Source organism: Mesoplodon densirostris, chromosome 2, assembly GCF_025265405.1.
Source record: "Mesoplodon densirostris isolate mMesDen1 chromosome 2, mMesDen1 primary haplotype, whole genome shotgun sequence".
In the NCBI taxonomy this organism is placed as follows: Eukaryota; Metazoa; Chordata; class Mammalia; order Artiodactyla; family Ziphiidae; genus Mesoplodon; species Mesoplodon densirostris.
In genome coordinates this window covers 138,307,295-138,379,383 of record NC_082662.1, presented here as the reverse complement: position 1 = coordinate 138,379,383, position 72,089 = coordinate 138,307,295, and the positions used below count along the sequence as shown (strand labels likewise).

The 72,089-nt window shown below is 43.9% G+C and overlaps 1 protein-coding gene and 1 pseudogene across 1 annotated transcript; both read left to right on the top strand.

Moving 5' to 3' along the window:
- The first annotated feature begins 44,696 nt into the window (after positions 1 to 44,696).
- LOC132476290 (NUT family member 2G-like) lies at positions 44,697 to 45,356 on the top strand. The gene has a single exon (XM_060078152.1). It carries the CDS (start codon positions 44,697 to 44,699, stop codon positions 45,354 to 45,356), a length of 660 nt encoding a protein of 219 aa, XP_059934135.1.
- Positions 45,357 to 48,211: 2,855 nt separating this feature from the next.
- On the top strand, positions 48,212 to 50,223 carry LOC132476288 (NUT family member 2D-like; annotated as a pseudogene).
- Positions 50,224 to 72,089: the final 21,866 nt, after the last annotated feature.

Sequence of the window (72,089 nt, the reverse complement as noted above, 5' to 3'; positions counted from 1 at the left end):
AAGGAAAATGAATGTGTGCAAGATGAACTGACTGGCCAGCAAAGCCGTGCGTGGGGTTCTGGCACAGAAATCAGTGCACTGAGCCGTGACTGCGCCTTCAAATACAAGCTTCTGGAAAGAGTCCAGAAATTGGTAAATTACTCCCAGAATTGTAGAGAGGAACAACAGCTTTCCCCTGTGAATTGTAATAGTTGGCAAAACATGCTAGTGTTTCCTTCTCTCCTTATCCTTTCTGAATAAACTGAAAGTGTATGAATATATGAATAAAATGTGACACAGTTCATGGGCATCATTCAAATCATTCCCTGCCAATTATGGGAGTCTGTTGAACACTGAACAACAAATGTTTCTTGACGGACTAAACTATTGTTTGATTTGATGAAGGGAGGAAGAGAGAAAGAAAGAAGGAAAAGGAAGGAAGGATTGATTTTATGGCAACTGAGTAGATCTTAGCAGAAATCCTGACTCTGATTTTAGATGCCTCAAACACTGATATTCTATTTCCCCAAATCCCCCTTCACTGGCTCTATTGTTTTCCCACCTCCTTTCCTTTCTTTCTTTTTGTAAAATTAATTTTTATTGGAGTAGAGTTGCTTCACAATGTTGTGTTAGTTTCTGCTGTACAGCCCCCCTCCTTTCATTTCTATGTATGCAGCAGCCATGAGCAGCTCTGCTAATAATGTTTGTAAAAGAGTGAACTAGATCAGAAAAAGCCTTGTAGCTACCTGGTACCCCTAGGGATTTAGTCATCCAGGATCCTGGACAGCAAGATCTGGTGGGTCCTTGTTTGGATTTGAAAGACCCAGAAGAAACTGCTACTGCTAGCAACTCAACGTTTTACAGATGTCACTGTGCTGGGGAGGGACAGGTGGTGAGTGGGATGCCTCATCTCTGATTCCTAGGTCTGAATGAGATAAGAGAGGGAAAACAGTCCCAGAGAACGGCATCAGAAGTTTCCCAGGGAGTTGAAAATCAAGTGGAGCCACACACAGGACATCTGAGCTGTCCCCACATCCTGGATAGGGGATAGGGGGTGGTGTAAGGGTCTGACGAAGAGCTGTTTCTACTCTTCTCCTCTGTCTACCTTAATCCATCTTTCTTGCAAGACGTTTTGTCTATTTCCAAGTTCAGAGATTTGAACTTGAACCTGAGTGTGGCCACTTCCCGTGTCATCTATTGTCCTCCATGAGCCTCAGTTTCCTCAAGCGTACAATACGAATACTAATAACTAACACATACATGTACATTTAGCAAACATGTATGAACACCTACTGTGTGCCAGGCTCTGTGGCAAGCACTGAGAACACAGTGGAAATAAGACAAAGTCCCTGTCCTCCTGGAGCTTACTTATACTCCAGGCAGAAGCCCCCAGAGGGCAGCTCCTATGCGGCGTTTTATATACAATTAAAATTTTATACGTAATCAAAAATTTTTAAAAACTTGTTGCAAACATATAAAAAATTGGAAGATTTTATATAAAAATCTAGATTTCCCAGTGGCAAAACTGGGCCTGTCTTTCTGTACAGCAACCATCAGCCAGAACTCTGGCTGCTTCCTTTACAAGGAATGCATGCTTTCCATGTAGACACAGTCCTCAACATTCCCGGACACTCTTACCATGTTAAAGCTTAAACAATATTTTTGTTTACTTGTTTGTTTACCTAAAACCCTTCAATGTTCCCTCACTGTAAATAGGAGAAAGTCTAGCTCTTTGATATGACATTCCATTCAAGGCCTTCCAGATCTGTTTCCTGCCTAATGCATCCCTACAAATGCTACACACCAGTAAACTGCAGTTTCCTGACCCTCCCATGTGGTACCTCTGAACCTGTGCAGTGCTATTATCTTTGCCTAAAACGTCCTTTGTTTCTGTTTTTCTCTCCAGATAATTAATATTGACATTTAAGGCTCATCCTAAACACCTCCCTCTCCCTTTGTGCAGGCTTCCTGTGAGGAAATGCCCAGAGGGTCACATGGTCTGGAGACCCATAATGATGCAAATGGTCCACTTGAGACCAAAAGGGAATCAAGTGTTCTTTCTTATGGTTGGGCCCAGGGACCTTCCAGTTGGTGGCAACTTGTAAAAAGCCTCAGCTTTCCCAATAAGTGGGGACAAAATATAATCATTAAATGAAATAATGTCTGTAAGTGAAATTAGACAGTACTTTTTAAAAAATTGAATGGAATTATTGATGCTGGATAAGTAGCAGCTATTATTCCAGTTGTTATTATTATTCGAAGTGGAGGCCACTTCATCAAGGATGATAGGTCGGCCGCTGCCAAGTGTGTTCAGGGAAGAAGAGTCTGTTAGGGCTACAGGGTAGCAGAATAGTAAGAGATGTGATTGGACAAACAGAAGAGGGCCAGCAAGGGGCCTTCATACTCATCTCCCTGCTTGGCCATTTTCTCCTTTCTCTTTATTTTAAACACAGCAGCCAGAGTGATCCTGCAGAACAAGTCACCCCACGTCACTTTTCTGCTCAAAACCCCTAGTGGCCCCCTATCTCTATCAGAGTAAAAGCTGCAGCTATTAGATCTCAGATCTGACATCCCAGCTGTCTCCCCTCTCTCCTCACTCTGCCAGACACTGGGCCTCATTCTGACCTCCCTGCTCATCCTTTAAAGTGTGCTCTTACCTCAGGGCCTTTGCACTTGCCAGCCTCTCTTTCTGGACCCATATTCCCTCTGCTATCCCCAGGGTTCCCTCCTTCATTTTCTTAGATCTTTACTTAGATGTCTTATTCTTGCTGGTTAGTCTATCTAAAATTTTACTTCTCCCTCGCCCCCTCCACTTCCTGACCTGTTGCCTTATTGCTCTTAGAACTTATCACCAACTAACATGCTTTAGTTGTCGTACTTGTTTATCTTGGTTATTGTCTATCTCCCCCACTAGAATATAAGCACTGTAAGAGCAGTTTTTATCTGTTTCTCATGCTCACTGCTGTATCCCCAGCACCTAGAACAGAGCCTGACCCATCGTAGACATGCAATAAACATTTGTTGGATGAGTGAATCAAGTTTCTTGATTCAATAAACATTGGGAAATCACCAGATGGAGTAAACCGATCAGAGCCTAAGGGGCTTAGGATAGATTAAGGTAGGGGATAGGATGGGGCCACAATAGTAGAAGGATACACATGGGAAGGTTTAAACAGAGGGCTTCAGTGGGAATAAAAGAAAACAGTAGGAGGCAGTAAGTTTCATGAGGGCAGGGATTTTGTCTGGCATATAAGAGGCGCTGAATAAATATTTACTGAAGGAAGAATGAAGGAATGATGCTTGTGTCTCATGTGGGATGGGCCCAGGGCTCTGGTTTGGGTCTGTCTTAGAAAAGACATAAATCCTTTTTTTTTTTTTTTTTTTTTTTGCTTTATAACAAATTTAATCAGTTATACATATACATATGTTCCCATATCCCCTCCCTTTTGCGTCTCCCTCCCACCCTCCCTATCCCACCCATCCAGGCGGTCACAAAGCACCGAGCTGATCTCCCTGTGCTATGCGGCTGCTTCCCACTAGCTATCTACCTTATGTTTGGTAGTGTATATATGTCCATGCCGCTCTTTCGCTTTGTCACAGCTTCCCCTTCCCCCTCCCCATATCCTCAAGTCCATTCTCTAGTAGGTCTGTGTCTTTATTCCTGTCTTACCCCTATGTTATTCATGACATTTTTTTTTCTTAAATTCCATATATATGTGTTAGCATACAGTATTTGTCTTTCTCTTTCTGACTTACTTCACTCTGTATGACAGACTCTAGGTCTATCCACCTCATTACAAATAGCTCAATTTCATTTCTTTTTATGGCTGAGTAATAGTCCATTGTATATATGTGCCACATCTTCTTTATCCATTCATCTGATGATGGACACTTAGGTTGTTTCCATCTCCGGGCTATTGTAAATAGGGCTGCTATGAACATTTTGGTACATGTCTCTTTTTGAATTATGGTTTTCTCAGGGTATATGCCCAGTAGTGGGATTGCTGGGTCATATGGTAGTTCTATTTGTAGTTTTTTAAGGAACCTCCATACTGTTCTCCATAGCGGCTGTACCAATTCACATTCCCACCAGCAGTGCAAGAGTGTTCCCTTTTTTCCACACCCTCTCCAGCATTTATTGTTTCTAGATTTTTTGATGATGGCCATTCTGACTGGTGTGAGATGATATCTCATTGTAGTTTTGATTTGCATTTCTCTAATGAGTAAAGATGTTGAGCATCCTTTCATGTGTTTGTTGGCAGTCTGTATATCTTCTGTGGAGAAATGTCTATTTAGCTCTTCTGCCCATTTTTGGATTGGGTTGTTTGTTTTTTTGTTATTGAGCTGCATGAGCTGCTTATAAATTTTGGCGATTAATCCTTTGTCAGTTGCTTCATTTGCAAATATTTTCTCCCATTCTGAGGGTTGTCTTTTGGTCTTGTTTATGGTTTCCTTTGCTGTGCAAAAGCTTTGAACTTTCATTAGGTCCCATGTGTTTATTTTTGTCTTTATTTCCATTTCTCAAGGAGGTGGGTCAAAAAGGATCTTGCTGTGATTTATGTCATAGAGTGTTCTGCCTATGTTTTCCTCTAAGAGTTTGATAGTGTCTGGCCTTACATTTAGGTCTTTAATCCATTTTGAGCTTATTTTTGTGTATGGTGTTAGGGAGTGATCGAATCTCATACTTTTACATGTCCCTATCCAGTTTTCCCAGCACCACTTATTGAAGAGACTGTCCTTTCTCCACTGTACATTCCTGCCTCCTTTATCAAAGATAAGGTGACCATATGTCCGTGGGTTTAACTCTGGGCTTTCTATCCTGTTCCATTGATCTATCTTTCTGTTTTTGTGCCAGTACCATACTGTCTTGATTACTGTAGCTTTGTAGTATAGTCTGAAGTCAGGGAGCCTGATTCCTCCAGCTCCATTTTTCGTTCTCAAGATTGCTTTGGCTATTCGGGGTCTTTTGTGTTTCCATACAAATTGTGAAATTTTTTGTTCTAGTTCTGTGAAAAATGCCAGTGGTAGTTTGATAGGGATTGCATTGAATCTGTAGATTGCTTTGGGTAGTAGAGTCATTTTCACAATGTTGATTCTTCCAATCCAAGAACATGGTACATCTCTCCATCTATTTGTATCATCTTTAATTTCTTTCATCAGTGTCTTATAATTTTCTGCATACAGGTCTTTTGTCTCCTTAGGTAGGTTTATTCCTAGATATTTTATTCTTTTTGTTGCAATGGTAAATGGGAGTGTTTCCTTGATTTCACTTTCAGATTTTTCATCATTAGTACGTAGGAATGCCAGAGATTTCTGTGCATTAATTTTGTATCCTGCAACTTTACCAAATTCATTGATTAACTCTAGTAGTTTTCTGGTAGCATCTTTAGGATTCTCTCTGTATAGTATCATGTCATCTGCAAACAGTGACAGCTTTACTTCTTCTTTTCTGATTTGGATTCCTTTTATTTCCTTTTCTTCTCTGATTGCTGTGGCTAAAACTTCCAAAACTAGGTTGAATAAGAGTGGTGAGAGTGGGCAACCTTGTCTTGTTCCTGATCTCAGTGGAAATGGGTTCAGTTTTTCACCATTGAGGACGATGCTGGCTGTGGGTTTGTCATATATGGCCTTTATTATGTTGAGGAAAGTTCCCTCTATGCCTACTTTCTGCAGGGTTTTTATCATAAATGGGTGTTGAATTTTGTCGAAAGCTTTCTCTGCATCGATTGAGATGATCATATGGTTTTTCTCCTTCAGTTTGTTAATATGGTGTATCACGTTGATTGATTTGCGTATATTGAAGAATGCTTGCATTCCTGGAATAAACCCCACTTGATCATGGTGTATGATCCTTTTAATGTGCTGTTGGATTCTGTTTGCTAGTATTTTGCTGAGGATTTTTGCATCCATGTTCATCAGCGATATTGGCCTGTAGTTTTCTTTCTTTGTGACATCCTTGTCTGGTTTTGGTATCAGGGTGATGGTGGCCTCGTAGAATGAGTTTGGGAGTGTTCCTCCCTCTGCTATATTTTGGAAGAGTTTGAGAAGGATAGGTGTTAGCTTTTCTCTAAATGTTTGATAGAACTTACCTGTGAAGCCATCTGGTCCTGGGTTTTTGTTTGTTGGAAGATTTTTAATCACAGTTTCAATTTCAGTGCTTGTGATTGGTCTGTTCATATTTTCTATTTCTTCCTGATTCAGTCTTGGCAGGTTGTGCATTTCTAAGAATTTGTCCATTTCTTCCAGGTTGTCCATTTTATTGGCATAGAGTTGCTTGTAGTAATCTCTCCTGAGGTTTTGTATTTCTGCAGTGTCAGTTGTTACTTTTCCTTTTTCATTTCTAATTCTATTGATTTGAGTCTTCTCCCTTTTTTTCTTGATGAGTCTGGCTAATGGTTTATCAATTTTGTTTATCTTCTCAAAGAACCAGCTTTTAGTTTTATTGATCTTTGTATGAACATATGCATTCATTTTTCTTGCATAAATATCTAGATGCAGAAAGGCTGGATCATACGGTAGGTGTACGTTCAACTTATAAAGAAACAGCCAAACTGTTGACTTTCTGAAGTGACTGTACTATTTTCCTTCCCACTAGCAGTGTAAAAGACTTGCAGTTCCTAAACTGCCTCACCAATACTTGGTGTGGTTGGACTTTTCTAATTTTAGCCATTCAATAGGTGTGTAGTGGTATCTCCTGGGGCTTTCATTTCCATATAGCTAATAATTGATTACATTGAGCAGCTTCATGTGCTTATTTGCATCCGTACACCTCCTTGGCAGGATCTCTTTTTAAATATTCTTACACATATTGTTAATTTAAATTTTTTTTCTAATTACTGAGTTTTGAGAGTTCTATACATGTTAGAGACACAAGTCTTTTCAGGTATATAATTTGTAAATATTTTCTTCCAACCTGTGGCTTTTCTTTTATTAATAATGGCTTCCAAAGATGAAACCCAATTTGTTACTTTTTTTCTTTTATGGATCTTGTTTTTGGTGTCATCTCTAGGAAATCTTTGCTTAACCCAAGGTCAAAAAGATTTTGTCCAAGTTTTAGAGATTTATGTTTTGATCTACATTTAGTTAATTCTTTATATGGTGTGAAGTAGGGATCAAAGGTCATACTTTTGCATATGGCTACCTAGGCACTACATCCATGTACTACATGCTTCCAGCACCATTTGTCAAGAAGACTATCCTTTCTCCTCAAAATTGGCTTTGCACCTCTGTTGAAAAATCAATTGTCCTTATATGTGTGGATATGTTTCTTGGATCTACATTCTATTTGATTGACCTATTATATCTGACTCTTGGTTATAATATATTCTTTCACTGATTTCTTTTCACTTGCTCATGTAAATAGTCTCCCAGTAATATAGCCTTACCATTTGACTGGACATACCTAGGTATACCTGAAATGCATTTGATAAATCGATGGAACTTGCACTCAAACTAGGGTTACTTTCCAAAAACTCTTAAAATGTTGAGGTGTAAGAACGATGTACTCTACAGCCTTGCTGCCTCAACCAAGGGTATGTTAACACATCCCCACACAAGCTATTTTGCATGTGTATGGGGCTGTAGAGTCTGGGGAGTATGAGAGTGGTATGTGCTGTCTATCCCAAAAGATCATCACAGGAGGCAAAGGAAACATTAAGGAAATAGATAAGAATAGTCAAATGCCAAATGTTAACATATTTCTCATGCGTTTTTAATATTTACATTGACATAAATAAGCAAATTATTATAAAATAAAATACAAAACTTTAGAGTATATTTCAAAATGCTTTTTTTTTGCCAGATGCAACAAGATACTAGGAATAGAGGGATTTTCTGGAACCAGCTTATCTTTCCTTTTTTTATCACCATCGAGTGATGGGGTTGTATTTTATTCAGTGTATTGTACATGTGGGTGTGAATAAGATGAAAGTTGTCTCAAAAAGAGAAATGAGCAAAGAATATATGTCGTCAACTTGTCTAAAACATTTTTTCATGTTCTGACTCATTTTTCTTTGCATTGGCATTTCAAGGCATTTTGTTTTTTAATTGGACTATTAAAAAACCTTGATAACTTCAGTGAAATCCCATGAAGATAATATAAACAACAGTAATGGAAAATGAAAAGATGATAATAGCAACCAGCACTGTGATATTTCTTGTCAGTGTTCTTTACTATTTAGAATAGTAACAAATCGCATATTAATTTGACTTTTTGAACTTTGGCCTTTACTTTGGTGGAAGAAATTCCTTACACTTTGCTTATTATCTGTTTGCAATTAAAAACAATTAATGACCATACTTTGATATGATCATCTTAGAGTTGTATAGAGGGAGGATAGTTATGCAACTATTTATATATCTATGGGTTCAAGGAAGTTTAAAGGCTTGATATTTGAATCCTGTGGAAAGTAGCCTCCTTTCCCAGAGGGAAATGAACATATACATGTACTTAATGTAGTTTAAACTAAAGCAACACCTGTTCGTAGAGGCACCTTCTATTCCAGGCATGTTTAGGTATAGGGAAGGGGAACAAGAGCTATAAAACATAATTCTTGTGTATAAGAAGTTTACAGGGGCTTCCCTGGTGGCGCAGTGGTTGAGAGTCCGCCTGCTGATGCAGGGGACACGGGTCTGTGCCCCGGGCCGGGAGGATCCCACATGCTGCGGAGCGGCTGGGCCCGCGAGCCATGGCCGCTGAGCCTGCACGCCTGGAGCCTGTGCTGCATGTCTGGAGCCTGTGCTCCACAACAGGAGAGGCCACAACAGTGAGAGGCCCGCGTACCGCAAAAAAAAAAAAAAAGAAAAAAAAAGTTTACAGTTTAGGGGGGTTGAGGGCACTCAATGATTCAACGCGGATGAGCCTGATGCAGGTTACTAAAAGGTCACCCTTGAATAAACTCTGCTTTAGGAAAGACCAGCCTACTCTTATTCTCTTAAACTCTTTAATGTGGTGCCCAATATACCTGAATATCAATGTCAAAGGCCACTTTAGAAATGTTTCCAGGGGTGCTAACAGCCAACAAGTTAATATGATTCCTATACACTTGACACAACACACCAGAAGTCTTGAATTCGGTGAGCATATTGGCCTCCTTTAAGAAAGATCACCCGTTAAACTTCGAATGCTAAGTGCTAAGAGAATGAAGTAAGTAAGAAGTGATATTCAGGTTCAGAGGCGGAAGAGAAAAGGCGTCTCACCTTGAGTAGAACATTTTGTTGGATTCTCCAAAGTGGCAAACAATAGGGAGAACACTAAATAACTAAGACTGAATAAGTTGAGAAATAAGATGAAAGCCTAAGATGGAGGTCAAAATGTCCCCTAGATTTAAGGATACATTTAGGCTGAAAGGGAAACTATTGAAAAAGATGTAGAAAATGCTAAATATTTCACAAAAAATTTATTAGAACAAAAAACGTATTAGAATAAACCAACTTAGCAAAGTTTGTTTGCAGAATACGAAATCAACATACACACATCACTTGCATTTCTGTACATTAACAATGAACAATCTGAAAAAGAAATTAGGAGAACAATTCCATTTACAATACCATCTAAAAGGATAAAATATTAGGAATAAGCTTAACCAAAGACATGAAACACTTGTACACTGAAAACTACAGCAGTATTGAAAGAAATTAAGGAAGACATAAATAAATGGAAAGACATCCCACGTTCATGAACTATTGTTAAAATGTCCATGTTACACAAAGCTATCTACAGATTTAATGCAATGCCTATCAAAATCCCCAATTTTTGCAGAAATAGAAGAAACGACTCCAAAATTGATATGTAACCACAAAGGACCCTCAATAACGAAAGCAAACTTGAAGACCCTACACCTTCTTTTGAAATGAAGTTTTCTTGTTATTGTGGGTTAAAAATCCAAAGTCCTAAGTGTCCATAAATTATCCTCCTAAATTTATATTTTGGTTCATTCTCAGTGACAGGGCTTTCAGTGCCTGAGTGGCATTGAGGGCCCCTTCAATATCTGTAGCTTGGACTCCTGTCACTGACATGGTGTGGGTATCTCACAGCCTTGGCTGTTTTACCAGTTTATCAAGTCCCAGATGAACCATGCTCAGAAGGGCCCCACGCTTGCTTGGTTTCATGCTCTGATATTGCTGTCTTAATATTCTTAATGATTTTATCTTTGAACTTACGTTCTGTAAGTAAAGTTTATGGGACAATAAAATATACGAATGAGCAGAGGAGACACGTGCAATATGTGTGTCTGCCACCATTCCTGCTGCCCCACTCACATCTAGTTTTCACCCTGCTTATGGTGTGCTTTCCAGGACATGCTTATTTGGTACCCATTTGGAGTCTTACTGTGTTCCAACCAGAATTCTGTGCTACTGGTCACATCCAAGACTAAGTGAAGGTGTTAACAGCTCCGGAGGCCATGCTTTCCATTTGCATCTGAACTTACTTCTAACACAGAAAGAAAGCATTGTTTTTTAAGAAACAAGAATGTCTAAGGAATCTTATCATATCCTTTCTTACTCGTGTTACTTCCCAATATTAGCCAAACATTCTGCTGAAAAAGATGACATGTATGAAAAAGAGAAGAGAGAACAACCCACAGAACCCATTTAGGGCTCATCCTAATCTAGTATGATGTCATCTTATCTCGATTCTATCTGAAAAAAGAATTTACTTGGGCACATTCACAGGTTCCAGGTGAACATGAATTTGGGGAGGACACTATGCACCCCAGTGCAAATACTTTCAACAAGACTTTTTCTTTGCAGTTTGAACAAGAGGCACTATATTTTCATTTTGCACTGGAGCCCACACATTATGTCACTTGTTACTGTTAGAGCCCATGTTGGAAAATGGGGCTTCATGACATAGCCAAGTGAGTCTGTCAACTGAATTCTAGAATTATCCAGACTTACCCACTTTGTTGCAGCAAGTTGGTTCCAGGCAAACCCAGGTGAGAGGGGCATGTCCACAGTGGAGCAGAGAACTTTTGACTCTCTATCACCAGACTCACTCCCAAGATGAAGGAAAGAAGAGCTGAGCAAAGCATGGCCAGTTATTCTTCCCAACTTTGCCCATCAGGTAGGTCACCTCAACTAGCCAGTGTCAGTGAACATAAGAGCAGGGAGGTTAAAAGTTATACTAATCAAATTCCCTTCACATGCTGGTACCCCTAGGAACAAGAAGGGAAACTGTCACTAATGCTCCCCTGTTTCTTTCAATCTCTTAACCCACTCAACTATGCTTTTAAGCCTATAATTAATGGAATATGGCTCTCCCTTCAGGAAAAAGAATAGACCTTTATCAGGACAGTCCTGCTCACACTTTTATGGGGCTACTCATTTGAGTGGCCTCCAGGAACTGCTGGTGGATGCCTTAGAGTTTCAACCCAGAAGTCTCTGATATGGGTGAGAAATTGCATTAATTCAAATGAACTCCAAGGCTACTCATATCCAATGATCAGAAACAACTTTTTGTTCTACCAGCCACCCACAACACAGCTAACCATAGACCTTTGATGAGGTCAAATGACAAACTAAGATTAAATACATAAAAGCATCCAGTAATACAATTCAGAAATCATAGAAATGTTGCAAATTTGTAAGTACACCTTTGCCAGTATCAAATTCTTCACAGAGAAATTAAAAGGGCACACATTACATGCTCTTATGAATTAAGGTTCCAAAGTATTAAATCCCAATTTTGAAATCAAGTTTCCTTGTTACTGTGGGTTAAAAATCCAAAGTCCTAAACGTCCATAAACAATCCTCCCAAATGTACATTTGGTTCATTCTCAGTGACAGGGCTTTCATTGCCTGAATGGGACTGAGGGCTCCTTCAGTATCTGTAGCTTGGACTTCTGTCACTGACACAGGTGTGGGTCTCTCAGGGCCTTGGCTGTTCTATCAGTTTATCAACCCTCTCATGAACCATGCTTTTAAAGAGCCTAAAGAGTTGCTAAGATACAATTTGATTTTACAGCACTAGCCCCCAAATTTAAAAACAATCTCAAAAGCAAGCCAATCCCCCACTCCTAGAAGAGTGAAACTAGGCACATTTTTGTTCCCGGGGCCAGTAAAGACTTTGACCAAAGAACATAGCAGAAACTCAATGGCATTTGAGAGAAAGAGAAAGTCTCTTTGGTTTTAGCCTCACTAGAATGTCCATTAGTCTATGCCATTTAACTGAAATTTCTGACCTGCGAACTTCGAACCAGGAGGAAACTTTTAGCTTGACCTTGATTTGTCACTATGAATTTGCCATGTGCAGTGCACAGCCCTGAGCATCTGTCACACATGGACTCTTGAGTTATCCTTCCTCTTTGATGACCTTGTTGTTTACACTGCAGTACTGAACTGATTATGGGTTCTGTCGAGTAACATTACACCTCCAGGTCTGAGGCGTAGATTTGACAGTCCTATGCCGCCATGGCCATTTTCACTGCCTCCTGCTATGGAACTACATAGACCAAAGGCGGCTGCCTTTAGCAGAACATTTCTTTCTCCAATATAATTGACAAATCCAGTGTCAGCTTGGGTCCACATGTAAAGGGAGTCACTTGAGCCTACGGTAGACCATATGTGTCAATGCCGACAAGTTCTATGAAACATGTTTTCCTTACAATTGAGTCTTTGTCTCAGTCAAGCCTGCTTGGGAAAAACCGTACCTGAAGAGTAAGGCAAGGTGGACGGCTGCCTGAGACTTTCCTGCCCTGTAAACTCCAGCACACTCTCAAGTCAAGTGCCAGGTAAAGGTCTCTGTATACTAAAGACCCTCCAGGTGCCTTATTCATTCCACACCAGGTATTGCTCAGTCACCTGCAACTCCCTAACGCCCCTTTTCTTTATGCCAGACCTTTACTTAAGTGGCTCGAAAGAAACAGCCACTCTCCCACACCATAAGCTGCAGCCATCAGCCAAAATCAAAGTAGCTTATGGCTGGTGTAGTGGGTTGGATGGTGGCCCCCAAAAGGATATATCCATGTCCTAATCCTTGACGGTTACCTCATTTGAAAAAAAAGGTTTTGCAAATATCATTAAGGATCTTGAGATGGGATTTCCATCCTATGTTAGCTGGATGGGTCCTAAATACAATGACAATTGTCCTTAATATACAAGAAGGGCAGAGGGATATTTGAGACACACAAAAGAGAAGATACAGACACAGAAAGGGGGTGATGTGAAGACACAGACCAAAACTGAGTGACGTGGCCTCAAGCCAAGGAAGCTGGCAACCACCAGAAGCTGAAAGAGGCAAGGGATAGAATCTTCCCTAGAGCATCAGTAGGGAGAGCAGCCTTGCTGACACCTTGACAGCACCCTTCTGGCCTCTACAACTGTGAGACAGTAAATTTCTATTGTGTTCAGCCTCCAAGTTTATTAGTCTCCCAGCAAGCACGGCACATTTATACAGCATGCATTAAACGTTTTCTAAGCTTCAGCAGTTTACTGCACAAACCTAAATATTTTCAAACAGTCAAAGGCCTCAACATCCCACCATACATTAAAGACCAAGGCAGTAGACTACCTTCCTTGGCAGTAACAAAAGATTTTCCACATGGACATTTTCCTCTCCAAAATGTCAGCTCCTTTCTTTTGATTTCTCAGTGTTCCCAGGTAATGCACCAAGTGTTAGGGACTTCTAATTACCTTCCAGCAAGTACAATGCCTTAATTCCATTTGGTTTGGAATAAATTAGGAAATAAGATAAAAGAGAAAAGATGGAGGGCCGAATATTCCTGTTACTGTTGATAACCCTGGCTTGAGAATCCAGTTGGAATGAAATGATCACATAACTGAACCCCAGAGTGGGGCAGATTTACTAACTAGTAATACACAGAATGAGAGAAACAGAAGACACTCACTCACACTCTCAAGGGAGAGAACAGAATTAGTCAAGGCAAGCATGCACGCTTAATTCTTTTCAAGCTTTCTGTATAAGTCACTTGATCACCCTGAGTCAGTAAAGAAGCAGCGCTGATAGGACCCTACGAGCTCTCTTGACAGGACTGAAACATCAGGAGCAGGAAAGGAACATTCCCTCACTCCCCACCACCACCACCCCCAGCAGTAAAAATATGATCATCCACATTGACAATGTAAAAGAAATCAGAAACTACGCTAACTCTGATTCACTCTTAGTATACCAACAGCTAATCGGGAGCCTTGTGAAAAAACATCTTGATTAGTTGCTAATAAAACTCTTTAGGGGCCTGGGGGAAGATGGCGGAAGAGTAAGACGCGGAGATCACCTTCCTCCCCACAGATACACCAGAAATTCATCTACACGTGGAACAACTCCTACAGAACACCTACTGAACGCTGGCAGAAGACCTCAGACCTCCCAAAAGGCAAGAAACTCCCCATGTACCTGGGTAGGGCAAAAGAAAAAAGAATAAACAGAGACAAAAGGATAGGGACGGGACCTGCGCCAGTGGGAGGGAGCTGGGAGGCAGGAAAGCTTTCCACACACTAGGAAGCCCCTTCGAGGGCGGAGACTGCAGGTGGCGGAGGGGGAAAGCTTGGGAGTAGCGGAGGAGAGCACAGCAACAGGGGAGCGGGGGGCAAAGCAGAGAGATTCCCGCACAGAGGATTGGTGCCGACCAGCACTCACCAGCCGGAGAGGCTTGTCTGCTCGGCCGCCGGGGAGGGCGGGGCTGGGGGCTAAGGCTCGGGTTTCGGGTTTCGGTCGGGAGCGCGCAGGGAGAGGACTGGGGTTGGCGGCCTGAACACAGCCTGAACGGGTTAGTGCACAACAGCTGGCCGGGAGGGAGTCCTGGAAAAAGTCTGGACCTGCCAAAGAGGCAAGAGACTTTTTCTTCCCTCTTTGTTTCCTGGTGCGCGAGGAGAGGGGATTAAGAGCACCGCTTAAAGGAGCTCCAGAGACGGGCGCAGGCGTGGGACGCTAGGGCTGCTGCTGCCACCGCCAAGAGGCCTGTGTGCGAGCGCAGGCCACTGTCCATGCCCCCTTTCCGGGGAGCCTGTGCAACCTGCCACTGCCGGGGTCCCGGGATCCAGGGACGGCTTCCCCGGGAGAGTGCACGGCGCGCCTCGGGCTGGTGCAACGTCACGCCGGCTTCTGCTGCCGCAGGCTCACCCCGCACTCTGTACCCCTCCCTCCCCCAGGCCTGAGTGAGTCAGAGTCCCCAAAGCAGCTGTTCCTTTAACCCCGTCCTGTCTGAGCGAAGAACAGCCGCCCTCCAGCGACCTACACGCAGAGGCGGGGCCAAATCCAAAGCTGAGACCCGGGAGCTGTGAGAACAAAGAACAGAAAGGAAAATCCCTCCCAGCAGCCTCAGAAGCAGTGGATTAAAGCTCCACAATCAACTTGTACCCTGCATCTGTGGAATACATGGATAGACAAGGAATCATCCCAACTTGAGGAGGTGGACTTTGAGAGCAAGATTTGTGATTTTTTCCCCTTTTCCTCTTTTTGAACAACACAATAAGTGAAATTAAAAATACTCTAGATTGGATCAATAGCAGAATAACTGAGGCAGAAGAACGGATAAGTGACCTGGAAGATAAAATAGTGGAAATAACTACTGCAGCGCAGAATAAAGAAAAAAGAATGAAAAGAACTGAGGACAGTCTCAGAGACCCCTGGGACAACATTAAACGCACCAACATTCGAATTATAGGGGTTCCAGAAGAAGAAGAGAAAAAGAAAGGGACTGAGAAAATATTTGAAGAGATTATAGTTGAAAACTTCCCTAATATGGGAAAGGAAATAGTTAATCAAGTCCAGGAAGCACAGAGCGTCCCATACAGGAAAAATCCAAGGAGAAACATGTCAAGACACATATTAATCAAACTGTCAAAAATTAAATACAAAGAAAACATATTAAAAGCAGCAAGGGAAAAACAACAAATGACACACAAGGGAATCCCCATAAGGTTAACAGCTGATCTTTCAGCAGAAACTCTGCAAGCAAGAAGGGACTGGCAGGACATTTTTAAAGTGATAAAGGAGAAAAACCTGCAACCAAGATTACTCTACCCAGCAAGGATCTCATTCAGATTTGATGGAGAAATTAAAACCTTTACAGACAAGCAAAAGCTGAGAGGGTTCAGCACCACCAAACCAGCTTTACAACAAATGCTAAAGGAATTTCTCTAGGCAAGAAACACAAGAGAAGGAAAAGACCTACAATAACGAACCCAAAACAATTAAGAAAATGGGAATAGGAACACACATATCGATAATTACCTTAAATGTAAATGGACTAAATGCTCCCACCAAAAGACACAGATTGGCTGAATGGATACAAAACCAAGACCCATATATATGCTGTCGACAAGAGACCCACTTCAGACCTAGAGACACATACAGACTGAAAGTAAGGGGATGGAAAAAGATATTCCATGCAAATGGAAACCAAAAGAAAGCTGGAGTAGCAGTTCTCATATCAGTCAAAATAGACTTTAAAATAAAGACTATTAGAAGAGACAAAGAAGGACACTACCTAATGATCAAGGGATCGATCCAAGAAGAAGATATAACAATTGTAAATATTTAGGCACCCAACATAGGAGCACCTCAATACATAAGGCAAATACTAACAGCCATAAAAGGGGAAATCGACAGTAGCACATTCATAGTAGGGAACTTTAACACCCCACTTTCACCAATGGACAGATCATCCAAAATGAAAATAAATAAGGAAACACAAGCTTTAAATGATACATTAAACAAGATGGACTTAACTGATATTTATAGGACATTCCATCCAAAAACAAAAGAATACACATTTTTCTCAAGTGCTCATGGAACATTCTCCAGGATAGATCATATCTTGGGTCACAAATCAAGCCTTGGTAAATTTAAGAAAATTGAAATTGTATCAAGTATCTTTTCCGACCACAATGCTATGAGACTAGATATCAATTACAGGAAAAGAGCTGTAAAACATACAAACACATGGAGGCCAAACAATACACTACTTAATAACGAAGTGATCACTGAAGAAATCAAAGAGGAAATCAAAAAATACCTAGAAACAAATGACAATGGAGACACGACAACCCAAAACCTAGGAGAGGCAGCAAAAGCAGTTCTAAGAGGGAAGTTTATAGCAATACAATCCTACCTTAAGAAACAGGAAACATGTCGAATAAACAACCTAACCTTGCACCTAAAGCAATTAGAGAAAGAAGAACAAAAAAACCCCAAAGTTAGCAGAAGGAAAGAAATCATAAAAATCAGATCAGAAATAAGTGAAAAAGAAATGAAGGAAACGATAGCAAAGATCAATAAAACTAAAAGCTGGTTCTTTGAGAAGATAAACAAAATTGATAAACCATTAGCCAGACTCATCAAGAAAAAAAGGGAGAAGACTCAAATCAATAGAATTAGAAATGAAAAAGGAGAAGTAACAACTGACACTGCAGAAATACAAAAGATCAGGAGAGATTACTACAAGCAACTCTATGCCAATAAAATGGACAACCTGGAAGAAATGGACAAATTCTTAGAAATGCACAACCTGCCAAGACTGAATCAGGAAGAAATAGAAAATATGAACAGACCAATCACAAGCACTGAAATTGAAACTGTGATTAAAAATCTTCCAACAAACAAAAACCCAGGACCAGATGGCTTCACAAGTGAATTCTATCAAACATTTAGAGAAAAGCTAACACCTATCCTTCTCAAACTCTTCCAAAATATAGCAGAAGGAGGAACACTCCCAAACTCATTCTACAAGGCCACCATCACCCTGATACCAAAACCAGACAAGGATGTCACAAAGAAAGAATACTACAGGCCAATATCGCTGATGAACATGGATGCAAAAATCTTCAACAAAATACTAGCAAACAGAATCCAACAGCACATTAAAAGGATCATACACCATGATCAAGTGGGGTTTATTCCAGGAATGCAAGCATTCTTCAATATACGCAAATCAATCAACGTGATACACCACATTAACAAATTGAAGGAGAAAAACCATATGATCATCTCAATCGATGCAGAGAAAGCTTTTGACAAAACTCAACACCCCTTTATGATAAAAAACCTGCAGAAAGTAGGCATAGAGGGAACTTTCCTCAACATAATAAAGGCCATATATGACAAACCCACAGCCAACATCATCCTCAATGGTGAAAACCTGAAAGCATTTCCAATAAGATCAGGAACAAAACAAGGTTGCCCATTCTCACCACTCTTATTCAACACAGTTTTGGAAGTTTTAGCCACAGCAATCAGAGAAGAAAAGGAAATAAAAGGAATCCAAATCGGAAAAGAAGAAGTAAAGCTGTTACTGTTTGCAGATGACATGATACTATAAATAGAGAATCCTAAAGATGCTACCAGAAAACTACTAGAGCTAATCAATGAATTTGGTAAAGTAGCAGGATACAAAATTAAGGCACAGAAATCTCTGGCATTCCTATACACTAGTGATGAAAAAGCTGAAAGTGAAATCAAGAAAACACTCCCATTTACCACTGCAACAAAAAGAATAATATTTCTAGGAATAAACCTACCCAAGGAGACAAAAGACCTGTATGCAAAAAATTATAAGACACTGATGAAAGAAATTAAAGATGATACAAATAGATGGAGAGATATACCATGTTCTTGGATGGGAAGAATCAACATTGTGAAAATGACTCTACTACCAAAGCAATCTACAGATTCAATGCAATCCCTAGCAAACTACCACTGGCATTTTTCACAGAACTAGAACAAAAAATTTCACAATTTGTATGGAAACACAAAAGACCCTGAACAGCCAAAGCAATCTTGAGAACGTAAAATGGAGCTGGAGGAATCAGGCTCCCAGACTTCAGACTATACGACAAAGCTACAGTAATCAAGACAGTATGGTACTGGCACAAAAACAGAAAGATAGATCAATGGAACAGGATAGAAAGCCCAGAGATAAACCCACGCACATATGGTCCCCTTATACTTGATAAAGGAGGCAGGAATGTACAGTGGAGAAAGGACAGTCTCTTCAATAAGTGGTGCTGAGAAAACTGGACAGGGACATGTAAAAGTATGAGATTCGATCACTCCCTAACACCATACACAAAAATAAGCTCAAAATGGATTAAAGACCTAAATGTAAGGCCAGAAACTATCAAACTCTTAGAGGAAAACATAGGCAGAACACTCCATGACACAAATCACAGCAAGATCCTTTTGGACCCACCTCCTAGAGAAATGGAAATAAAAACAAAAATAAACAAATGGGACCTAATGAAACTTCAAAGCTTTTGCACAGCAAAGGAAGCCATAAACAAGACCAAAAGACAACCCTCAGAATGGGAGAAAATATTTGCAAATGAAGCAACGGACAAAGGATTAATCTCCAAAATTTATAAGCAGCCCATGCAGCTCAATAAGAAAAAAACAAACAACCCAATCCAAAAATGGGCAGAAGACCTAAATAGACGTTTCTCCAAAGAAGATATATAGACTGCCAACAAACACATGAAAGAATGCTCAACACCATTAATCATTAGAGAAATGCAACTGAAAACAACAATGAGATATCATCTCACACCAGTCAGAATGGCCATCATCAAAAAATCTAGAAACAATAAATGCTGGAGAGGGTGTGGAGAAAAGGGAACACTCTTGCACTGCTGGTGGGAATGTGAATTGGTACAGCCACTATGGAGAACAGTATGGAGGTTCCTTAAAAAACTACAAATAGAACTACCATATGACCCAGCAATCCCACTACTGGGCATATACCCTGAGGAAACCATAATTCAAAAAGAGTCATGTACCAAAATGTTCATTGCAGCTCTATTTACAATAGCCCGGAGATGGAAACAACCTAAGTGTCCATCATCAGATGAATGGATAAAGAAGATGTGGCACATATATACAATGGAATATTACTCAACCATAAAAAGAAATGAAATTGAGTTATTTGTAGTGAGGTGGATGGACCTAGAGCCTGTCATACAGAGTGAAGTAAGTCAGAAAGAGAAAGACAAATACCGTATGCTAATACATATATATGGAATTTAAGAAAAAAAATGTCATGAAGAACCTAGGGGTAAGACAGGAATAAAGACACAGACCTGGGGATTCCCTGGTGGTGCAGCGGTTGAGAGTCTGCCTCCCGATGCAGGGGACACGGGTTCGTGCCCCGGTCTAGGAAGATCCCACATGCCGCGGAGTGGCTGGGCCCGTGAGCCATGGCCTCTGAGCCTGCGCGTCCGGAGCCTGTGCTCCGCAACGGGAGAGGCCACAATAGTGAGAGGCCCGCGTACCGAAAAAAAAAAAAAAAGACACAGACCTACTAGAGAATGGACTTGAGGATATGGGGAGGGGGAAGGGTAAGCTGTGATACACAACCAAATATAAGGTCACTAGCTAGTGGGAAGCAGCCACATGGCACAGGGAGATCAGCTCGGTGCTTTGTGACCACCTAGAGGGGTGGGATAGGGAGGGTGGGAGGGAGGGAGACGCAAGAGGGAAGAGATATGGGAACATATGTACATGTATGACTGATTCGCTTTGTTATAAATCAGAGACTAACACACCATTGTAAAGCAATTATTTTCCAATAAAGATGTAAAAATAAAAAATAGAAATGGTTTAAAAAAGCAAGTAAATATCTATGTATTGCTAGAAAAGAGATAATTTAATGATGAGCTTTCTTTATTAGTCATATTTTATACTGTTAGAAGAATGAGACTGTCAACTGAATTCTGTCCCCCCAAAATTCATACATTCAAGCTCTAACAAAGTGATGGTATTTGGAGATGGGGCCTTTGGCAGGTAATTAGATTAAATGATGTCTTGAGGATTAGGCTCTATTAGTGCCCCTATAAGAAGAAACCAGAGAATGTTTTCTGTCTCTCTCCAACATGTGAGGACACAGTGAAAAGACAGTTGTCTGCAAGCCAGCAAGAGAGCCCTCACCAGGCACTGAATTGGCCAGCACCATGAGCTTAGACTTCCAAGCCTCTAGAACTGTGAGTTGTTAAAGTCACTAAGCCTATAGTATTATGTTATGGCACCTTGAGCTATAAGAGTACTAAATGGAAGAGACATGGAGGAACCCTAAACGCATATTGCTAAATGAAAGATGCCAACCTGAAATGGATACATACTGTATGATTTCGGCTATATGACATCCTGGAAAACGTAGGGCACTTAACCTATTCTGTATGATACTGTAATGGTCAATGCTTGTCATACATTCGTCAAAACCCATAGGATATACAACAGAGTAAACTGTAGTGTAAACTATGGATATTAGTTAATAATAATGTATGAACATGGGCTCATCAATTGTAAAAAAATGCCCCACACTAATGCAAGACGTTAATAATACGGGAAACTGTGGTTTGGGGAATAGATGTGAGGGGGTGTATGGGAACTCTATACTCTGCTCAAAAATTCTCTTTAAACTTAAAACTACTGTAAATATAGTCTACCAATTTATTTAAACAAAATAAATCTAAGTTGCCTCATCATGTTGTGAGGTTATTAACCATCTTATAGTTTTTCTATTTTCTATTTCTAAAGACCTACTTCTTTAATGTTCATTTCTATCTTCTCTTATCCTTGTAAAAAATATATCAAATGTTTTGTATTATTTCACCTCCCAGCCTATTATCTTTTTAGTTATATGTCTTTCACAAACATTCATTAGAAACTACATTAGATATCCTTGACTTATTACACTCTATGCCCATTACTATTTTCACCACCTCCCTCGTAATGCTTGAACCTTGGCTATGACCCATGGTCACCTCTGGACAAATAGTTTCTGCTCTATTTTCTGTCTTCTGTCCTTCTGGGCCACTTCTGTCTACCATCATTACCCAAAGAACTGACTTTACAGATTCTATATGCCAGTGTGTAAGACTTGCAGTGTTTTAAGAAGTATCCCAACTTCATGATGATGATTTGGGGTCATTACTAAAGCATTCGGGATCATACATATTCTTTTAAGGTAGTTTTACAGGACAACGCACATTGGTATTTTTCTCCTATTAACAGAGTAGGAAATTGTGGGTTGATGTGCAGTTATTTCAATTAAGAAAGCAAGATATGAACACTGCTTCTCTGCTGGGGTACTTGGCACTGCTCTTTCTCGTGCTGGGACATATTTTGCGCCTTTACAGCCTTGCATCTAGGTGTCCTGATCAGACCAATGTTTGGCTTTATTGGATACGTTGACCAGTCTGATTGATATTCTGGTACATACAGGGTACTTGGTCATGGTTGCTCACCTCTGAACCTCAGCATCATCACCTGCAAAGTGCAACTAATAGCATATCCGCTTTGTGGGGTTTTTATGGATTTGGCAAGCGTCATAGTGCCTGGCACATGCTGGAGACTCAGGTGATGCAGTAATTACTCAAATGTGCATTTCCAATGGATCCCTCCCACCTGGACAGGGTGACTTAACAGCCTTGGGGGAGTAAGAGCAGGACAAACAGCAAGGGCAGCATGGGCCAAGGGAAGGAGGTGAGAACTGACATGCAGGGGGCCCTCTTGCTGGTATCACCAGAGGGCCCATAGTGAGCCAGGATGTGGGGAGAGACTGGCCGGTCAGTAAGACCAGGCCAAGAAAGGCCGTGTGAGGGGGCTTAGCTTTTACCTTGTGGTAGAGGCCATCCAAAGGAGAAAGTGGAAGAGGGGCAGGTATAGACTTCTCCCTTAGGAATTGTCCTCGGGGTCTGTTTATGTCCTGGCAGGGTGCATTCAACGAGTTGGCCTCTCCAGCACATTCTAGAGAGCACTGGCCATGTCTGACCTTCTGGAGATACAGCCCTGACCTCCTGGCCACCTCACTGAGGAGAGGGCTCAGGGGGGAATCAGCTTCACTCTGCATCTGTCCACCAGTCCTGCACCCTGGACCCAGGACCACTCACTTCCAAGAGGCACACCCAGCTGCCAGAGGAAGTGACATTTCCTGACTCATCTGGCTAAGAATGAGCAGAGTATCACTGACCATTCCAGGGGAGTAGCTGCCACAGAAGATCAGGATGCGTACAAGCCATAGAAGATCAGAAGGAACAAAGGTCAGTCCACGTGGGAGTTCACATGGGCGCCTCACAGTCCCCAACAGGCCCTCGAGTTTCCCTTCCAGCCCAACACACACTCCACCTGCCCACAGTCGCCCGTGCCACCATCACACAGCCCCACAGAGCTCCAAACATCCTCAAACACACAAAGTCCCTACGTATAAGCAGATGCCTGACTGTGTGCCCAGAACCCTCCTGCTCCAATATACATGCACTACAAACCCCAATAAAATCACAGCCACGGTCTTGAATACAAAAACACACCCCCAACGGCCCCTGATAATCAAACACCTAAATCCTCATACCCCACAAAAATCCACCCAACCCCATATAACCCCTCAATGCAAACACACAAACCTTTCAACAATAGCCAAATATATTCAAACCAAACTCACATACTTCTTAATATAAGACACAACCCCCAAAATCCAAATAGAACACATACAGTCCCCACACAGCTGTCAACATCCGCGTATGTACAATGCCTCAGAAGCTGAGACAAACACAAAATACCATCAGAGAGACACAATGTTTCCAACCTTCTCCTAAATACTCCCCCCAGAACACATCATGACCTCACACCCCCAGTACAAACATACACCCATCTCCCTCTTGAGATACTATAAACAGCCTCTGTCATATCCCCTGATGATACACACACAGCTGGCAGCCCCAATTTACACTGACAACCCCAATCTCTGCAAATTCCTCCGCATCAAAAATACACTCCCTGAACTCTTACCCTACAGGATGAGCATGTGTATAACCCCTGCACTCTGAATACACACAGATCCAACACACAAAGCATTAAAATGCATACCCCTACCTCTTCTCAAATGCCTGCACACATAGCCTCAAAACACCCAGAAGCAGTCCACCACCCAGCCACACCATGCTACACCAACCGTACACTCACAAAGTCACTCATGCCCCTCATCTCTCCCCAGATCACACATACACAGTCTCTACACAGCTTTACTATTACCCCAAACCATCCTATACCCTAAACATACATCCAAGAGTTCCCCACACAGCCCTAACCGATGATAGAGGCAGCTCTACCAGGGGCATCATGGTACCCTGAACGGGCAAATGCCGCTGAGGTAAGTGCCTCCTATGTTGCTGCATTTCTTGCTGCTGTTGCAAATCATCCCTTGACCCCACCCAGGCTGACTGGGACACCCTAAACAGGAAGTGGCAGCATATGAGTCAGGGAAGAGGAAAACTCCCATTCCAGGTGTTCCCTGTCACCATCCATTGCACCGAAACATCGGATGACCAGCATGAACAAGAAACAGAGACGTGTAACTATACCATGATAGAAAGGCAAATTTTTCTAGAAAAAATTTGTCCAAGGGAAGGGGGAGAAGGGTGCTCCCCCTAATTATAAAGCCATGCTGTTACAATTCAAAGAAACGTCAGATACAGTCCAACAGGCGTGGGGCTGCATCCATGTTGTAGCTGGATATGAAAAAGATAATTTTTCTGAAGCCCCAAATCTCGCACGTGGGCCCCGCTGCCCCATTGGCCAGGAACCCAGCAGAGGACGCTTAAGGGATATAGGGACTTCTGGGACCCTTACCGGTCTCCACCAAGGGGTGGTGCCATCACACAGCTCCATCCTTCATGAGATGACTAACAGACCTCGCTGTATTGGCAGCTCTGGAGATCGGGGGTCCCTAATGACGTAAACTCGAGACCGCCCAAGCACACGTTAGAAATTTTTGCTCAGGCGCTGCAGACTCTTCAGGAGACTGGAGTGATGGGCAGCTGTCACCTCTCCGAATCCTGTACCCTGACCTCTGCCAAGGCCTGTGCCTTAGGGACCTGGCAGATCCCTGGAGCGTGGCCCTCCTCTGGGACACTTGCCCATATACTTCTCTAATTATCCGTGGGACACACATAAACAACTTTTCTTATGGCTCTCATTGGCAACTGGAGCTCAAATTACAGTGCCTCCTGGGAACCCCTCCAATTATAAGCAAGGGCCACACTTTAGATTACAAGGCATAGTAGTCAGGGGAGTAGAAAGCATTCAACTTCCATTGAATGTCACTACTGAAACCATCTTTATTAAAAATCTTTTAGGGGTGGTAGCCCCTCTGGCCCTACCCTTTCCCGTTACAGCTATGGATGCCTTGATATACTGCAACGCCATTTGGAACAAACCCAAATTCCTGGCCTTCCTGGTGGAAGCTGAAATTGGGAGCCCATAAGACTGCCACCTAAGACAGTAAATATCCCCCAATAACATGTATGACAGGGGGCTGTGGGATTGCAGCCCATAATTCAGAATTCATGAAAAAAAGAAGTCATTAAACACACCATTTCTCCTTTTCAATTTCCCCATTTGGCTGCTATTAAAGCCTGCTATTAATCAGTGGTGCCTTATAATCAACTACTGAAATATAAATGCTGATCCCCACTCTTAAGGCTCCCATTTCCAACATTGTCCAGTTCATTAAGGATATCCAAAGGGCTCCAGGGAATTACTTTGCTGTGACAATCTAGCTACTATGTTCTATTCAGTACCAGTTATTAAGGAGTCCCAGCTGCAGTCTACTTTTACTTCAGAAGGCACCCAGTATGTTTTAACCTGTCTGCCTACTGGCTATCTTAACAGCCCAGCTATTGCCCACAGTCTTTGCTGGCAAGACCTGGTGTCCCCTTGCACCGTCTGGCACTATACGGATGTTCTAATCCAGAGCCCCTCAGGAGACTGGTACACAAGGCCCTAACATGGTTGGTGACCCATCTATAACATACAGGTGGGCTATTTATTGCACCACATAAAATTCAAGGGCTGTCCACAACTATTAAATTTCTGGGCATTAACTGATCCTCTAAAAGCCAGGAAATTCCTCTTGCAGCTAAACCTCAGCTGTTAACTATTCAGCCCCCCAACACACTATAGCAAGCCCAACACGGCTTACTTAGGTCTCTCCACACTTTGGAGGCAACAAATACCACACTTGTCCATCATTCTTAGACCCATTTATGCAGCCACGTACAAACCCTCCATAGTTTACTGGCGGAGAGCTAAACAATAAGCTTTATAGCAGGCACAAAGCTCAATTAGTCAAGCTCTCCCCCTGGTTCCCCCTGGCTGCTCCTTCTGGGCTGAGAATGGACTATGTGTCCCGAAGCCTTTGGACTAACACAGCTCCTCCTAGCTGCCTGTGGGCTTCTGCACCAGACGGCTGCTCTCTACACCACTACCCCCGCTCAGAACCGATTTGGGAACTGGTTCGTTGGTTTTGGTCTTGGTTTTGTGTGCACTGATGCCAGAATTTGTTTGCGTCTTTTGCGTTTTGGTGTACAAAATGGGAAGTACAAAATGGGAAATACTCCAACTACCCTGAAGGAGAGCCCTTTGGGGCCTATAGTAGATAAATGGGTGTAACATAGCCCCGAGCCTAAGACTAAGAAAGACATGGTATACCATTGTAATAGGGTGCGGACCCAAAATATAGGATCAGAAGGGCGGTAGCCCCTAAATGGCTCACTCAATTTTTATAGGATCTCGCTAAAGTTAGAAGTGTTTTGCAAAACAGCAAGCTGCACAGGCAGTTCTTCCAACTGCCCACCCTCCCCCCATGCCGCCATCATATTCACCACCTCCTGTTTCCCCTACCCACGGGGATCAAATAGAAGTTTCTGTGTTAACCTCCAGAGCACAGGAGCCTGATTTAGTATCACCATCTAGGACTCCACAGGCCACCCAATTTGAACCGGGAGCCACATCCACAGCAGGGCAAGTTCCCTTGTGCGGACATCCTATAAGAGGCCAGGGGACTCCCTTGGACTTGAGGCCTCCAATTCTAATTGCCCCACAGGAGCCCCAGGGAACTTTGACAGTGGGGAACGAGTTGATTGACTCTCCAATAGATACCACTCCCCAAACCCTCCCTGTTTATCTTAAGAGGCTTGTAAATATTAAACAAAGGGGAAACCAAGTCATCCTAGGAAAAACTTGCCTGTATCTTTGAGATGCAAATGTCCTTTCTGGTCTTCTCAGGAACTCTCATCTCTGCCATCTTTTTTTTTTTTTTTTTTTTTTTTTTTTTTTTTTTTTGCTGTACGCGGGCCTCTCACTGCTGTGGCCTCTCCCGTTGCGGAGCACAGGCTCCGGACACACAGGCCCCGCGGCCATGGCTCGCGGGCCCAGCCGCTCCGCGGCACGTGGGATCCTCCGGGATCGGGGCACGAACCCGTGTCCCCTGCATCGGCAGGCGGACTCTCAACCACTGCGCCACCAGGGAGGCCCTCTGCCATCTTTTTAAAATGCACCTTTTTGAAAGACGGTAAAGTAATTTAGAAACTGACTTATCAAGGATAAATAAAAAACCTAAGTGTCTTTTCTGTAAAAATTCAGCCATCTAGACAAGTGAGTTTGACTTGTTCCATCTGCCAGAAACCTAATTTGAATCCAACCTCTTTTTGTAAACTGGTGGGCTTCACATGGCTGTACCTGACTCTGCTGAAATTCTGAAATGACAACCATGACGTCTCTGTAGGTTTGTGTCCTTGTATGTGTCTTTGTCTTTGGATAACATTGCTGAGGTTGATTTGTGGATGAGCTCTATTTAATTGGCTTAAAGAAAAGTATGCACTTGCACACCAAACTATTCTAAATACAAGAGAAACTGAGCTAAATGAGCTTCAGGTTCATGTGAACTGGGAAATATTCAATATTAATTAAGACCTGGTATTAACGTTCATTTGTTGATCTAATTAATATAGACATACTGTCAGAGTCATCAACATTAAGTACAATACTTTTATTGTGCCTAGCTTTAGTATAAGCTAAATAAAATCTTGTTATATTTGTTGCAAATTTGTCAGCAAGGAAATAACTTGATGTGAAGAAACTTTTAAGGAAAGAAAATGCAAATGAGATAAGAGCTTTAGGTGAACTTTTAAAAATACTTCTCTTTTAGGAAGATCTATCTAAAATTAATCTCTCCAGATATTTGACCACTTGAAAGTCAGAATTGTGCTAAAGTAAGTGACAGAACGTTTATGGAAAGTGGACCCTGAAAAAAAGAGTTCTGTATGTGGTCAGGACTAAGTTTAAAATAAGTTTAATTGAGTAAATACATTTTAAAAGTAAGCTGGTGCACAACTTCAATTTCGCTTTTCTCTCTGTTAAGAAGACAAGGTTTCTTAAGATTTTAGACTGCCTTTGATACCAGATTTTAAGTTTTTCTACCTTTTAAGAGATCTGTTCTGTACTTGCCTTTGAAATCTTTTATTGTTACTTTGGCTAAGTGAATAACTATTGTTTCACAGTGACATGTGACCCTATCTGACTGTTTTAAACTCTTTTCTTATTTTTTGACAAAACTTCCCAAATCAAATTATAATGAAGTTCCTTTGACCTCTAGCTAACTTTGGGGTGCTTCAAAGGGCCCCTGAAACACCCCAAAGAGAGATATTAACTAATTAGGTTGAATTACACGGGAAGTGTTGTCAAGTAAGCAATAAATCTTCTTAGGTTCTATTGTATGCCAAATGACACAGGTATTCTACAGATTATATGGAGTTCCTAAAATTTGGTATGTCCTGGTAAAATGTTACCAGTCAGAATTCTCTTTATTATCTGAAAGTGTTGCATGTCACCGCAGTAACCACGTTACTTTGTCAGTTGCACTGTCATCAGATTTAAACGTGCCTTCTTAAGTCTTTCGCCATTGTACACAGGTATGGTTTCACTCTGATGCCTTTGCAAAAATGCTTCCTCTTCAAGAAGATTTATAGAAAGGACCTTTGGATAAATACAAGTTTCTGATTTTCAAACCATAAAGGTGAACTGGGTAAGAACTTGAAGAATTCTAATGGGAAACCTGATGGCTTCATAAAGCTGTTAACAAAAACGGTTAGTTGCACATGCCTGGGTAAAAGGGTTATAATTACGGTTATAATTTTGGTTATAATTTTTATGGTTTCTATCTGAAAAATGACTGTTTTAAATCTGTGTTTTCCAGGTGTAAGCAAAACGCTCTCCTTAAACTAATTATGACCTACAGTAACTTGTTAAGTTATACCCTTGTAAGCAGAATTGAAACATTTATCTTTTTCTCTCTACATGGGTGGTCCTGCCAGTAGCATATGCTTGTCTCGAAGATTAAGCCATGCATGTCTAAGTACGCACTGCTGGTACACTGAAACAGCGGATGGCTCACTAAATCAGTTATGGTACCTCTGGTCGCTCGCTATTGCAATTGGATTACAAGTAGTTATACTGATCATTGTTCTTTGTTTCCAGATTGTTTGCTCTTTGTGTCTCCCTGCTGTACTGTGTCTTCGTTAATGGTACTAGCTGCATTACTTATATCCTGTCTACTTTATAAGATTGGTGTCTCTTACAGTCTCTTACCCAGTATGTAACCAGGCCTCCAACAATACTTCAATGGCTAAACATCTTGAGGAAATAGACCACATTTATAACATGAAATAATTGTAATAGTGTGATTCTAGGTACAAGAGAAAGCAACAAGGGAAAATGTCTCCTGGATCATAATTAGATAGAGGATCCAGAAGATCTTTAATTATCAATAGGGCCTAATGCAAAAACTAGCACCTGGAGTGGCATATCAAGAATTCTCCCCCTGGGCTTCCCTGGTGGCGCAGTGGTTAAGAATCTGCCTGCCAATGCAGGGGACACAAGTTCGAGCCCTGGTCTGGGAAGATCCCACATGCCGCGGAGCAACTAAGCCCGTGAGCCACAACAACTGAGCCTGCGCGTCTGGAGCCTGTGCTCCACAACGGGAGAGGCCGTGACAGTGAGAGGTCCGCGCACCGCGATGAAGAGTGGCCTCCGCTCTCTGCAACTGGAGAAAGCCCTCGCACAGAAACGAAGACCCAACACAGCCAAAAATAAATAAATAAATTTATTTTTTAAAAAAAAAAAAAGAAGAATTCTCCCCTGACCTGGGATGAGCCTCCCAGCGCCATGGGACAAAATTTGATCCTGAAATGTCTCCCAAATATTGGTCAAAATCCTGACCAAGAGGAGAGGATCTGAGAAATGGAATATTTCCTCACACATCAGTCATTAGCGACTACAGCCCCCCAACGTGAGCCGGTGAGCCCTGACGAAACTCAGGATATGAGAATATAGGATACAGGCCCCGGAGAGCTGAGGTACATATCAAATGACTGACTTCGGTGAGCCCAGACTCTTGCATCTTCCCGTACACAGAAAACTGCTAAATTCCTTAACTTGAGATGCTGCCTCCCAGGCTTGAAGCCCTCAAAATTCCCATCAAAGAGATCGTAACTCTCAACTTTTAGGCTGAGAATATTTTTTTAAGGCTACAGGTGTAAAGGAGACACTTTCCAGAGAGGAACAAAAAAAACAAAAACCCAACGTTTGGAACATTGGCACCAATGGTGGACACTCCCGGAAAGATCCATCTGACGAAGCAATTAGAAGGGCCGTCACCCCCTTTTATCCACAAGACTGTGGGATGGACATTGACAGTAGGGAATTGTAACAGGGAAGAGCCAAATCGGACTCCACATGGGATCTGTTCCTTTTACTTTAACCTTTGCCTTCCGCTGCTTTTGTTCACTAAAAGGATACTGTCTGTACCTGTACATAATGGCCTGCCTCGGGGAACCCTGTCGCTCTGTCTGAATGTTAAACCAAAGTGCCTTTGTTCAGGGAAACATATGGACTCCTTCCACCTGTGGGTGGCTACAATTAAGAAGAAATTAACACATCTCCTCCCCGAGGCTGGCCATTCCAGGGGCTATTCACAAAACCTATGGCCTTCTTACTTTACCTCCTCATCTCCTCCCCGTCTCTGTATTATAAAAGAAACGGGCACCCAAACCCCGATAAGATGGTTATTTTGAGACTTTACTCTGCCATCTTGTCGGTCTGCTGGCTTTCCGAATAAAGTCATATTCCTTGCCTCAACACCTCATCTCCGATTTATGGCCTGTCGTGCGGCAAGCAGAGCAAGCTTGGACTTGGTAACATCTTTACTCAGGACACGGTATCACAAAATGGGACACTGTTTTCTGTTTGTTTGTTTTGTTTTTGTTTTGGGCCGCGCCATGTGGCTCGTGGGATCTTAGTTCCTCGACCAGAGATCCAACCCGCGCTCCCTGCAGTGGAAGCTCGGAGTCCTAACCAATGGACTTCCAGGGAATTCCCATGGGACACTGTTACCTGGCAGTCACGGCCCTCACCTTTGTGAAACAGAGGTAGTAGTGTAGCAGGATTGAGAACGTTGTAACGTTTAAAGATTAGGTGGTGAAAGCAGGATTTCACAGGAAGTTCATCTAGTGATACTTGCAGAGAAATGTTGTCAATTCAGCGTTAAGAAGACTGTGGACACTGTGAGGAGTTTGCAAATAAACTTCATTTTCTAGAGTCAAATCTGCCAAGGCTGCCACTAAATTTGCAGTTGTGGCTATAACCTTAAGACAACCGAGACAGGCAAAAGCAACTGAATCAAGTTGTATGCTATAACAGGCAATAGGTCTATGTTTACTACCATGCTCACACAGTTCTGCGCGGCCTGATTATGCCTTTCATGCACAAATAAAGTAAAAGGTTCTGAATAACCTAAAGTTAATCTATTAAGTAGAGATCTCTTTTCGCACTTAAAAGGGCTAATATACTTTGCCTCCAGTGGAGATCTCACCTTAAAGTATCCGGATCGGGCTTCCCTGGTGGCGCAGTGGTTGACAGTTCACCTGCCGATGCAGGGGACACGGGTTCGTGCCCGGGTCCGGGAGGGTCCCACATGCCGCAGAGTGGCTGGGCCCGTGAGCCATGGCCGCTGAGCCTGCGTGTCTGGAGCCTGTGCTCCGCAACGGGAGAGGCCACAACAGTGAGAGGCCCGCGTACCGCAGGAAAAAAAAAAAAAAAAAAAAAAAAAGTTTCCGGATCAACCTGAACCTGATCATTTGGGTAACCCTAAGGCAGGCAGCTCTTGCAGTGCTTGTTTTAGCCTTATAAAAACCTGCTTATGTTTATCTTCCCAAGCAAAGGGTTCAGGAACTAAATCTTTAATAAGTTCATAGAGTGGAAGAGGTAACAGAAAAATTTGGAACCCAGAGCTTGCAATAACCAGCTAAACCTAGAAATCCACAATGCTAGCACTTAGTTGTGAGTCTAGGAAGTTCCTGTATCAGCCTAATTCTCTCTGGAGATAGCTGAATTCCTTCAGTGCTTAGATTACGTCCTAGGTAATGAACAGCGTCTACGGATAACTGTAATTTTTCCTTTGTGTTCTTTCTCAGCTAACTGTTGCAGCAAATAAATGGAATCTTTTATGAAAGCCTTATGGAATCTTTACAGTAGCTGAGTACAGCAGGAGGTTATCTCCATATGGTAAAAAGGCTGATTTCTCAGGGAACTAGAGGGTACTTAAATCTTGGTGAAGTACTTGGGAGGAAAAAAGAAGGGGTCCCAGTGAACCCTTGAGGCATAAAAGTGCAGGTATACTGTTGATTGTTCCAAGTAAAGGCATGTAGATATTGGCTGTTGGGCCTCCGGGATGCTGAAGAAAGGTGAACAAAGGTCTCCAACAGTAAACCATTGCAAGTCAGTTGAAGCTTGTGACAGAACGGTGGCTAGGTTTGGAACAACAGGAAAACAGGGAAAAACTATTTTTATTAACAGCTCCCAAGTCCTGGACAAATCGCCATCCTGCCAGGTTTCCAACCAGGCAAGATTGGCATGCTGCCGGGACGAGTACAGGAATGATTACCTCCTGGGCAATTAAGTCTTCTACAATAGCTATGAGACCTTGTATGACCGCAGGCTTTAATAGCTGTTGAGGAAACCTAGGGAGAGGTTTAGCTACATCTATCTGAATCTTTATAGGTTTGCATTTTTTTATTCTTCTGATGTTAACACTGTCAGAAGTAGCCCCCCAAATTGCAGGCATCTCCATCCAATTAGGGAACTTTTGTTGAACTTCCGCTTTTATGTCCAGGACAGATTGTAAGGAACATAAATGATCAGGTTCAGGCTGATCAGGAAATTTTAAGGTGAGATCTCCACTGGAGGCGAAATGTACCGACCCTTTTAAGTTAGAAAAGAGATCTCTACCGAGTAGATTAACTGGGGCTATATTGCATAGCAAAAAGGAATCTTGGTTGAGATAAAAATTCTCTCTGAACTGTATTAGGTACTCCCACTATGGAAACATCCTCTTTACTCAGAGGGACCTGTTGTTCTTTGAGGGTGGGATTTAGAGTAGAAAGCACAGCTCTGGATAGGGCTAGGGGTAGGGTGTTAAAGGGTTAGGTAATTATGTTTACAGTTAGGGTTAGAGTTTAATGTAGATTTCAAAGTAAAATATGAGAGTGGGGTTTAAAGTAGAAAGCATAGCTCCAGTATCAACTAAAATTTGGCAGTTTTTCATTATATTTTCCTCTGGGCTGTTTAAGGTCATTGCTGGTAATAGTTGACCAGAGAACCTCTGGAGTTCTGCCAACTAGGGGAGAGGGTCATGGGGGGCCCTCCCTTTGAGACAGATATGAGAGCATTTGTGAAGAGTTTGCATAGGACCTTTGAGGACACCTCTTTTTCCAGTGTCCTCACTGATTACAAATGAAACATCAACTTTGGGTCATCGAATTGATCATGGACCCCTAGGAGGTTGTAATGGGGGAGGCCCAGGTGTTATTTTGTGTCTCTTGCCTTAGAGCTATTGTAACTGTAAGGCTAGGAGCTTGGTGGATTTCTGTTTGTGGTCTTACTCCAGGGTCCTTTCAAAATGCTCCGCTATAGTCACGAGTTCAGTGAGGCCTAGAGCCTCCCACCCTCTTTTCTGCCCTTTTATCAATCCACTAATCTCAGAAGATAATCCATTTACAAAGAGGGCAGTTAAAGCAGGCTGAGTGGCCTTTTTATTCCTTGGAACACCAACTGCTGTAAAAAGAGAGCTGCCAAACTGGCTCTAAAGTCTTCCACAGATTCACCCCTCTTTTGTTTGTACGAGTGAATAATAGATCAATCATTATTAGGCCAATTAATAATAGACCAAGTGTGAGCAGGGAAGATTTTAGGAATAGCTTATAAAAGGTTAGTTGTTATTCTGCAAGCCTTTTTAGGTTGAGGATCTTGAATATCATCCTAGGGATTATGTCATTTTGCTTCCCACATCCATTCTGGGATTTCACCCAGTCCTACCAACATGTGTACAAGCGGATAAAGATCTAGCAGTTTGGGGACATACGCCCTGACAGTGACTCTAAATTCTTCAAAAAATGTTGGGGGTTCCTCCCTAGGTTTAGAGAGTTCTTTAACTACAGTTCTCAGTTCAATCTTTGACCAAGAGGTAAAGGACACCTGAGGGGGCTCACCTGCAACCTCAGGTAGTTTTACTTTAAATGGCAATTGTTAAATATTCTCTTTGGAATAGAAAAGTATTTCAGACAGAAAATGAGTAAAACAAGAGTACTCAGGTGAAAAAGGAAAGGGGGGGACAGTAGGAGTTAAATCTGCAGTCACATCCGTCCAGTGGTCTTTTGTTTCAGGTACCTTTTGTCTCTTTAATTTTGCATTAGCTTTTTGTTCTAAGTCTCTAAACGAAGCTATTTTGGAATCTTGAAACCTTCTGTAAACTTTTACATACCGAGTAAAGCAGGCATCTCATTCTCCCTGTGCAATCTGTGAACCCTTGCTCTCTAGTGTTTTCCTTAAATGAACAATCTTGTCTAACTGGAACATGCCCCACAATGACCACTGTAATTCTAGATCAATATTAGTATAATTTTGTCATCTTTCTAAATATCTACAACCTCCAGGACCATAGTTCTTAAATATAAAATAAGCAGGTGTGCCAGAAGCTGGCATTCTCAACTCTTTGGTGATAAAAGATCTCATTTCCTTAGCTTTGTCAACCCAAAAGAACACACAAGAAAACTGCGCCTTAATATATCAGCAGTAACAAAGAGATGTTACTATGTCCTGGACAAAAGAAGGCCTGGTATGCACCACCACCAATTCCCAGGGATCCTTGGACTGAGGAAAAAGATCCAACCGGCAAAACCCAAGGAAGGGGGACTGCAAACTGATTCCAAACAAAATGGAGAACTATAGCCGCCACCAACAGCTCCAAGCATGGAAACTGGGGGCTGATTCCAAACAGATGGGCGAGTGCAGACTACACTGTCAGCAGTGCGCAGTGTGGAGTCCAGGGAACAAATTAGGGGCTGTGGTTTACCACTCAAAAATACACTGGCAATCACCAAGAGATGTTACTGTGTCCTGGGAATGTCCATCTGAAAGGCTAGGGGTTTGGCCTCAGGGAGAATCCTCTACCAGCCAAACTGACCTGCCCTGTAAAGGAAAGCCAATTAGATTGGGAGCACAAACGCAAAGAGAATGGAGCTCAAACCAAGAGGAGCTTACCAACAACCTTCAGGAATGGCCAGAAAGACAGTGAACTCTAAGGAGTTGTGGGCACCACACCTGTTTCTCCTTGTCCCAAATGTTATCAGAAATTTGCTTCAGATCCCATCACTGCCACCAATATATTTACCTTTTTCTTTTTTAAAAGATAAGCATTTAATCATAAAATCATCTTGTTAGCAGTAGCAATCATAAGAGTGGATTTTAGAAAAGTGCACACACATATTTTTATACAGAACATTTCTGGAGGGATACATATTAAACTGTTAGTGGCCACCTCTGCATGCCACCAATGTATTAAAAAACAAAATTTAACTGAGTAAATTGGAAGATTTACTTTGAATTTTGAATAAATTGGCTTTATTAAACCATTCATGAATCAGGCAGCATCTCATCTGATAGAAAGGGAGATACTCCAACGGGTTACACAACATGGAAGGCTTTCTTTTTTTTTGGCCATGCCACATGGCATGTGGAAATCTTAGTTCCCCGACCAGGGATCGAACCCATGCCCCGTGCATTGGAAGCGTGGAGTCTTAGCTGCTGGACCACCAGGGAAGTCCCAGAAGGCTTGTATAGTAAGGAGGGTGGGACAAGGAAAGAAAGTCATCATCAAGGGAAAAAATGAAAGTTCACTGGAGGAAAGTAAAACTTCAGGTGACAATGGCGTCTCATTGGCTAAACTGCGGAATTTTCTATTAGCTATTTCTATTTTCTATATCTTGTTGCTGGCCAGGAAGGAAGTCTTCCCTCCTCCAGCTGGGGTAGTAAAGGGGTTGCACTTCCTCTTTGGGGTCAGTAAATGACCTCTTCCTGTGGGGGTAATTGATGATGAGGGACACGGCATGAGAGCTCCCTCTATGGGCCTTCCAGTCTCCAATTCAAGTGGAGGCTTCCTTTTGTTAACATTCACAGCATGTTTTATTGGCAGGAGGAGTCACAATGAGAGAGAAAAGGCCACAAGACTCACCATAAAGAAGGCGCAGAAATGCTTGGGTGGCTCCAAGGGAGGCACAAGGTGGCTGTGGGGTCAGCTGGTGGCTACAGTGATCACATGGTTCCCTCTGATGGGTTTGCAGCTTGATGTAGAATAGTGAATAAAAGGGTCAGTTCATCCTATCAGAGAAACATGAAACTGAGATAAGCTTCCCACTGCTAGAAGCATTTTGAGCCTTCAGAAAAGAACAGAGAACATGTCTAAAGGGTTTGGGAACATCAGAGCCATATCTCCTCAGAGTGGGACGCCCCAGGCTCTCCAGGTCTCAGTCCCCAACTCTCCCTCAGTGACAAAGCCTCCCTACCTCTGTCCTTGTAAGCTCAGTGATCCCTAGAGGTCCTGCCTATCCGTGAGGTCTTAGGTTTCCATGAGACAGGTTGGTTGAGACCTAGTGATACAGTTGACCAGCCTGATACGCAACAGTTCCCACCACCCTGGGGCAGTTGGGCTCAGGGACACGTGGCTCTGGACCCCATGTGGAGGGTGTCCTTGTACGTCAGCTGTGCCACAGAAGAGCCAGTAACGCCTGTAGCTGTCCAACTGATTCTCAGGGGGTTTTCCTGGGAGAGCCCTTGGTCATCTGACCTCCTAGCCGGGAAGCCCCATGACTTTCTGATTGCTGCCTGTCACGCCAACAACACACCTGTGAAGGTTCTGCTCTGCATGGCCATCTGTCCACCAGGCCCCTCCTTCTAGGGACCCAGATGCTAGGACCACACAAATGCTGAAGGAGTGTCCACCTGACTAAGGTACAGACACCCCTGTATCCATATGCATGATTTCTACTGGGAATCAACAACATTTCTGGGGATTCTCTGGCCCTAAAGAACAGACCAACCTGATAGGAGCAATGCAATGATTCACAATTACCAGGGTCAATGCACATATACAAAGGCCCATAGCCCCAGATGCCCCACTCACAATTCACATAAGTGTCCCATACATACCCACCGATGCCCAAATATTCTTGCTTCATACATACATACATCCAAACATGCATATCAGTGGTACGCTGGCAAGTGATTGATAAAAAGCTCTCCGAGAAAGGCGGGAAAGACTTCACTTATGGTATCTACATGGTATAAATATTCCCAGCATGACCAATTTCAAGCTACCCACCTGACATCACTAAACACAGAGCTGGGAAGAGATATGCACCATTGACTCTCCCAAGATACTATGAACCAGTTCCAGCACATCCCATACCTTTTCCTGTGAATATGTGCACAGAATCCACTTACACCCCAAGTAGAACCCTCAACTCCCACCACAGATATATAACCAAAAAGATACCAGATATACATATGTGTTTGTACATATACATATATATATATATATATATATATATATATATATATATATATCCTGAACACACACGTGCATTTCTACCCTCACCCTGAATAAATACACAAACAGACCACCTCTTACTACCTAAATTTTTACAGATGAAACCTTACTCACCCTGAATATTCACATTCCACTCTTACAACTATATATACACACACAACATGGGCCTGAAAACAAACATGTGCAACCAATATGCCATCCAGATGTACACACTGAGTACCTAAACACACAGGCTCACCAAGTACACAACTGTCTCATGTGCAACCCCAAAAAAGACCCATATGCAATCCCACAGCCCTAAAATACATATACTCCAGGATTCCTGCACACACACATAACCTACACAGTCTACTTGTTTCCAAACACACAAACTAAACTCTCACATCTCGCAGAATACATACCCAAAAAGCCCCAGGATCTCAAAAACACACACAGACACAAATAACCTATACTTATCAAATACAGCTGACCCTTGAACAACTTGGGGGTTAGGACGCCAACCCTCCATGCAGTGGCTCTGCATCCATGGATCCTGTACTAGTCCTGTAGTATTTACCGAAAAAGAAATCCACTATAAGTGGACCCGTGTGGTTCAAACCCGTGTTGTTCAAGGGTCAACTGTACATATAAGTCCACCTCACTAATACTGAGAACACACATACAAGCAACACCACTAAATTCTTCAGGCATTACATTTTGAAATAGACACATAGAGGACTCTAATCCTCCTGATACACTCACAAATCACAAATACACACACCCACAAACTACTCATGAGTATACACCCCAAATGCTCAGACACACTCAAAACAGAAAAACACCGGCAACCTCTGCACTCTTACTAATATACATACACAATTCTCACACACCTATGGACACACACATGCAAATATTCCTAACCCCTGATCATACGGATCCCCTCCCAAACACTATACATTATGCTACCTCTTCAGAATACAAGCTCCCCACCACTACCCCAACATATAAACTGTATATGTGTGTGTGTATATATATATTTCTACCCTCACCCTGAATATATAGACAGACCACCTCTTACTCCTACCAAACACATGTATAAACACCCTAGCGTTCTCCAAAGAAATACACTTTGAATACTCCTAACAACTCCATACCTTATGATCAAACTTTGATAATGCATGCACCTGATGATGGACACGCACACGGCTTAGAATACACAAGTAAGATACATGGAAATATCTCCAGCAAACCATTTATGAAACAACTTCCATATATCAAATTATCCCTAGCTATCAGGAGCCAGCTCACACATATGCAAGTACTAACAAATACCCGTATCACACATTTCTAATACATATAAATGCAATTGTCCATCTTCCCTGTAGAAACATAGAACCCCCACCTCTCTATCAGATACACATATACTCACTTCCCCAAATACATAAGCCTAAGAGGCTCCTACTGAAAATTACAAATGCACAGCCTCAGCAAATATTCCTCCAAGTGGCCATGCCCCTTGAACACACACACAAACTCATTTAACACACAACTCTCCACAAGTCCCAAATAGAACCACAATTACCCAGTACACTACAAATAGGCAATAATGTCACCCTATACGCCCTTTGTTCCAAATACACACACAGTACCACACTACTGGCGTATACATAACCCCACATTCCCAACCTCTCACACAGAATTAACTCTGCCATCTTGCAGAATACAGGATCATACAAACACAACATACCTACACATTCAACATCCACCAGCCCCATAAAAGAGTCACAGACTTGCCCTCTACACATCCAAATATACATAGACAGCTCCTGAAAATGCACACCCACAAACACCCCATAACCATACAACATGCCCTGAATACACAAATGATCAGCCTACATTCCCCAAATATACAAAATAAACAGACTGGACACCCAAAGTAATATACACCATTACTTTTCCTGACATTGCCCTTATGCATATGCAGATAATCCTTCCAAATCCACCATGAGACACACACAAATCCCCAAATTCATGGGTGAAAAAAACACATGTAAACATATTCCCCAAACACCAAATTACAAACACCTAACCACCAACTCCTTGAGTATGCCTGCGTCACATCTCAACACCCTCCAAATACAACACTCACTCTTACACACTTTCACAAAAACACAGGCATGACCTCCCTTCAAACACAAATATCCACGGACAAAACCAACCCACATATTTGACTACATATCAGATTCCCACCAACCAATTAAATATGTACAGACCCCATCTATGCTTGCAAATCAATCATGATTTGACACCAGACTACAAATACATGTTTATTACCACATTCAGCAAAGTTGCTCGCATCACTGACAAAAGAATGCAGTTTGAACATAAGTGTTGACTGATGTTTTTATGATAAGAAGGAAGACACTAGTGAAACGATGAGTGTGTTCCTTCCATCTTCACTCATTTTCCAATCACCTGAGCTACACCTTCGGAACCAGATGAGGGTTTTCAACTCGCAAGAACTTCCCTCTAGCTTTTGTACTCTTCACAACGCGCAGACTAGAACGGCACCTGTTTAATAGCTCGCACACGCTATTTACCCCCCACTGTAGGCCCCGCAATCACTGAACCCTTCATGCAGCCGGCTCCCCAGTGGTGCCGATAATCCTGGGGTAAACATCTCAAGGGAATCGAGCTCTATGGGGGCGTGAATCCACATTGTGGGGAGTCTCCTTACAGGGACAAGGGCACAAATAACCCACAAGGTGAACAACAGCGCAGAGCGGTGACACCTGAGGGGTGAAAAGTCCCCGTACCCCTTACCTCAGGATTCCTAGAATTGACTCTAGAGGCCGCCATGACACGCCCCTCCCCCGCCGGACAGCCATTGGGGCCCCACCCTCCGCGCTCGCGCATGCGCTCCTGTCTTCCGGAGCAAACTACCCCAACAGACGCCGGGAGCCATTGGAGGACGGCGGTCCGCTTGCCCGAGAGACCCGCCCCAGTGGGCGTGCGCAGGCATGCGCGGGCGTGCAGGCGCGGGGTGCGCGGGCCTCGGAGGTCTCTGCAGGAGAGGAGAGAAATGGAGGTTCGGGCACGCTGCGGAACTTCTCTGGCGACGCTCCTCGCCGGGAACCTTCGTGACGGTCTCTTCTTAAGACCAGCTCTTGTGAAATGTGCACTCGTGAGTTTTATATTGCACTCGTGAAACCCATGCACTTAGCTACAAAGAGTTCTGGAGAGCTCCGCTGTAAGCACAGTAGCCTCAAATTGGGGCAAGTACTTTCATGCCTTTTGGACTGCAGTTCCTTGGTTCTTGTTAATGCCTTTCAAAAAACAGTAGGTCCTTTTTCCTAGCACACCTGAAGTTTCCGTTAAAGAACAATGCTAGCAAAGAATTTCAGACCTGGGAAACACTCTTAAGATACTGTCTCCTGACTCGGTTCCTAGAGTTTTTCCAACGCATTTACTCTACTGCAATATTTTTTCTCAGTGTTCACAGGTGTTTCCTTTGTACGGTTTTGGGTTTTTTTTTTTTTAATAATTTTGAGAAAGAGTTGACAATCTGGGCCAATTTCAACAGGTAGTATGGGAACAATTTGACTTTCCCTCCCTCCTTTTTTATAATATCTTGCAGAATTTCAGTTGACAATAAAAAAACAACAACAACAAAAATAGTAGCGGGATCAACTTACTGACCTGACTTTGTAATACTTCCCAAAGAAACTTCAATCATCAGATCCGCTTTCTGGTCAAATGCAAGATTAGAGCATTTCTCACTCAACAGGATGCCTCTGAAGACCCCTCACCTGTAACAGCACTAAGCGCCTCCAAGTGCAAACTTGAAAACTCCACAAGACACAAACATGGTATCTCTTCGTTTCTTTAATGTTTCGTGATTGAGTGGAAATGAACTGTCTTCTAAGTTTTGTGATGCATGTCCAGAGATGTTTTTTGTCAGTAGTCAATGCCCGCCCCCAAATTCTGTGCAGGAATAGTCAGAGATCATGATCCAAAGGACTTTTAGATACTCCCTCCTGTGACTGGTCTTCCCAAATTAGATTTGGTCTAATTTGCTTATCTCTGTCTGTGGGGTGTAGGATTTTGAAGTATTACAAAAGTGATTGCAGAATTGGGACTGGCTAATTTTTGCACAGTGCAATTTTTGTATCAGTGGCCTTGAGAAGAGTCCTTCAAATACTGTATCAGAATTATGAGTGAGAATCTTGTAAATAATTGGTTGAATGACTGAACAAAGGGAGGAAGCAACAAGGAAGCCTGCCTTTCTCGAGTGCCTGGGTACAATATTTTGCCTCACCATTCCTCTAGTATGAAGTTATTGGTTGCAAATCATTTAAGTTTTCCTTCATTATAAAAGCTCCAGGGCTTCCCTGGTGGCGCAGTGGTTGAGAGTCCGCCTGCCGATGCAGGGGACACGGGTTCGTGCCCCGGTCTGGGAAGATCCCACATGCCGCGGAGCGGCTGGGCCCGTGAGCCATGGCCGCTGAGCCTGCGCGTCCGGAGCCTGTGCTCCGCAACAGGAGAGGCCACAACAGTGAGAGGCCCGCGTACCGCAAAAAAAAAACCAAAACAAAAAACAAAAAACCTAGGTTGATGGATAAAGACGTGAAAGGAAAGGAAGGGGCTGTCATGGTCAACCTCGGTGCCGTGTATCAAAACAACAGTTTATAAACTGCCTAAAGAGGCACACGCCAATTGTGTTGCCACTGTGGGAGGTGGAAGGAACTTCCGGTTCTTGCCTACCTGCCAGATCCCTCGTGGAATGTCCCCCCGGCGCACGCCACCCCGACCCACGTGCCCTCTGCCCCTCCCCCACCGCAGAACGGTTCAGCCCGCATCTTCCTGTTTACTTTCAAACGTGTCCCTCGTTGACTTGGATCCCGAGCGTTTGCTGAAGCAGGTCGCTCTCTGGCTCCTGGTCTTGACTTTTCTCATTGAGGCTTCCAGGCAGCAGTAGTCCGTGCCCAAGCCTGCAGGATGACTTCAATAGGAGGTAAGTCTATAGGCTGGGGGTGTGTTCTCAGAGACCCTGCCATCCTCACATCCTTCGGGTTCACACGTTACACTTAACTGTGGGCACATAGTTGGACTGAAGTAGAGGGAGAAGAGAGCACTGGACGCACAAAGGACATTTCACCTGGGGAGACTGGGGAGCCTGAAGAAACCTGAGACTGCCCTGGGGAGGAGGGGTCGTTGGAGGTGGATCAAGAGGAATTGCCCTGGCTATGGAGAAAGGATGGCAGCAGACAGTTTGATTCTTTCTAGAAGGGAGACAAGCCACTTTGAAACGTGTGTGTAAGGATGTGTGTGATGTCCTGGTGGTGACACAGGGAGGGTCATGAGGAAAGCCTAGAGCTGTATTGTGTTCCTGAGGCACCTGAAGCTTGCCTCACCATATCTTTCAAAGGGATTTAAACAGGAGCATACTGTATCTCAGGGGGCCGTGGGGAGAGATGGTCTTGGTGAGAAAACTATTCAATGGGGCTGTGTGTGGCCAGAGCTGCAGTGAAGTGTCCTCTCCGAGAGCTAGGCAGGGGGTTACTCTAACTGCCGCAGCCCACACCTGGTCCACTCCTCCCAGCCCAGAGCTCACTTCTCAGTTCAGGTAACTGTTGCCTTGGATTCAACAGGGGATGGGCAACCGTTACGTGTAACTTCAGGCAACAGAGGGCTCAGGTTCTGAGTTGCTCTGAATTGTTCTTCCTTTTGTGGAATGGCAGTACTTCAGACCTACTTCATCTTGTCCAGTATCTCATGGTGGACCCTCAGGCTGCCTTGAGAGGAAGAGTTTGTTCCTATTTCATGTCACTCCTTCATGGACAGGGAACAGATGTGGAGTGGGGTTGGTTCGGGTGGAATGTCTATGAAGGCTGCTTCCTCTTTTCAAGGGGGAAGGAGTGTAGCCCAGGATCAGGCAGATGATCTTCTGTGTTACTGTTAAACGTCCTATGACATCTGTTCTGGTTCGTTAGGTGCACCGTGGTGTGTACCTTGTTCTCCTGAACGGGGATGTGTTTCAGACAACTTGATCACCATGGCATCTGGCTTATGCCTGCATCTCAGATTGTCTCTCCGTTATTGGGAGCTGGAAGGGAAAGGACCACAGGCGGTCTGTACTCCCACGACCAATGTAACATGACAATTCCCTGGCCCTTGTTTAATCCTCTGCAGCCATCACTGGCTGTGAAATGACAGAATCTAAGGGACACGTGCCTACTTCTGAGACCACCCCAAGCCCCTAGGAACAGAACTCCTGACTGATGACAGTGACTCTGGGCACTGGGGAGGGGGTGGCAGGACCTGGCCCATGTTACGTATCTGCTGTGGGTTGTTCTGAGATGCAGGTGCTTTCTGGGCCAGTGTCATGGGTTTGTATCAGGATTCCATTAGAGATATTTTCCAGCATTTTGTTTTGTTTTGTGAGGCTAGGAAAGAAAGAGGGGGTTTATACTGAGCATCAGGAAAAGGAGGACTGAGGAGGAGGTGGGGCCCTAATATTTCACACAGTGCCTGTCCGCAAGGGGCCTTTGGGGGCCTAGAACTTACCTTGCAGAAGGCCCCTACCTGCTAGTACGCCGGCCGAGGGGCATTTCTCACAGAGCGGATGTCCACACAGCTCCAGGTCTTGGGAGACAGCCTGTGAGGCTTAGGTGCCAGGGTGTGCCTTAGGGAGGCTCTCCAAGTGAGTTCTTGCTGAGGCAATTTCTTCTTGGCAGGCAGGGGTCAGGGAGCTTGGTGGATGGGCGTGGGGTCACCAGTGGAATAATTCTCAACTGGAGGTCAGGGCATGAAAATCACTTGAAGATATTTGCCCGCTGCAGTTTCCCCTGTCCAAGTGTCTCTCATCTGTGATTTACACTCTGATGCCGCAGAAAGCCTCAGTCCCACTTGCCCATTCTCCTCCTCCATTCACTCCTTTCCTTTGCCTCAACAGCATCTGCAGTGCTGGGAACGGATGTCCCCATGAACCCCGGTGCCTCCTTGTCTACGTTCATGGCAGTGTCCTTTCCTCCACCCATTCCTGGCGCCCAGCACCGGCCCCCCTGGGAGCAGCACCCGCCACCTCTCATCGCCCCCGCATTCCCTCCTGGCAGCGGCCTGCTGCTGCCGGCTTTCCCCAGGATGCCTTTGGTGGCTAACGGTGGCTGTGGCCCCCGTGCCCCTGGGGCTTGCAACTTCACTGTCCGAGTCAGGTCACAAGGGAGGCCAGTGCAGGCCCCCCAGACTCCGACCTTTATCGTTCCTCAGGGCCCCCTCAACTGGAGCGCTCCAGGGGCCCTCAGCGGGAGTGCTGCATGTCCTGCACCCATATTCTTAGCCACCCCTGCGATGGAGACCATTGTGACTGCTCCAGCTGTTGGAGTTACTCAGGCTGGCAGGGGAGGCTGGACCCCAGGCTTTCCTCCTCAAGCTCCACCACCAGCTGCCCAGATGGCCCCTAACATTCGCCCGGTGAACTCTGGGCCATGGCCACACGGCACTTCCAGGGAGGGCAGCCTGGACACCAACCAGCCCTACGCCTCGCAGGAGGACTGCTCGAACCACCAGAGCGTGTACAGTAACTTCCGACGGTGGCAGCGCCTCAAGCCACTGGCCCGGAGACACCTTCCCCAGAGTCCTGATGCGGAAGCTCTTTCCTGCTTTCTCATGTGAGTGAACGCTCCGGGGGTCGTGAGCTTATCGGAGCTCTTAGATAAAGAGGAACTGGGGATGGACTCGCAGGTTAGGTTTCTAGGGATCCTGGAAGCAAGGTGTGAGGGCGATGTCCATGCCATGGGAAGGCACATTGTCGGCCATACGGGCGAGCCTGCCAGTCCCTGACATCATGACTGAAATGTGCCTTATCTCGACTGACCCCACCCCCCTGTGAGTCTAGCCAGCTTGTTCTTCCATGATTCTCAATGTCATATGGCCTGACGACTTGCAGTCAGAGAGGGTCGTGGTGTACGTTGAGGAGCCAAGGAGTGGATGCCACACTCTCCTGTGCTGCCGTCTCCTTTCATACAGGACTTGAGTGTACATGGCCGGGGGAGGTCACTTCGGAGGAGGGGGAGGAGGGCGGGGCCCCGGAGTGTGCTTAATGCACGCCTGGACTTCGTTGTTGTGGAGACTTCCAGTAGGAACTGGGTGATGGTAGAGCTCTCCTAAGGGCGTGGGCTCTCTCCCGCTAGATTTGTGAGCCTGGCAGGCATTTCCATCCTAAACCTGCGGTCCCTCGTAAAAAGGGGACAATCACACTTCACTCAGAGGACCGTGCAGAAGACTCCTTGGGCTAATCTATGAAGTGTGAGCAGATTGCCTGGCACATGCCACGCCTCACTGATGATAGTGATTTTTATTATGAAAAGGCAGCCTTGAAGAGGAAAAGAGCTCCCCAAGGCACAGTGTCCCAGCTCTGGCCTGGGAGTGGATGGTCATCCTCGAGGGAGTGTGAGGCGGTGACGGCCGTAGCCGGGAAGGCTTGTCTCTGCCACGTCCCAGACACCTGCCTCTCACCCTCCTGTGGCTCAGTCATGCTGTGTTGAGTGATGTGTGGTCCACATTGGCGGGTGGGGTCAGGCAGGTGGGGGCTGGCCTGGGCACGGAGACTGACCCCGAGTGCTTACAGCCCAGCGCTTCGATCCCTGGCCCACCTGAAGCCGACCATGAAGCTGGAGGAGGGACTGTGCAGGGCCGTGCAGGAATGGCAGCACATTAGCAACTCTGACCGGATGATCTACTACGAGATGGCGCAAAAGTGAGTCAGCGTCCTGGGCCCAGGGGCTGCGTGGAGGGTGAGGCGAGTGGGTGAGGGCAGGGTCTGGCCGTGGGGGTGCTCATCAGAGAGGACAAAGGAGAAGGGCTGTCGCTCGGAACAGGGACCCCGCAGCCCAGAGGCCCTACAGTCCTCCAGAAACCCCTCCCTCACCTTGAGAGTTTGGGTCTTCTGTCCTTCCTCCACCAGGAGCTCTGCCCTCCCCTGACATGAAGGTCTCAGGACGGGGCAGGGTGAAGCTGTGAGTCCAGTAGGGGTCCAACTCCGGCCATATGGGCTGGGCCGGGGAAAGAGCTCCACCCGCCAGCCTGCTGCTTCCTTAATGGTGGCTGACGGCGGCCACTGACATAGATTTGGGACCCCCTCTCCTCATGAAAAGTGGCCTGAGTGGGTACCCTGGCATCCCTGAAGGGGCTGGGGAAGCCAGCTGTCGTCAGCCCAAAGGTCTCTGGCCCTTCCAGTGTTTGCTCCACGGTAATCCCCTTGGTTTAAGAAACCAAACCAAACAAACAAGCGCCTCTCAGAGGAAAGGAAGGCCTGTCCTCTAAGCTCAGCATCCACATCGTCCAGCTTGTCCTGAGCCCTGTCTCCAGGTCTATGTTCCAGGACTCTCAGTCGCAACCCAGGGTCCTGGATTCGGGCAAGGACCCCTGTGGGGAACACATGCCTGTTCCAGACTCTGGCTGTCAGCCCTTCATGTGGCTCTGGATGGGGGGCATGAGGAGGGTGCCCCCTGGGTCAGCCACGTGTCCCGTTGACCTGGTTCAATGCAGCGACCTGGCTCTATGCTGTTGAATGCTCTCCAGTGCTGGTGAGGCAGGAAGGGTCCCAGATCTTGTATCAGTTCCAGGAGCAGCTCTCTGCTGTGGACAGCACCTTGCAGGGCCTTGACAGCGCCAAGGCACATCCTCTCCCAATCCCTCATTCTTGGCTGCCTTTGTTGGGCTCCAGAACCCAGGCCATTTTCTCAGGGTGGCCTGTGCCTCCGTCACCCCCCAGGTTCACGGAATTTGAGGCCGAGGAGGAGATGCAGATTCAGCAGTTGCAGTGGATGCAGTGCACGCAGGGCCTGCCTCCTCCAGCCCCACCGAAGCTGGATCCTCGGGGGCCCCCAGCCCCGAAAGTGGGCCTTCAGCCAGCCACCCAGGTTCCCACTGGAGTTGAACGCACAGGTAACAGGGGCCTAGGGTTGGCCACTGTTCCCATGTGGATCATTTTCCTTCAAGACAGGGGCACTGGTCTTTCAAGCAAAACAGCCACCGAGGCGGGGGGTGCGGGGGTGGGGTGTCAGATGCCCTTTGTCACTACGGGGTATTGACTTGGTCAATTTTGTAACTTCTCTCACACCTCCCTGTCAAAGGACTGCACACCAAGTCTGCCTAAGAAGTGGGCTTGATGGGGACACCCCTGGAAAATTGGAGGTTCCCCACTTCCTTACATGTGACTCTCTTAGATGCCCCCCTTACCTCCCCCCTCCAACTGTGCATGAGGTTTCAGGTGGCCCTGAACCCCCACACCCACATCAATGTCCCCCAACAATGCCCTCACCAGCGTGCGCTCGGTGGTCAGGAGGTGGACCGGGAGCCCCTCACCTTCCTTCCCTTCCTCCTGCTCTGCCTCAGCCTGTGCTCCCAGGATGTCCGGCCCCAGCGCCCAGCCCTCCCACCCAAAGCCACACAGGTCCCAGCGACCCCCGGAGCCCAAGGCACCCGAGGAGATTCCACCTGAGGCTGTGAGGGAGTATATGGACATCATGGAGGCGCTGGTGGGGCCCGTCCACTCAGCCACAGGCGACTCAGATGGAGAAAGGGGAGAGGACGGAAATGAGATGCAGCAGGAAGAGGACGGCACCTACTCGGACCCGGATCTCTTAAACTACATTGACAAGCTGTGTTCCCAGGAGGACTTTGTCACCAAAGTAGGCTAGGCCTGGAGACTGGGGTCTACAAGATGCCAGGGCATGGAACACTCAGCACCCAAGATCTGGGTTCTGCTCAGGCCGTTGGGACTTAAGCTCAGCTCCTTGTTCCTGAGCCTGGTGTTAGGGGAGGTTTACGCAGATGTTTGTGTGTATATGTTTGTGTCTATCTGTGTGTATGCCTTTGTGTCTGTGTTTGTGCCTCTGTATATGTGCTCTTTTGTGTGTGACTGTGTATGTGCATGTGTGCATGTGCGTGTGCGTGTGCGTGTGCGTGTGTGTGTGTGTGCTGACCATCCCTGCCTTGTGGAGGAGAGTGGGGTGGGTCTCTGCTTTTCACTTTCCCTCCTGGTCTTCTTGCCTCACAGGCCACTCCTGGCCAAGGATGCTCACAGCCTCTTCTTTCTGTTCTAGGTGGAGGCAGTCATTCACCCTGGATTCCTGGCATATTTGCTTTCCCCAGACCCACAGCTGGATCTCTTGGCCCTGGAGAAGGAGCTGGAGCAGGAGGAAGGGCTCACCCCCGAAGAAGTGAGTCAGGGGAGGGAGAGGGACACTCAGGGAGCCAGGGGACCCCACGGGAGGGGGAACCCAGGTGATCCAGGGAACAGGGGAACCCAGATGACCCAGGGGAGCCAGAGGAGGGAGGGATCCCCGGTAGAACAGGGGACACAAGAGACACCCAGGAAGACCAGGGCACGGAGGGACCCCAGTGAACAGGGGAGAGGTAGGGCCCCAGAACAGGAGGGCCACATAGCACTGTCCATCCCTCCCCTGCCTGGGACGCCTGGCATGGGGAAGGGCCCGTTTTGGGGTGGGTGCAGTGCAGGGTGAAAGGAAGGAGAGGATGGGCATCCGGGAGGGGTGGGAAAGACACAAAGCTGGGAATCAGGTGCAGGAGGATGGCAGGACTGCCACAGTGTCTGTATTTGGATTCGAGTCCTGGGGTCGCCCGTCCCCTCCTCCCCCCCAGGGCCATTGTCCCACTGCCCAGTGCTCCTCCTCTCACACGTGTGTGTGGAGTCGTCACTGTCCTCCTCCCTCCTACCAGCTGGTGCAGAAACGACTCCTGGCCTTGAAAGAGGACGACGGTGTGCGGGCAGCCCCGAGTCAACAGTGCACCCGGAATGCGCTCAGGTCCTTCTGAGTCTGACGCCAGCCAAGGTGCCCACAGGCACGACCAAGACCCCCATCTAGGGGTCAGTGATGAAGCCTGCCCACCAGAGATTGATTCTGAGGCTCTTCATAGGCTCATCCAAACAGACACTGACCTGTGTAGGCCCAAAGTCTTTGTTCCCTGTCGAGGACATCAGGAGGTCTCTCCATTCCGGGCCGGACGGCCCTCCCCTCCCCAGGATCAAAGGCGCACTGGCCCTCTCCTGGGACCCAGGGATGCATCTCTTCTCAGAGAGGCCTCTCCTGTTCGGGAGGCCCGAGGGCCCAGGGACGGGTCCAGTGAGGACGAGGAGGAGCTCTCCAGCCTGGCCTTCCTCTCTGGCTCTCTGCAGAGCCTGCTGCCTTTCTGGCTGTCCCAGAGTCCTGTGCATGCCTCAGGCCTGGCCTCCCCTGGAGGTTGGGGGGCCCAGAGTGCTCCTTAGGCCCCCTCCTCTCAGAGAAGAGGCCTCAGCCCAGCTCCACCAGCCGCTCCCAAGTCGAGGAAGTGGGCTCTGTGTGGACGCCCAGCCGCTGCTGAGAAGCTGCCCATCCCCGGGGCTGGCCTCGGCGTCTCTGGGAGGCCAGCCTTGGCTCTGGGGCTGGCTCACCCCTCACAGACCAGAAAGAGAAAACGTGACCCGTTTGTCACAGAGAAGCGTGGGTGGAGGAAGAAGCAGCACTGCAGCCAGTAGGGAACAGCTGGGCCAGCCCTCCAGGGGAGCCTAGGGCTCCTCCTCCTCCCAGTGCTGATCCTGGATGATGTGGGGGGAAGGGAGGGTGGGCAGGACCACCAGGGTGGGGAGGGGGAGCGGGATTGTGGGGGGTTAGGGAGGTGGGGGAGGTGGGTGTGGCCAGGTGTGGGTGGGAGGAGGACCTTTGGAGTGATGTATGTAAATTGTGAACAAAGATCGTTTTCGTGGGAAATGCTCTCAGGCCACTGTCATCTTGTTGGTGTTGAGCTGCTCCACAGAGAGCGATCCTGAGAGGAAGGAAGGACGAGGGAGGTCACAGGAGCTCTGGATCTACAGGTGGCCACACCTTTCCTCCACATAGACAAGGACTCCTCAGGCTGCTCCTGGGAACGCACAGCTCTCACTTGCCCCAGGGACCCCCTCATCATGCCCTTCTCTAACGCCTGCTTGGCTAGGGCCCTTCTGGGGCACCTGTACCATCTGCTGCATCCCTGAACCTTCTGGGGAGGCAGAGCTGCTTTTGTGCCTTTCCGCCCTCTGGACACTCACCAGTTTCTAGGATGGAGCCTGGAGACAGCCCTTGTCATTATGGAGCTTCTCTCTGCTTCCCTGAAGTGGCCAGGCGACGGCGCTGGGATGACCCTCCGCTCATCCAGGGTTTCCTGTGTGGGTGGCCTGACCAGAGAGGAAAAATCTTGGCCATGGGGACAGGACTGTCTGCCTCATCGTAGCGGGAGCATCCTCTAGTCCCACTGGGATTATTGCAATGTGGAGAGTGGTGGAGGCCGCTACCTCTTAATCCTAATGAGGGTGCTACAAGGGGAATGGGTGTGGGGAAATTCATGGGGCACCCGTTAAAGGTGTGTATAAGGGAAAGGACAGTTGGGCCCCTTTGTGGAACTTGTGGGATTTCTGTGCAGCAGCATCTCGTTCAACTGAGGGAGGAGGACCCATCTGGCTGTGGCTGTGGGGACTGGCGTTAGGGGCCTACGGGTCTGCAAAGACACCCCAGAACTACTGTCCCTTCCCTTTCCACCCATGGTTGGACATGTGTGTGTATTGGTATCAACACTGGTTTGTATCCCCATAGAAAACAGATCCTCCTAACAAACTATGACCACGTTTCACAAGAACAGCTTGCTCACAGGGGCAGCAGGGGGTGGGAGAGGTGTCTGTGGCCCCAGATCTGAGTGGGAGCTGGGATCCATGCTGAGGAGTGTGGAGGCCTCAGTCACCGTCCTGTGGGTGCCGGCAGAGACTTCGAATCATCAGAGCAGGGGAAATGACCCGCTCATTAGAGTGAGAGGAGCAAACAACGAGGGGCAGGGAGTAGACCCCTGCTGTCTCCCAGAAGTGCCTCCCCTCCCAGTCTGCTTAGCCTCTGTCACAGCCTGTGCTGGCCCACCTCTGAAGCCCCTTCCTCCTAAAGCACTGAGATGCTCTGATCTTTTATGGACCTGCCCTGGGCCTCACCCCCCTTCCCTGCTGGCCAAAGGCTCTTCTCCTGCTTCTGAATTCTGATTCCTTCCCCAGGACCCAGGCAGGTGTTAGGACAACAGAGACTCCCTGAACATGACCCCTACACCACCAGCATGCAATACTGGGGCCGCAGGCTTTCACAGGTGGCCTGACTCTCTGCTGGACCCTGCAAAGAGCCTGGAGAAGAAAGGGGCTCATGTCTCTCCACCTCCACAGAATCTGTAGGTCAGCCTCACAGGTCCTTCTCTGTCCAGGTGGGCAGCACATATGTGCTCCCAGCCCTCCCTGACCCTTTGTGAAAGAAAGTTTTTGCAGCTTAGTAGTCTGATAGTAGTCAAGGTGTCTCAGGGCTTGTTCCTTTTGAAGCCCTACAGGAGAATCTGTTTCCTTTCCCTTTCTGTCTTCTAGAAGCTGCCTGCATTCCTTGGAATTAGTCCCTTCTTCCATCTTCAAAGTGCATCACTTTAATCTCTGCTTCCCTCATCACATGGTCTCTCCAACTCTGACTCTTCCTGTGGCCCTCCTATACAGCTCTTTGTGTTTATATATAGCCCACCCCCAAAATTTATGATCATCTCTTCATCTCAAGATTTTTTACTTAGTCACAGCTGCAAAGTCCATTTTTCCATACAAGGTAACATTCACATATTGTTATAGGAGGGGTTAAACACGGACGTTTTTGAGGAACCATAATTTACCCTACTAGAAGAAATCCACAAGAATACCTACCATCAGAATCCACATGAATAATAGACTATGACCAGGTGGAATTTATTCCAGGGATGCAAGCCTTGTTCAATGGTAAAAAATCATCAATGTAATCTACCATATTGAGTCTAAAGAAGAAACACATACTGTCACACCAATTAATACAGAACAGGCATTTAACGAGATTCAACACCCCTTCACATTAAAAATGCTCAGAAAACTAGGAATAGAAGGTCACTACCTCAACCTAATAAAGAACATCTACAAAAAACCTACTTCTAACATCACATGAAATGGTGAAAGAATGAATGCTTTTCCCTGAGTTCAAAAACAAGGTTAGAATGTCCACTCTTATCTTAGTTTTCAACTTAGCACTTTAGATTCTAGTTAGTGTAGTACAGCAAGAAAAGGAAAAAAAGAGGCATACATATTAGAAAAGAAGAAATATAACTGTCATTATTTACAGATGACATAATTGTCTACATAGAAAATTCCAAGGAATGTATAAGTAGACTCATAATAAATTATAATAACTTGCTTTAGCAGGATCTCAGAATATAAAATCAATACATAAACATTAATACACAACATTGATCATATTTCCATATACTAGTAACAAACTGAACGATTGAAAACCAAAATTTAAAACATATTAAATAGGTTCCAGTTCAAGATGGCAACAGACGAAGATCCTGAACCCACCTCCTCCCACAAACACACCAAATCTACAGCTACATATGGAAAAATTTCCTCTGAAGAAAACTAAAAGATGGTGGAGCAACCCCTTCACAGCAGGAAAACCAGAGGGAAACCACATCAGAACAGGTAGGAAAGGCTGAGACACAATTTTGCCATAAACCCCATCCTTGGTGTGGAGACACACAATTAGGAAGGAACTCAAAACCTGGAGCTTCTTCCTGAGAGGTGAAGGGTTTGGACCCCACATTGGGCACTCCAAATTTTAAGGCTGGCACCTGAGAGATAGACCGCCAAAACATGTGACTTTGAAGACCAACAAGGCACATCCCATGAGACCCACAGGACTGTGGTGAACTGAGGAACAGCTCTTAAAGGGCCTGTGCACAGACTCACCTGCCCGAGGGCCAAGTGCAGAAGCAGCCCTTTGAAAAGCACTCTGACTTTTTGTGAAAGAGATTCACTTCCCAATTTTAAAGCATTAATCTGAGAAACAGGGGCCTGCTGGAATACTCCCCAGGGACAGAGGCTGGCGGGTGCCATCTTCCTGCGCTCTCTCTGCCTTGATAAAACTGAAAGGTGCCATCTTTTTTCCCCTTTTTCCTTTCCTGCAGGTGACAACTTTGTGCTCCAGCCATCTGGCTCCTTCTTCCCTGCTCTTCCTCTGTCTTGCTATGTATATTATTTTTTCCTTCTTCTTTTTCTTTTTTTCTTTTCCCTCTTTCCCTTTATTCAAATGGTGTCATCTTTGCACTCTTCCCACCGCCTCACTCCAGCCAGTAAGCATCATCTTCACACTTTCCTTCTGATGTGCTCCAGAGAGCCAGAATCTCCAAGACGGGAGATCCCGTTTTTGTGGCCTCCACTCAGGGGATGCTCCTTGATCACCTGGCTCTGGAGGCCAGCAGGGATTTCTTTTCTGGGTCCCATGGGACTGTAACAATTGGAGAGACAGTTCTTTGCAGGATACCACCCCAGGATGTACCATTACAAATTAGACTGAGACACAGCCCCAGCCTTTACATGAAAAAGGCCTATTTGCTAGTAGGGACAAGACTTAAGAGCAGGCTTCAGGTTCAGCACACATCTAGAGGCTACGGATGTGCTCTCAGGGAAGGTAGCCTGGGGGTACCATCTTTCCACCCTCACTGTGCCTTACTACAGTTCACTGGTATCTCCCAGAATGGAGCTTGTACACTTATCTGAAGCACTGTTTTCTTGTGACTGCTCCCCAGGGAACACCTTCAGGTTGCTTGCTTCTGGGGCCCAGCAGGGCTTACACTTGCAATCTCACAAGACTGAATATGTTTGCATTCTTTAAAAGCTGTTACCAAATTTTCTGGCTTCCTATCAACCTGAATCTAGGTGCTGCCTGAGATCCTCCCCTTTGGGATGCTTATTTGTCTTGGCACACCCTCAACTGCTGGGATGGTGTGCCATGTCTATTAAAAATAAACTGCTTAGACAATCACAAAGGTTTGAAAGGCAACCAAGAGTAGACAGGGTTAAATGACAAGGTTCATCTGTCACACAGCTCTTCAAGACTGGGAGATGTGGCTATTTCACTTAATGCATAGAAACCAACACAGAGAGTCAAGCAAAATGAAGAAAGAGAGGGCTATACTCCAAAAAAAGAACAAAATAAAACCTCAGGAAAAAATCTTAATGAAATGAACATAAGTAATTTACTTGATAAAGAGTTCAAAGTTATGGTCATAAAAATGCTCACTGAACTCAGAAGAAAATGGATGAAAACAGTGAGAACTTCAACGAAGAAACAGAAGATATAAGAAAGGTCCAAATAGAAGTCACAGAGCTGGAGAATGCAATAACTCAACTTAGAAATATAGTAGATGAAGCACAAGAAAGAATAGGTGAACTCAAAGACAGGTCAGAGGAACTCATCCAATCAGAGAATAAGGAAGAAAAAAGAATGAAAATAATGAATATAGCTTAAGGGATTTATGGCACATCAAATGGAATAACATTCACCTTATAGGGACTCCAGAAGGAGAAGAGAAAAGGGGGCAGAAAACATTCGTAGAAATAATATCTGAAAACTTTTCCTAACCTGGGGAAAGAAACAGACATCCAGATACAGGAAGCCCAGAGAGCTCCAAAGCAGATCAACCTAAAGAGATCCATACCAAGAAATATCAAAATTAAAATGTCAACGTTAAAGATAACAAGGGAATCTTAAAATCACCAAGAGAAATACAACTTGTTATATAACCTGTTATATACAACTTGTTATACAACTTGTTATATAACGGCATCAACCTAAAAAGCTTCTACACAGAAAAATAAACAATCAACAAAATGAAAGGGCAAGCTACAGAATGGGAGAAAATATTTGCAAATCATGTATGTGATAAGGTGTTAATATCCAAAATATATAAGGAACTCATACAATGGCTATATATATATATATAGATATAGATATAGATATAGATATAGATATAGATATAGATATAGATATAGATAGATTTTCAAACAATTCAATTAAAACTTGGGCAGAAGAACTGAATAAAATTTTTTCCAATGAAGACATCCAAATCACAAACAGGTTCATGAAAAGATGATCTACATTACTAATCACCAGGGAAATGCAAATCAAAACTACAACAAGATATCACCTCAAAGAGACTAAGAGGTAACAAATGTTGACAAGGATGCAGAAAAGGATACCCTTGTGCACTGTTGGTGGGCGTGTAAATTGGTACAGCCGCTATGGTAAACAATATGGAGTCTCCTCAAAAAATTAAAAAGAAAACTAGCATATATTAGCAATCCTGCTTTGGGTATATATATATCCAAAGAAAATGAAATCACTATTTCAAAGAGATATCTGCACTTGCACGTTCATTGCAGCATTATTCACAATTGCCAAGAAATGGAAACAACCAAAGTGTCCATACATGGATAAATGGATATAGAAGATGTGGTATGTACATAGATGGAATATTATTCAGCCATGAAAAAGAAGAAAATCCTGCCACTTGCAACATTTATGGATCCTTGGGGCATTATGATGAGTGAAATAAGTGAGAGAGAGAAAAATAAATACTGTATGATATAACTAAATTGTAGACTCTAAAACAGCCAAACCCAGAGAAACAGAATAGAATGGTTGTTGCCAGGGGTTGGGGTTGGAGGAAATGGGGAGATGTTGACCAAAGGGTAAAATATCCAGTTAGCAGATGAATTTCTGGGAATCTAATCTACAGCATGGTGATTGCAGTTAACAGAACTGTATTATATACTTTAAAGTTGCTAAGAGAGTAGATCTTAAATGTTCTCATGGAAAAAAAGAAATGGTATTTATGTGAGGTAATGGAGTTGTGTTAACTAGCTCCGCTGTGGTAATCATTTCACAACATGTAACATACCAACAAGTTGTACACCTTAAACTTACACAATGCCGTATGTCAATTACATCTCAATAAAGTTAGAAAAAATACAGAAAACAGACTGTTGCGCAACATTCAAGCAAAAATACTACTTTTGGACTGCTTTTTCTTGAATGTAGTCATTGTTCCTTCTTGAATCTGTTTTGTATCACATGATAGCAGACTCATACAGGCAGCTTACTTCTGATCAGGCGCAGCCAAAAAGAAGCAACTGATGGTATATGGGAGTTTAGGGATAAGCTACGAGATTTCTCCCTTTCTTCCTCTACTTTGTGAAGATTCTCCAGCAGCAACTGTGTAACTTCCACGGCTCCAACTCCAATGAGACAGAACTGGTATGGTCTGCCATTGATGATCATTTAACTGGCCCTGGACTCCTTTACAACCCTCTCCTTAACTTTGCCTTTCCAGCATAGGGGTAAAAGTAAATTCCTGTTCCTACTAATCACTCCATTATCTAGGTGGCCCTTCTTTACTTCTCAGAAGTTTCATCACTGGTGTTCTTAATACCCTGTATTAAATTTATTTGCAAAGACTTGAAACAATTTCTATTTTATTTGTTATAGGCAAATACAGTATAATAAAATTTCCAAATATTAAAAAAATTAGAATAGACATGAAATCTCAAAATGGGGAAATATTAGCCACGTTTAGGAAGAAAATGTACTAATATTATTGGAGGAGAGAATTCAGGAATTGGAAGATAACACTAATGAGTTTGGAAGGTATAAGACTGTGGAGAAGTTTGAATGGTGGGCTTCATGCCACAGGAAATAGGGAGTGAGTCAAAGTTCTATAAAGATTGTGCTCACTTCAGCAGCACATATACAAAGTTTTATAAGATTAATCTGAAAGTGGTAGGCAGTTTGGAGTATGTGATGGAGTGATGTCAAAGAAAAATTGCACCAGATGGTTAAACAGGCAAGGAGTACTTTACTCAAGATGATTCTGTAATAGGGGAGAGAGACTGAACTCCGTTCTGCTGAAACAAAAGGCACGGAAGGCACGGAAGTTTTTAGATGCCAGGATGAGCTGTAGGAAAAATAGTAGAGGATGCTGGGGAAGAGGTTGGTCAATATAATTAGACCATCTCTGTTTGCTTTGGCTCTTATCAAAGTTAGGCTCCTATACTCCCCACAGAGACTGGGAACTAGGGGCAGTACCTTTCTTGAAGGTTATATTTCAAAGAGCTGACTCCCAGGTCCTTGAGAAAGACATTTCTGGGTTGGAAAATTATCAAGTGACTAGGAGAAAATTTACATCTCAAAGGGGCAGAGAAAGAATTTACAATTTCAAGTTTCTTAAAGTGAATGTTTTCAGAAAAGGGAGGTTAAGGGCCTATGGTAAAGAAAAAACCTGTCTGAAGTTTAGCCAACTGAGGGAAACATTAAGGCCATCTTGATCAGTAGTTAAAATTAGCATTACCTTCAGGAAGGTTATTTTATAAAGGCATGATCTATAGGAGTAAAGAAAAGCAATGCTTTAGAAACTTTATCAGAAGAATCAAAAGTAATTGTCTGCTAGTTAGATACAGGTCAGGAATAATGAGAAAGGGCAGTTACGAGGTAAACTCAACTAATGTCCTCTGTGTTGTAGCTTTTTTTTTTTTTTTTTTTTTTATTTTACAAATTTAATCAGTTATACATATACATATGTTCCCATATCCCCTCCCTTTTGCGTCTCCCTCCCACCCTCCCTATCCCACCCCTCCAGGCGGTCAGAAAGAACCGAGCTGATCTCCCTGTGCTATGCGGCTGCTTCCCACTAGCTATCTACCTTACGTTTGGTAGTGTATATATGTCCATGCCGCTCTTTCACTTTCTCACAGCTTACCCTTCCCCCTCCCCATATCCTCAAGTCCATGCTCTAGTAGGTCTGTGTCTTTATTCCTGTCTTACCCCTATGTTCTTGATGACATTTTTTTCTTAAATTCCATATATATGTGTCAGCATACAGTATTTGTCTTTCTCTTTCTGACTTACTTCACTCTGTATGACAGACTCTAGGTCCATCCACCTCATTACAAATAGCTCAATTTCATTTCTTTTTATGGCTGAGTAATATTCCATTGTATATATATGCCACATCTTCTTTATCCATTCATCCGATGATGGACACTTAGGTTGTTTCCATCTCCGGGCTATTGTAAATAGGGCTGCTATGAACATTTTGGTACATGTCTCTTTTTGAATTATGGTTTTCTCAGGGTATATGCCCAGTAGTGGGATTGCTGGGTCATATGGTAGTTCTATTTGTAGTTTTTTAAGGAACCTCCATACCGTTCTCCATAGTGGCTGTACCAATTCACATTCCCACCAGCAGTGCAAGAGTGTTCCCTTTTTTCCACACCCTCTCCAGCATTTATTGTCTCTAGATTTTTTGATGATGGCCATTCTGACTGGTGTGAGATGATATCTCATTGTAGTTTTGATTTGCATTTCTCTAATGAGTAAAGATGTTGAGCATTCTTTCATGTGTTTGTTGGCTGTCTGTATATCTTCTGTGGAGAAATGTCTATTTAGGTCTTCTGCCCATTTTTGGATTGGGTTGTTTGTTTTTTTGCTATTGAGCTGCATGAGCTGCTTATAAATTTTGGAGATTAATCCTTTGTCAGTTGCTTCATTTGCAAATATTTTCTCCCATTCTGAGGGTTGTCTTTTGGTCTTGTTTATGGTTTCCTTTGCTGTGCAAAAGCTTTTAAGTTTCATTAGGTCCCATGTGTTTATTTTTGTCTTTATTTCCATTTCTCTAGGAGGTGGGTCAAAAAGGATCTTGCTGTGATTTATGTCATAGAGTGTTCTGCCTATGTTTTCCTCTAGGAGTTTGATAGTGTCTGGCCTTACATTTAGGTCTTTAATCCATTTTGAGCTAATTTTTGTGTATGGTGTTAGGGAGGAATCTAATCTCATACTTTTACATGCCCCTGTCCAGTTTTCCCAGCACCACTTATTGAAGAGACTGTCCTTTCTCCACTGTACATTCCTGCCTCCTTTATCAAAGATAAGGTGACCATATGTCCGTGGGTTTATCTCTGGGCTTTCTATCCTGTTCCATTGATCTATATTTCTGTTTTTGTGCCAGTACCATACTGTCTTGATTACTGTAGCTTTGTAGTATAGTCTGAAGTCAGGGAGCCTGATTCCTCCAGCTCCGTTTTTCGTTCTCAAGATTGCTTTGGCTATTCGGGGTCTTTTGTGTTTCCATACAAATTGTGAAATTTTTTGTTCTAGTTCTGTGAAAAATGCCATTGGTAGTTTGATAGGTATTGCATTGAATCTGTAGATTGCTTTGGGTAGTAGAGTCATTTTCACAATGTTGATTCTTCCAATCCAAGAACATGGTACATCTCTCCATCTATTTGTGTCATCTTTAATTTCTTTCATCAGTGTCTTATAATTTTCTGCATACAGGTCTTTTGTCTCCTTAGGTAGGTTTATTCCTAGATATTTTATTCTTTTTGTTGCAATGGTAAATGGGAGTGTTTCCTTGATTTCACTTTCAGATTTTTCATCATTAGTATATAGGAATGCCAGAGATTTCTGTGCATTAATTTTGTATCCTGCAACTTTACCAAATTCATTGATTAGCTCTAGTAGTTTTCTGGTAGCATTTTTAGGATTCTCTATGTATAGTATCATGTCATCTGCAAACAGTGACAGCTTTACTTCTTCTTTTCCCATTTGGATTCCTTTTATTTCCTTTTCTTCTCTGATTGCTGTGGCTAAAACTTCCAAAACTATGTTGAATAAGAGTGGTGAGAGTGGGCAACCTTGTCTTGTTCCTGATCTTAGTGGAAATGGTTTCAGTTTTTCACCATTGAGGACGATGCTGGCTGTGGGTTTGTCATATATGGCCTTTATTATGTTGAGGAAAGTTCCCTCTATGCCTACTTTCTGCAGGGTTTTTATCATAAATGGATGTTGAATTTTGTCAAAAGCTTTCTCTGCATCTATTGAGATGATCATATGGTTTTTCTCCTTCAGTTTGTTAATATGGTGTATCACATTGATTGATTTGCGTATATTGAAGAATCCTTGCATTCCTGGAATAAACCCCACTTGATCATGGTGTATGATCCTTTTAATGTGCTGTTGGATTCTGTTTGCTAGTATTTTGTTGAGGATTTTTGCATCTATGTTCATCAGTGATATTGGCCTGTAGTTTTCTTTCTTTGTGACATCCTTGTCTGGTTTTGGTATCAAGGTGATGGTGGCCTCGTAGAATGAGTTTGGGAGTGTTCCTCCCTCTGCTATATTTTGGAAGAGTTTGAGAAGGATAGGTGTTAGCTCTTCTCTAAATGCTTGATAGAATTCGCCTGTGAAGCCATCTGGTCCTGGGCTTTTGTTTGTTGGAAGATTTTTAATCACAGTTGCAATTTCAGTGCTTGTGATTGGTCTGTTCATATTTTCTATTTCTTCCTGATTCAGTCTTGGCAGGTTGTGCATTTCTAAGAATTTGTCCATTTCTTCCAGGTTGTCCATTTTATTGGCATAGAGTTGCTTATAGTAATCTCTCATGATCTTTTGTATTTCTGCAGTGTCAGTTGTTACTTCTCCTTTTTCATTTCTAATTCTATTGATTTGAGTCTTCTCCCTTTTTTTCTTGATGAGTCTGGCTAATGGTTTATCAATTTTGTTTATCTTCTCAAAGAACCAGCTTTTAGTTTGATTGATCTTTGCTATCGTTTCCTTCATTTCTTTTTCATTTATTTCTGATCTGATTTTTATGATTTCTTTCCTTCTGCTAACTTTGGGATGTTTTTGTTCTTCTTTCTCTAATTGCTTTAGGTGCAAGGTTAGGTTGTTTATTCGAGATGTTTCCTGTTTCTTAAGGTGGGATTGTATTGCCATAAACTTCCCTCTTAGAACTGCTTTTGCTGCATCCCATAGGTTTTGGGTCGTCGTGTCTCCATTGTCATTTGTTTCTAGGTATTTTTTAATTTCCTCTTTGATTTCTTCAGTGATCACTTCGTTATTAAGTAGTGTATTGTTTAGCCTCCATGTGTTTGTATGTTTTACAGCTCTTTTCCTGTAATTGATATCTAGTCTCATAGCATTGTGGTCGGAAAAGATACTTGATACAATTTCAATTTTCTTAAATTTACCAAGGCTTGATTTGTGACCCAAGATATGATCTATCCTGGAGAATGTTCCATGAGCACTTGAGAAAAATGTGTATTCTGTTGTTTTTGGATGGAATGTCCTATAAATATCAATTAAGTCCATCTTGTTTAATGTATCATTTAAAGCTTGTGTTTCCTTATTTATTTTCATTTTGGATGACCTGTCCATTGGTGAAAGTGGGGTGTTAAAGTCCCCTACTATGATTGTGTTACTGTCGATTTCTCCTTTTATGGCTGTTAATATTTCCCTTATGTATTGAGGTGCTCCTATGTTTGGTGCATAAATATTTACAATTGTTATATCTTCTTCTTGGATTGATCCCTTGATCATTATGTAGTGTCCTTCTTTGTCTCTTCTAGTAGTCTTTATTTTAAAGTCTATTTTGTCTGATATGAGAATTGCTACTCCAGCTTTCTTTTGGTTTCCATTTGCATGGAATATCTTTTTCCATCCCCTTACTTTCAGTCTGTATGTGTCTCTAGGTCTGAAGTGGGTCTCTTGTAGACAGCATATATATGGGTCTTGTTTTTGTATCCATTCAGCCAGTCTGTGTCTTTTGGTGGGAGCATTTAGTCCATTTACATTTAAGGTAATTATTGATATGTATGTTCCTATTCCCATTTTCTTAATTGTTTTGGGTTCGTTATTGTAGTTCTTTTCCTTCTGTTGTATTTCTTGCCTAGAGAAGCTCCTTTAGCATTTGTTGTAAAGCTGGTTTGGTGGTGCTGAACTCTCTCAGCTTTTGCTTGTCTGTAAAGGTTTTAATTTCTCCATCAAATCTGAATGAGATCCTTGCTGGGTAGAGTAATCTTGGTTGCAGGTTTTTCTCCTTCATCACTTTAAGTATGTCCTGCCACTCCCTTCTGGCTTGTAGAGTTTCTGCTGAGAGATCAGCTGTTATCCTGATGGGGATTCCCTTGTGTGTTATTTGTTGTTTTTGCCTTGCTGCTTTTAATATGATTTCTTTGTGTTTAATTTTTGACAGTTTGATTAATATGTGTCTTGGTGTATTTCTCCTTGGATTTATTCTGTAGGGGACTCTCTGTGCCTCCTGGACTTGATTAACTATTTCCTTTCCCATATTAGGGAAGTTTTCAACTATAATCTCTTCAAATATTTTCTCAGTCCCTTTCTTTTTCTCTTCTTCTTCTGGAACCCCTATAATTCGAATGTTGGTGCGTTTAATGTTGTCCCAGAGGTCTCTGAGACTGTCCTCTGTTCTTTTCATTCTTTTTTCTTTATTTTGCTGTGCAGCAGTTATTTCCACTATTTTATCTTCCACCTCACTTATCCGTTCTTCTGCCTCAGTTATTCTGCTATTGATCCCATCTAGAGTAATTTTTATTTCATTTATTGTGTTTTTAATCGATGCTTGATTCGTCTTTAGTTCTTCTAGGTCCTTGTTAACTGTTTCTTGCATTTTGTCTATTCTATTTCCAAGATTTTGGATCATCTTTACCATCATTATTCTGAATTCTTTTTCAGATAGACTGCCTATTACCTCTCCATTTGTTAGGTCTGGTGGGTTTTTATCTTGCTCCTTCTCCTGCTGTGTGTTTTTCTGTCTTCTCATTTTGCTTATGTTACTGTGTTTGGGGTCTCCTTTTTGCAGGCTGCAGGTTCGTAGTTCCCGTTGTTTTTGGTGTCTGTCCCCAGTGGCTAAGGTTGGTTTAGTGGGTTGTGTAGGCTTCTTGGTGGAGGGGACTACTGCCTGTGTTCTGGTGGATGAGGCTGGATCTTGTCTTTCTGGTGGGCAGGTCCACGTCTGGTGGTGTGTTTTGGGGTGTTTGCGGACTTTTTATGATTTGAGGCAGCCTCTCTGCTAATGGGTGGCGTTGTGTTCCTGTCTTGCTAGTTGTTTGGCATAGGGTGTCCAGCACTGTAGCTTGCTGGTCGTTGAGTGAAGCTGGGTGCTGGTGTTGAGATGGAGATCTCTGGAAGATTTTCGCCGTTTGATATTATGTGGAGCTGGGAGGTCTCTTGTGGACCAGTGTCCTGAAGTTGGCTCTCCCACCTCAGAGGCACAGCACTGACTCCTGGCTCCTCAACTTGGGATGATTTGTTGTCTATTCATGTATTCCACAGATGCAGGGTACATGAAGTTGATTGTGGAGCTTTAATCCGCTGCTTCTGAGGCTGCTGGGAGAGGTTTCCCTTTCTCTTCTTTGTTCTCACAGCTCCTGGGTCTCAGCTTTGGATTTGGCCCCGCCTCTGCGTGTAGGTCGCCGGAGGGCGTCTGTTCTTCGCTCAGACAGGACAGGGTTAAAGGAGCAGCCTCTTCGGGGACTCTGGCTCACTCAGGCCGGGCGGAAGGGAGGGGCACGGAGTGCGGGGCGAGCCTGCAGCGGCAGAGGTCGGCGTGACGTTGCACCAGCCCGAGGCGCGCCGTGCGTTCTCCCAGGGAAGCCGCCCCTGGATCCCGGGACCCTGGCAGTGGCAGGCCGCACAGGCTCCCGGAAGGGCGGTGTGGACAGTGACCCGCGCTCGCACACAGGCCTCCCGGCGGCGGCAGCAGCAGCCCCAGCGTCCCACGCCCGTCTCTGGGCTCCGCGCTTTCAGCCGCGACCCGCGCCCGTCTCCGGAGCTCCTTTACGCGGCGCTCTTAATCCCCTCTCCTCGCGCACCAGGAAACCAAGAGGGAAGAAAAAGTCTCCTGCCTCTTCGGCAGCTCCAGAGTTTTCCCGGACTCCCTCCCGGCCAGCTGTGGCACATCAGCCCCCTTCAGACTGAGTTCTCGCCGCCAGCTGCAGTCCTCTCCCTGCGCTCCGACGGAAGCCCGAGCCTCAGCTCCAGCGCCGCCCGCCCCGGCGGGGGAGCAGACAAGCCTCTCGGGCTGGTGAGTGCCGCTCGGCACCGCTCCTCTGTGCGGGAATCTCTCTGCTTTGCCCTACCCAGGTATGTGGGGAGTTTCTTGCCTTTTGGGAGGTCTGGGGTCTTCTGCCAGCGTTCAGTAGGTGTTCTGTAGGAGTTGTTCCACGTGTAGCTGTATTTCTGGTGTATCTTGACCTTGCCCATTCGCCTGCTGACTCCAAAGGATCACAATCATCATTAGCAGTCCTGGAGTCCATGTCCACATTCTTCTAGTGACATCTCCTTGTATTCTGGCCATTGCATTTTAAATTCTTGTGCAGTTACGCCTCCAGGCAACCCCTCAGCCTATCAAAGTTAGGCTCCTATACTCCCCACAGAGACTGGGAACTAGGGGCAGTACCTTTCTTGAAGGTTATATTTCAAAGAGCTGACTCCCAGGTCCTTGAGAAAGACATTTCTGGGTTGGAAAATTATCAAGTGACTAGGAGAAAATTTACATCTCAAAGGGGCAGAGAAAGAATTTACAATTTCAAGTTTCTTAAAGTGAATGTTTTCAGAAAAGGGAGGTTAAGGGCCTATGGTAAAGAAAAAACCTGTCTGAAGTTTAGCCAAACTGAGGGAAACATTAAGGCCATCTTGATCAGTAGTTAAAATTAGCATTACCTTCAGGAAGGTTATTTTATAAAGGCATGATCTATAGGAGTAAAGAAAAGCAATGCTTTAGAAACTTTATCAGAAGAATCAAAAGTAATTGTCTGCTAGTTAGATACAGGTCAGGAATGATGAGAAAGGGCAGTTACAAGGTAAACTCAACTAATGTTCTCTGTGTTGTAGCTTTAATAAAGATGAAACACGTAGAAAAAAAATAATCCATTGGTACACGGTGAGAGCCAATTGGATGGATTGCCCAATTAGAAATACTTCTTTATTTTCTAGTCATTATCAGTCAAGGATTAACAAACCTACTTTTATTAGATATACTTCTGTCTAGGGATTGAGAAATAATTTTTTAAACTTAATCACTACTTTATTTCTGTGAGATTTTTAAAAATATACTTTGGGGAAAAGTAACGGAAGAGTGATATAGCACTAAAACATTGAAGTGAATGACATAATGAGATCCTATCTTTCTCAATTTAAGGAGAAAAAAAGAAAGGGCAAAAGAAATGGGCAGAAAGTAAGTTGACCTACCAGTCATTGTGTCAAGTGTTTTCATATATTAATCTAATTTAATACTCACAAAACAATGAGACATAAGGAAGATATTTATCCCATTCCGTAGATGAAACTCTGTTTACAAAGTAATATATCAACCAATTGTAGAGCTGACCCTTGAGTTTAAGGCCTTACGTCTGTTGAAATGCAAGAGCCAAACCCTGCTAGTACAAGGTGCTTAGAATAGGTAGACTTCAGTGAGCAGGAAAATTAGAGCATGCGTGAACTGATGACAAGTTCTGCTGATCTAGTAGCTTTGTGAGATTTGTCTAGATTCAAAGGCCCTTGCTCTCCTAAACCATCAAATTATCGGTGGTCTCCTTCTTTTTTTTTTTTTTTTTTTTTTTTTTTTTTTTTTGCGGTATGCGGGCCTCTCACTGTTGTGGCCTCCCCCGTTGCGGAGCACAGGCTCCGGACGCGCAGGCTCCGGACGCGCAGGCTCAGCGGCCATGGCTCACGGGCCCAGCCGCTCCGCGGCACATGGGATCCTCCCAGACCGGGGCACGAACCCGTATCCCCTGCATCGGCAGGCGGACTCTCAACCACTTGCGCCACCAGGGAGGCCCCGGTGGTCTCCTTCTTAAACAACCAATATTTGCAGAGCTATTCAGACTTTGGGTCATGGTATTTTTTCAAGGATTAACTATTATCACTGGCTTTTCCAATTTTAACTTTAGAAAGTCCTTGCTTTTGTTGGAAGCAATGTTAAATTTTGATGCAGTTGTTTGCAGGGATGAAACTTGGTCGCCCTCTGGAGGCTATTCTCAGGTCTGACTACCATACCTTAATTTTGAGAAAGAAGTCAGGTCTTAACAATTTAACAACTCATTTTAAATGTGTGGAAATTATGTATATACATTATACTTTTTTTAGAAGCTACAGAAACACTGAGTTCAAAATGCTCAAAATATTTTAAAATGCTGAATTAAACGTTTTATGGCATAGCATGTTTTGAATTCCTGTTCTCCCTTTGGAAATGGAGATGGTCATCATTCCCCTTTTATCATGCAATATCTATAATGGGACTAAAACCGTTATTTTTCCTCCCTTATCATAGGAACCCATGGGCAATTAGTTCTATAAATTGAATGATAAAGCATATGACACAATACTATACACTCAATTACTACCAAGATCTTTCATTTTAGGTTTAAAAAAAAAATCTCTAAATTTCCAATTAAAAAATTTTTTTTCTTTCTCCCAGAGATAAAACATCGGAACTTACAAGAACCCTTAAAAACAGAATGGCTCAAAGGATAAAAATGTTTTGCTCCCTAATTCATTCTTTTTCAGTTTTCTTGTAGAAGGTGTATTATACCAGTTAGTGAAAATTATACAAGGAAAGTTCTTGCCATATACTGGTGACAGCTTTTCTACATAAAGTAAGCAGTTAAGGGGCTTCCCTGGTGGCGCAGTGGTTAAGAATCCACCTGCCAATGCAGGGGACACGGGTTCCAGCCCTGGTTCCGGAAGATCCCACATGCCGCGTAGCAACTAAGCCCATGCGCCACAACTACTGAGCCTGCAATCTAGAGTCCGTGTGCCACAACTATTGAGCCTGCGCTCTAGAGCCCATGCGCCACAACTACTGAAGCCTGCGCACCTAGAGCCCATGCTCCGCAACGAGAAGCCACCGCAATGAGAAGCCCGCACACTGCAACGAAGAGTAGCCCCCACTCTCTGCAACTAGAGAAAGCTCACGTGCAGCAACGAAGACCCAACACACAGCCAAAAATAATAAATAAAATTTTTTTAAAAAGCAAGCAGTTATGAGCTGCTATAAACCTACTGTTTCTTCCCTTGATTTAAATGAATTTAATTCTTTAAATAACTGAGCAGGTAGAGAATTTAGACTCAGCCATTATTAGATGTACCTTATACAACCACAGTGGTATAAAAACCCTGTAACATGAAAGTGTTGTGGAGGTCCTTCTGGTCTTCTGAGACCGGGACACCCGTACCTTCATGTCCCATTTATAAATGGTCCTGTATAATGTTTGGGATGCTGAAATATTTCATGAGATAGATACACCATGCGTATTATATGCCTTCCCTATATCTCTCTCAACTACATCCCTCTAATGAGTTGGTGCAGCTCCAAGGCTCTATCCAGTAACAAGGTAGTGTCAGGCAGTGCTTGTTGTACTAACTGGCTTTTAATCCTCCAACTGCCTTGTAATCTCCTCCTTCACACCTGGATGCTTAGAAATGGCATATTTCCTGAGGAAGAGGTTTCTAGGGAGTCCTGTATACTTGCTTGACATGGGGACAGGAGGATGGAGGAACAGAAGGGAAGATATTGGGAAGGTGAACGGGGTTTTTTTATATAAATTTTTATGCCATAAAAACTATAGGTACCAAGCAAAGCAATCAGGGAAATTTATATTCATGCATTAATTTACCACTTACAATGATGAGTAGATAGAGAACATTAGATAGATTAAGGAAGTATCTAGGAGGTAAAATGGATAAGACTGATAATGGATAGGATATAGTGGCTGATGTGAGAGGTTGAACTCAAGGATTATTGTTAGGTGCCTGGTTTATACAACTGGGTGAATGGTGTCACTACACGCTAAGACAAATGAAAATGAAGGAGGAGAGATTCGGCAGTTTAGGGAGACCATGAGTATTTAGCTTTATGTATATATATATATATATATATATATATATATTTTTTTTTTTTTTTCCTTTTTGCGGTATGTGGGCCTCTCACTGATGTGGCCTCTCCCGTTGCGGAGCACAGGCTCCGGATGCGCAGGCCCAGCGGCCATGGCTCACGGGCCCAGCCGCTCTGCGGCATATGGGATCCTCCCAGACCGGGGCACGAACCCGCATCCCCTGCATCGGCAGGCGGACTCTTAACCACTTGCGCCACCAGGGAGGCCCTTTATGTATATTTTTAATGAACAGATTTAGATGTTAAATAGGCAACTGGATTTACAGAATTCAGATTAGAGGTCTCAGGTACACAAATGTCCAAACTTTATGGAGTTGATAACTGAAGCTGTGTGTTTCTGTGAAATCATATTACGAGTTCTAGAGTGAGAGGACATAATGGCCTAGAACCGAATTTTGAAGAATTTCAACATTTAATGTCTGAGGAGAAGGATATGTACCTGCAAAGAAGATAGAGAATGAACTGCCACAGAGATTAGAGGAAAACCAGAGGAGTTTTTGGGTCAAGGAAAACCAAGTCTCAAAGACAGAAGCTAATCCTACTTACAGGTCAAGTAACTAGGAGATAAAATTTTCACATCGCATCCATGGATTTGGAAATAAGTTATGAAGTAACTTTTTATTGGAGTAATTTGGGAGTGGGTTGAAGCATGAGAAGGAAGTAATAAAGTGAAGATATCAAATATAGATAAACATTTATAAACAGCTTTATGGAGGTACAACTGATGCACAAAAAATGGCACATGTTTAATGTACACTATTTGATGAGTTTGGACATATGCATAAACCCATGAGACAATTAACACAATCAAGGTAACAGACATATCTGTCCCCTCCAAAAGCTTCCTTGTGTCCCATTTTTTCTGTGTGTGGTAAGAACACTTAACATGAAATCGACCCTCTTAACTAATTTTAAGTGCTTAATACTATTGTTAACTACAGACACTCTTTGTACAGCAGATTTATCGAATTTATTCATCTCGTATAGCTGAAAATTCATACCTGTTGAACAACAGCTCCCCATTTCTCCCTTTCCCCAGCCCCTGGCAACCAACATTCTATTCTCTGCTTCCAGGAAGTCTGATTATTTTAGATACCTCATATAAATGGAATTATGCAGTATTTGTCCTTCTGTGACTGGCTTATTTACTCAGCGTATTGTCCTCCAGGCTCATCCCTGTTGCCACAATGGTAGAACCTCCTCCTTCTTTTTTTTTTTTTTCTTTTTGCGGTATGTGGGCCTCTCACTGTTGTGGCCTCTCCCGCTATTATAGCAAATGGTGGGGACATGGCCATTTAAGAACAGTGCAATAGCTGAATCACTTTGTTATACAGCAGAAACTAACACAACATTGTAAAGCAATTACACTCCAATAAAGATGTTTAAAAAAAAAGAATAGTGCAGAGAGAGAGAACGCACTGTAGAGAGTGGGAAATGATGGGTCCAGATTAATGTAGCAGAATTAAAGGGCAATATTAAAGGATCTTTTAGGTTAGTGATCATGAATTTATAAAGGAAACAATCTAAACTATTATACACTTTACTTGGGAAGACTTTGAAAGCTGGAGATCAAGAAAAGAGAAAGCAATGGTTTGGGTTGGTCCAGCATAATTAAAAGACACTGGAACGGGGTAGGGACAAACACACTATTAGATAATGGACATCGGAATGTAAGAGAGTAAGGAGAGATACAAAGGCAGTATCAGGAGAGAGCAAGGGAGTAAACAGACCTGCTTCAAAGTACTATCATAGTGGTGGGGTATTTGAACAAGTGAACTGGAATGTGAGAAGTTATTGAAAAGGGATGGCATATTTGTGTTAATAATTTTTAAAGACTATTTCTCTTTTTCCAGCTCTGATTTTTATTTTAGAGGACTGACTCCTGAAATCTCGGTTTCCCAGGATTCACTGACAACTAGCTTCCAGTTAATTTTGAGTAAAGGAAGGACTGGTGAGAGTTTGGAAGAAGGGGATAGGGGAGAACCCAGAACGACCTCTTTCTTTGAGTTGTACATACAACTGAGGCTTCGTCTCCCTCATGCGTCCAATTCCTCCTGCTCAAGGGCTTCTCCCTCCATGTTCCCAGCACCCACCAGCAGTCTCTACATTCATTACAGTTCTGCTTAGGGGATTCAGTCTTTCCAAACTCTAGGTTGCCTTCCTATTTCATTTGACTCCAGCTTTTATAACTTTTGAAACAAGCTCCTTTTATTAAAAACTACTTTCTAAACTTCCTGAAGCAGATTTCCTGTCCTGCATGAGTAATCCCAGGAAAAAGATGCTCAAGATGGGACTCTGGAATGAGGTTTTGAGCTTGAATGTACTAGTGACTCCATTGCCAATGCAAAGACAAGTGCTTCTTTCGAGTAGTGGAAGCAAGTAGTGGTTGAGAGTCTGCCTGCCGATGCAGGGGACACGGGTTCGTGCCCCGGTCTAGGAAGATCCCACATGCCGCGGAGTGGCTGGGCCCGTGAGCCATGGCCTCTGAGCCTGCGCGTCCAGAGCCTGTGCTCCGCAACGGGAGAGGCCACAACAGTGAGAGGCCCGCGTACCGAAAAAAAAAAAAAAAGACACAGACCTACTAGAGAATGGATTTGAGGATATGGGGAGGGGGAAGGGTAAGCTGTGATACACAACCAAATATAAGGTCGCTAGCTAGTGGGAAGCAGCCACATGGCACAGGGAGATCAGCTCGGTGCTTTGTGACCACCTAGAGGGGTGGGATAGGGAGGGTGGGAGGGAGGGAGACGCAAGAGGGAAGAGATATGGGAACATATGTACATGTATGACTGATTCGCTTTGTTATAAATCAGAGACTAACACACCATTGTAAAGCAATTATTTTCCAATAAAGATGTAAAAATAAAAAATAGAAATGGTTTAAAAAAGCAAGTAAATATCTATGTATTGCTAGAAAAGAGATAATTTAATGATGAGCTTTCTTTATTAGTCATATTTTATACTGTTAGAAGAATGAGACTGTCAACTGAATTCTGTCCCCCCAAAATTCATACATTCAAGCTCTAACAAAGTGATGGTATTTGGAGATGGGGCCTTTGGCAGGTAATTAGATTAAATGATGTCTTGAGGATTAGGCTCTATTAGTGCCCCTATAAGAAGAAACCAGAGAATGTTTTCTGTCTCTCTCCAACATGTGAGGACACAGTGAAAAGACAGTTGTCTGCAAGCCAGCAAGAGAGCCCTCACCAGGCACTGAATTGGCCAGCACCATGAGCTTAGACTTCCAAGCCTCTAGAACTGTGAGTTGTTAAAGTCACTAAGCCTATAGTATTATGTTATGGCACCTTGAGCTATAAGAGTACTAAATGGAAGAGACATGGAGGAACCCTAAACGCATATTGCTAAATGAAAGATGCCAACCTGAAATGGATACATACTGTATGATTTCGGCTATATGACATCCTGGAAAACGTAGGGCACTTAACCTATTCTGTATGATACTGTAATGGTCAATGCTTGTCATACATTCGTCAAAACCCATAGGATATACAACAGAGTAAACTGTAATGTAAACTATGGATATTAGTTAATAATAATGTATGAACATTGGCTCATCAATTGTAAAAAAATGCCCCACACTAATGCAAGACGTTAATAATACGGGAAACTGTGGTTTGGGGAATAGATGTGAGGGGGTGTATGGGAACTCTATACTCTGCTCAAAAATTCTCTTTAAACTTAAAACTACTGTAAATATAGTCTACCAATTTATTTAAACAAAAT

Coding starts and splice junctions, on each gene's coding strand:
- LOC132476290 (XM_060078152.1), top strand. CDS start 44,697: ATGGCAGTGTCCTTTCCTCCACCCATTCCTGGCGCCCAGCACCGGCCC.